This window comes from Manacus vitellinus, unplaced genomic scaffold, assembly GCF_001715985.3.
Source record: "Manacus vitellinus isolate BGI_N305 unplaced genomic scaffold, ASM171598v3 scaffold_24_pilon, whole genome shotgun sequence".
In the NCBI taxonomy this organism is placed as follows: domain Eukaryota; kingdom Metazoa; phylum Chordata; class Aves; order Passeriformes; family Pipridae; genus Manacus; species Manacus vitellinus.
This window is the reverse complement of record NW_021939798.1, coordinates 4,279,323-4,330,602: the sequence shown is the minus strand read 5'-3', so window position 1 is coordinate 4,330,602 and position 51,280 is coordinate 4,279,323. Positions and strand designations below refer to the sequence as shown.

Genomic DNA, 51,280 nt, shown 5'->3' with positions numbered 1-51,280 from the left:
GCTAAAGTCTGAGTCCAGAGCTAAAGTCTGAGTCCAGAGCTAAAGTCTGAGTCCAGTTCTGTACAAACTGGCAAAATGATGCAGGGAAAGCATGCCCTGAGAACAGAGGACCCTGGTCTCAGCCCAGACCCTCAGCCCTGCCAAGACAAGCATCAGAGGCTGCTGCCTGCTGCCAGTGTTTTGGGGGGCTTTAAGGAGTCAGCTGGGGCATGAATGGTTTCCTAACAGAAATGATTCAGAGTCTGGAGCGGTTTCAGGAGGAGCTTGCTGAGCTGGCTGGTGCCAGGAGCTATGCGAATGTAGCAGCAAGGAATGCTTCCTCCCTCCTCATCCCCCCGCGCCTCCCGGCTGCTCCCGGGACGGGGCTGCGCTGAGCGAGTCGGAAAAAGGGGGTTGTCATCCAGAAACCCCAGGGGGGATCTGGCCTCCATCTCCACACAGCCTGCAAAGGGAAACTCCACGGAGTAGCTGGAGAAATGGTCACCTGCTGACAGGGTCGTGGCTCGAATAAACCCTCATCTCACCCGTGGCCAAAGGAAAACAGCTCTGCTCCGAGGAGGAAGGAAAACCAGGAACTATAAAAGGGATATTACGAGCCCTAATGCAAAAGCTTTCCTGCTGTTGCTACATTTAATAACTCATATTCCCAGGAGGAACGGGGCCAAACACTCCCTGTCATGACTAAAACCAGCAGCACCAGCCTGACCCCATGGAAGGTTCCCATCCACTGCAAGCTCCCTCTCCCCTCCCTGGCTGCCATCCTGGCACAGCTGCTGCCTTCACCCCACTGTGGATTAATTTTTGCTCAGGTCATTGTTCCTGTCTTGCCCATGGATCAGGTGCTGCCCCACAGACAGTTGCACTGACATGGTCCCTGCTCAGCATTGTAGTCACTGTCCACAACAAGGAAAGAGCTTTAACCTCTTTAACTCTGCACCCAGCACCATATGCAACTCCTTTTCGGATGAGTTGTTCTGTGTGTATTAAAGTCAACCACAAACATCACCTTTTTGCCTTCATTTCCTCCCCCCCATAAGACCGAAAGTGTAGAAAGTTGCTAGAGATGGATCCACTGGGAATGGCCTTTAGCCATCATATTTCTAAACAGAGCACATCAGTATTCTGATGATGAACACTGTCTTGGTGTGGAGAAAAGCAGTGGAAAGAGAGAGTTTAACTACACTGCTCAGAGATGCAGCTTCAGAATACCTCACATTTCAATATTTACTCACTGATCTGAGCCCTGGTGGACTCAGTTCTCCTACTTCCCCCTTCAGGCAAGTCATGAATAGAAAAAGAAAATGAGTGTGTTAGGTAAATAGTTCTTCCTGAAGCATTCATCAAATTCTGATCTCCTCAGCCATCTGCTTTATCAAACACCTCAAGTCTTCCTTGTGCTGGTTGGTCTTTGGGGCCACACGAGTTTTCCCAAGGAGTCAGACCTAAGGTTGTTCATTTTGACACAAAATATAGGCTTTTGTGCAAAAATTTTAGCAGTCACAAGATGGAGCTATTCCTGAAAATATTTCCTTTTCTATAGGCTTTTATATCATGAAGAAATATTGGGAAGCCAGCCAGCAGTGTGATGCATGTCTTTACAGAGGCTGAGCTTAAATCAGTCTGATCACTGTCTGCAAATCTCTGTTCAGAGTCATTCTCCAGACGTTGCTTCCAAGTGATGCACAAGCAAAAGAGCACACAGTATAAACATATTGCTGCTTCCATTAAAGTCAAAGCATTTTAAAAATAATTGCTACTAGCAGCATATGACTAGTGCCTCACAGGCCACCATTCTGATTCAAGGCCACTAATACCCACACAGCCTCTCAGCAACTCTGTGCTAACCTATTCCTGCAGGTTTTGGAGGAGCAATTTTGTGCTGCTGCTGAGCCATGCCCATCTCATTGACACTTGTACTTATCTAACCACAAAAGCAGGTTGGCCAATGACAAATTATGCTGTTTATACAATTAACAGTTCTGGATGAGCGTATCTCTTCCAAGAAACCACGAGCACTTACGAAGCTGTCTTTTTACAGTGAGGAAGAAAGCCAATGCAAAAGTGGAGCATGTGGCTGCCAGTTATAATTGAAATCATTTTAATAATTCATGCCTCATTACCTTGCCACATGGCAGTTCAAAGACCATCTCCTAATCCTTTAACCCTTCTCTCCTGCGTCCTTTGGTTTGGTTTCTTAGTTTAATCAGTGAAGAAACAAAATGGGGAACGCTCATCAGCACTTGCCCATGGGGACAAAACCCAAGGGGGGCTGGTGAGTCTAAGATCGTAATCCCCTTCCTCCTGGCTCCCTAGTTTTCCTGATTTGATCTGTCACTTCCAGCTGAAACAATAAAGAAATTAGTAAACTATCTATTATATATCCCAAACTGTTGGCTGAAGCTGGAATTGCTTTATGGCATGTCTATGTACAGCACCACTAAGGGCAAGGGGGGCTCTTGTTATTCAGTAGCTTTGTATGGCCAGGTAAGACTTGATGGGAGCTGCAGATTTCCCATTGTGTCCTTTATCCTCACTAAGGATTTTTCCAGCTTTGAGTTGTCCTCTAGGTAGTCAGTCCTACAGCTGTGCCCTTTCTCCTTAGGCAGAATTACGTTTTATAAATCATAGGACCAGAGTGTTACATTTTTTAATGTTTTTGTTCTTGTTGCCACCTTAGTCATTGCAGGAGAGAACATCTGATATCTATTTACTGTTCCTGTGCTATGCAGGGAGCTTGCAAACAATAAAGTAAGACCTAAAATTATTTACAGTTGCAAGTACAGTCCTGTTCACTTATGAAAAAGAAATAACCTTGTAAAAACACATTTATTTTAAGCACAGTGTATATTTACACACAGGAAGGGTCCTTCCTTCACAAGTTTAACTTATGTGGATGAAGGAAACCAAAGCACACACATGCAGACATGCACCAACATGTGCACAAGAGTAGTGTGAGCATGAGATTTCAACACCAGAAATGCCAACAGCAGCAAAGACTGTCACTCATTACTCAATATGTTCCAGCAAGCAGATACACAGAGCTATAGGTGAACCAACTGGTAGCCTAGTGAGGGTTCTAACAGGAGGAACACCCCAATATCTATGCTCCAAATCCCATCTGCCTCTCCACACAGAGAAGGCTTCAGAAGAGCTGATGGCACAGAAGGGGACAGTGCCCTCAGACTCCAGCAGAAGGAAACTCATGTGCCCACTGATTTTGAGTTGGTGTAACCACTCTTGGCACTACATGGGCAGCAAGAGTTTTCTGTGCTGGCACCTTTTATCTGGGAGGAATCTTCATCCATATGGAATTTTGGGAGTTGGGAGGCCAATTCCAGCGCGGGGCCCTGTAAGTGAACAGCTGCCACAGGGCAGTCCTGCACAGGGTCACCTTGGGGCATGTTTCAAATATGTACAGAAGTCAAGGCTCAGGTGATGGGAACACACCCAGCTCTAGTGACATTAGAAGGGAAGATTTATCTGATTTTTTTTTAAGCCCGGCACAAAGGCTTCTCTGTTGAGCAAAGAGAGCTGTTCCCACTTCCCTGCACCAGGTAGAGGGAGATTGGTTTGTCTGCTCTCTATGAAGTGCTTATCAGAGGAGCTGCTGTGCATGTGGATGGTCTGGGTTTGAGTGGGTGGGGAGCCCCCCCGTGCCTTTTCCCAGGCTGGATGAATGCCTAGCAAGGAAAGGGATCTTTACAGGGAATTTATTAGGCAGCCTGAGCAGCACTCCAGAAGCTGCATGCTACCTTTGAAGCCCTAAAGTAAGATCTATTGACATCTCTCTCTACCTGCAGGGTGAGGACAAAGGTGATCAAACACAGGTTTCTTTCACGGATAAGCCCTGAGCCAAAGCACTCTCTCTTCATTTAACAGGGGAAAGAGAACAATCAGTGTGACTCATGGCAGAGCTGTGTTGGTGATGTGCTGCCCACAGGCAGGATGCTCAGCTGATGAGGCCATTTCAGCCTTTATATCCCATCCAATATGTCATGCTGCTCTTAAATGTTGCAGAACCAAGATGTCCAGGTGGGTATTTGCCCTCAGAATACTAACAAGAATTCTTAATTCCCCTTTTCTATCACTACTCACGTTAACAAGCAGTGCCCAGTGACAAAAATGTTAAGGTTTTCAAGCACCATCAAATTGGATTTTCCAGTTTGTAAGAGAGGAAAAGTAAAGGTCACAGTGATCATTACAGCTGTCTTCTTATTCAAAGCAGAGTGCTTTAGAGAAGAGTTTGGCCTCACTTCTAATCAGCATTCACAACTGAAGAGCTTGGGGCTCTTCTGGTCTGGGCAAAGGGCCAGAGAGTGATGCTGAACAGAAAAAGTAAGCAAAGTCCATTCTGATTTCACTGAGCAAACCAGGTGAAATACAAAAATAAGTCAATTAAAGCACAAAGCTCTAATTCAGTTTTAAAACATTCTTTCCCTGTAACAACATTAGCAATTAGTTACAGCACAACAGGCGAGACACTGATCTTGATGGTGTTTTGGGAGAATACAAATGATGCCTTGGAACTGCTGCCAACACATAGCATAACTCTGACAAAGGATCAAAACAGAGCTGGATCACAGAAGGAATTGGAGCAGAAGTCCATCTCCTGATTTACAGGAAGGTGCCATAGCTGTGTTCTGGACTGCTCTGAAAGATTACCTGCTCCCAAATTCACACTCTAAGAGCTGACCTCCTCACAATTCCCAGTCACACTGCACCCTTCAGCTTTCATCCAGCCTTTCATAGCTGAATCTCCTCCAGCTCTTCCCTTCCAAAACCATGTTAAAGTCTTTTAAGGGATCCCAAGCATTATCCAGCTGAACACGAAGGAGGAAAGCTGACCATGTCTCTCCTCCCTCTCTGGCTATCCCATCCAGCCACACTGCCAACTTCCAACACATCCCGACCGTATATTTAGTCTGCAGTGATTTGCTCTGCGTTGTCTCGTGCGGGTTCCAAGCGCAGGAATTACATATCCAGCGAGGCATCCGGCACTCTGTGAAACCCCGGAGCGCTGGAGAGTCAACTCCCGACGCCGCTGCCAGAGGCTGGGGGAGCGCGAGGTCCAGGGCAGCACCGCGACTCGGAGGAGCCAAACGGCAGCTCCCAGAGACAATCCCAAATCCCTGTCTGTCTGGACTGACAGCGTGTGGAGTAGGGTGAGAGTTGCCATTAGGCTTGTTCAGGGAAGGGATCAATGCTGCGAGCACTGAGTGAGGGTCCTTGGCAGTCCTACGTGCTGCTTCCAGAAGTCAACGCCCCAGACAGGGCACAGTCATGGGCACTTTGTGGCAGAGAGGTTGAGGCATAGTGGAGTCACCACAGCATCCTTGAAGTGGCAAAAAAAAAAAAAAACAACAAAAAACCCTAAGTGGCAAAAAAAATCCATTTCCAACTCAGGCTCCTTCACTGCCTTTAGTTTATGAGAAAAGATTAGGTTGGGGCACGTAGTTGGACAGAAAATGGTTGAAGGCAAATGGCTGTCAGACACCTTCTCCCAAGGAACCCAAAGCTCCTAAAGGAGCCAGAGCTTGTCTGTAACTGAACATCTGACATATTTCCAAAAGACCTCCTGGGCCAAGCTCTGTCACCAACCTGAGCCTGGAGCTAAACCTGTCAGACCAAAGCCCAGCAGTCCTGAGCAACCAGGACCGTGCAGATATGCACTGAGGCACTCAAGACCAGTCCAGGAGATGTGAGAGGATGGCAGACAGGGTGGTGATGGAGCAGCAGTGGTGGCACTCACCTCCTGGGTACTCCATGGCAGCAGATCAGATTTAACTAACACAGAGTTGAGCATAAGTCACTTCCCAAGAAGTGGTGATTCAGGAGCTGTTTAGACTAATCCTAGCTGTTTAGACTCCTCCTTCCAAGCTGGAGTTACAAATGGGGTGGAGCTCAGAGGCAGAAACATCACTGTCCCCAATTCCTAAGATTTAAACCCCTGAACCAGCACACTGTGGTTAAGCCTGGCTTGGGGAGAGAAAGATCAGGAACAGGATGTGCTTATCCTGAAGATAGCTCTTCTCTCAGCACTAATTCATACACTATCAGAAATCTTAATCCCTGCCTGGGGTAGAAACAGCTTCTTTTTCTGTTTTCATCAAGCATTTAGTAGTGGTGCAGTCAGCAACAGGAATTCAGGCATTTCTGCACCACTGGTGCAGAATATGTGCTGTGGGAATGACTAGGACCCAACAGAGACATGGGAACTGCTTGGATCCCTGAAAATACATGAGGGAAGGGGCCTTCACAAGGGTTTTGGTGATGTCAGTGAACTCTAACAGTTGCTGTCGGTCAAATGAAATGGTTTTGTGTTTTTCCAGGCAGGTCTGCTCAGTGTGCCCACTCAGCTCCAGACCCTCTCTGGCACAGGACCACGACACCGAGCAGGAGCAAGGATAACCCTGCCATTGCAGAGAAAACATGGTTATTTTGTCTCTGGAGCACGTTCCCCTACGAGCCTGTTCACCCTCTAACACAGACAAATTCCTGAGGAAACATCACCCTCTTGTGTCCAAGTTGAAGCGAGCAAGAAACGCTACAGAAGTGAAAAATAAAGGCAACCACATCACCACAGCTGCACGGTGGTCATTGGGCTCATTATTCAATTTATACAAGTGGTCTCCAGGCTGTGGGACAAGGGGTTTAGAGGGGAGGGGTGGAGGACCTACCCTCCAGAAGCTGAGGGATGTGCACTACTGTTATTTATTGGATTTAAGCAGGAAGACTCAGTCTCACTGGAAAATATTTAAGAGTCTACAAGTTGCGAACAATGAAAAAGCACTGATTCCATGGAAGCACAAGTCAGATAACATGGAAATTAATTAACCTTGCTGGCCTAGCACTGAGGGATTTTTCACAGGTGACACTTGCTCCTGGCACAAGAACACCCAGCCTGAAGAACAAGTGCAGGAAGGGATCAATGCAGAGAAATTAAATACTCACAGGTCTGCTGTGACCAATGCTCTGCCATGAACAGTTAAACTATTACCAAAATCTATCAGCTTGGTGTGTCACCTGCCTAGGACAATTCTGGGCACTAACTATGATAGGAGCTCTTCAGGTAAGAATTTCCACATCTTCCAACGTGTTTGGCTGCCCCCTTTGGTTTAGTCTGCTCGCTTGCAGCCAAGGTAAAAGCATTTCCCTCTATCCCACCTAGGATACCTCGCTCATTCCAGAAATGCACAAGGTGCCATCTCCCCTTTCACTTCCCACTGGCCCATTTCTGTCCATCTCCTGCAACCACTTACAAAGCCACAAACACACAAGTAATTTAGCTTGGGGGGGGGGGAGTGATAAATAGCAATAAAATAGCCAACTGCAGACAGGAAATCTACAATGTGTTTGTCATGTATATTTAATCAAAATGTTAATATGCATTAAATGGTATTTGAGAATTTCAGATGTATTTAATACAGCAGGATTTGCATATCTACCACTGAGTTTTTAATCCTTGATAAATGTGTAGAATAATCAATTATTCAATGAACATACAAGAGTTGGCTGATTAAATCTCAATTATAAAGGCAATTCTTACCCGCTCTATTTATTATGACTGTTCTCCCAGCATTGCCTAATTAAACCATATTTGATTATGGGGTGAAAAACATTTATTGCAGATATTGTGGCTCTGTAATTGATGCATATCTGTGGCCTGGCTGTTAAGCCCTAATAAATACATTTTAAACAGCTAATTATTTAATTAACAACACTCTCTTCCAAGCTCAGTGTAAAGCATGCTGCAGCCCTTCCATGAAAGCCCTAATAGAAATTGAACCACTGGAAGCTGCTGCAATGTTTTCATCCCTCTCTCCACGTGCCAGTGGTGCTGGGATGCTCCCAGCTCTGCTGCCAATAATTTGAAAAGAGACTCCACTGCATGGATTGGGATCCACCATTCCAAACTTGTATCTGCAGTGACATCTGACCTGGTGGTTTGTTACAGTCCAGGGAGGAGAATAGGCTGTAGCAGGGTATGCTGTGGTTTCCTCTGTAGGACACATCCAGCTCCTTTTATTTATCACTTTACCTTGTGCTGGCAGCATCCTGCTGCTCCAGGTGGCTTTAGAAGCAGCCTTAGTGGTGCCCTCCTCCCTCAAAAACAACTGAAGGTCAGCAAGACAAGGCCTGCCTAAAGCAGAGTTATTCTTACACATTTAGTCACATTTTTTGAACTCTAGTTTCTCGCCCGTTTCTTGAAAGTTTGACAAAACATTCCAGGTCAAGATATTTCCAGGCACTCCTTGGCCCATGGCACTACAGGCAGCTGTATGCTGGTCCCCACCTCCAGCTGACAGAACAAGAGAGGCAAAAGCTCAAGGAACCTCTGTAACTCTTCCACAGCAGGAACCCTTTTACAGAAGCACCTGAAGTTTGGTTTCAGCTCTCAGTGCAGCAACTTGAAATGTTGCTCAAAAATTAAGAGCACCACAGTGTGCTCGAGATTTGTTTCTTTTACCCCAGCTATGAGAATTGAAATCCTCTTTCTTACTGAGAATCCTGGTACCAGAAAAGCTGCCACAAACAGAAAATGGAAAGGGAAGGATCTGGACAAACTCTTTCTGCATATACACAGCATCACCTCCCAAATATACACATAGGGTAAACAGATAAGGGGGTTCAATGACACTGCTGAAGCTCAGCTGCTCTGTGACTTTCCTGCAGGGTTTGAAGATGTGCAGTTTAAGTTACCAAGCTGCTGTCTTTGTGGCTGTGGTTTAAAATGAGCATTGCCCTAAGTTTTCATTTTCTTCAGATCGAAACATCCAACCTGCTCTAACTGCCCAACATTAAAGCACTTGCCCTGCTCATATTTTTTTAATCTGTTTGCTAAACTGAAGTAAGATTTGATAATGCAAACCCAGGGGGATGTAATTGCAGCAGGCTCCAGTATGAGAAGATGAGGTTAGAAAGTTTTTTTTCTAAGAACTAAGGAAACAACCCCAAAGCTCCTCAGAGAGCCCACAAAGCAGACCTGCTGCCTTTCCCAGACAAGATTCCTCATAGCAAGGGATCTTGGAAAAGAGCATAATTTAATTATCCATCTGTTTCCTATCAGGGAATTATCTGCTTCAGGTTTTTCTTCCCCTAGAAGCCAGAAATGGTTCTACCCAACTCAGTCCAGAGGAAGCTGTGCATGAGTCACTCAAAGACACTGTTCCAGCCCCGCTGGTGCCTCTTGGTCTCCTTTGTGCCACAAAGGGGAGCACAAGAGGTAACAACACTTGGAGCCCCTTGTAAATATGGATGCTGTGACTGTTTCTCTCCATGTCCAACATCCTGGTTTGTCTGCTAGCGAGTGATCCTCTTCAGGAACTCTGTATGGTCTTTTAAAAGGGCCAAAAGTAATTTTGACCCAAAAAACCACTTCACAGAGTTTTAAGTACCAATTTCCATGAAGCAGTATCTGGCATATCTTCTCCCTCCAGCTATAACGAACCTCAGAGTAACAACTCTGCTCCTCCTCTCTCCTCAACTGGCCAGGCTGATAAACTGGACCCATAAGTTCCCCCCACAGTGCCCTAAGTACAGTCATCTTCTCAATTTTGGGGCCATCTGTTGACTGTCCCTAAATCCAGGTTTTATGGCAGCCAATTGCACACTGACCTTGCAGAGGATGGGAAACACTCATGGTCTCTTCAAGCAGCCAGTCAGGTGCTTTGAAGCCTTTGAAAAATCAGGCACTGCAACAAATCAAACCAAACAAGTGCTGAATACTCATGGTTTAAAACTCAGCTCAAACTAGCTCACAATATTGCCCGTGTTAAAGTGTCTCAAAGATTTACTCAGAGGTGAATACTCCCATATTTTTATCCTTGGTGAGCTTATGTGGAAGCTATTCCACACTGGGGTTAAATGCAGACCTTTTGGGGTAAGGCAAATATTGAAAAGAAATATAGCTACCTGCATCCTCTCCCCATGGCTGATGGGGAGACAGCAGGGGTTTCACTGGAGTGGCTTCATCTGTTTTCAGCTATGAGCTTATTTTTCCTGGGAGGAAGAGTCAAAGCTAAAGATCTATCATTAGGACTTATCTTCAAAAGAATTTTAATGAAGCAGAAATCCTAAATGTAGAAAACTAAAGAGGCTTCTGTTTTATCCTCAATGTCGAAGTCCTGTAGGCAACATGAAAGTCACTGAAATATCTCTAAGCCTGAATAATACAAAATGTACAGATGAGAATCTTCCTCTGATGAATATTTGATAGGAATAGTCTCAGCATGGAATGTGGAGAGCACCTTCCATCTCACACATGTCTGTGTGTATATGCAGAAAGCTCTAGAGTTTGAGACATTACCTAAGAGCCTAAAATCAAGAGATTTTGACGTGCAAAAGCTTCTGTTGACAACTCTCAGCTTCTGTTTTCCTTTCCCAGCCAGGGAGCACAGACTCCTCCTCACTGTGATGTTACTGGTGAGTGGTTCAGTCTGTCCCTTGTCCCTGTTCCCCTATCAAGCCTCTCCACACGATGCACTTGCATGTTCTATCTTAAGAAAACATCACCCCTAAAGCAGTTTATTAAGCACAAATTGCACAGCAACAAAATCTCTCTCACAGTAGCTCTTTTGCATTGTTGTATCAGCTCAACACAAGATTTACTGGTAGCCCCTCTCCTTGGGCAGCAGCACCTCCAGACCCCTGACCTGGGGCCAAACCCCACTGCTGACAACACTCAAGAGAAACAGAGCAGGTTTATCTGACGCCCCTGGTGACAGGCTGCATTTTGAGCACGGCTCAGTATCAGCTCAGACAAGTTACAAGAAAATCAAACTCTAGCACAGACTATGAATGATGCCTCCCAGCAGGAATCTTCAGGAACAGATCAGGCAACCACTTCACTCCTGGGCTAGGCCTGCACACAGAAAATTGGTTTTTGTGCTAGAGTTGTGCAACTCTTTTCTAGCCCTACACCTCTGTCAGCTCTGGCCTTCCTTGCTGGCCCTAGCCCATTACTCTGCTTTAGCATCCTTCATGATGCCTCTTTAGGAACGCTCTTCCACGCTTTAGGAACATTCTGTGTCTTTTTCCATTCTCTTAAAAGGACATATTTTTAGCAAGACAAAGGGTTCCCTCCCTCATTAATTGGGATGCCCGGAGGTGTGGCAAGTAGTGTCTGAATCCAAGCATAGGAACAGGTATTAATAAAAACCTTTACACTATTACACACCACTATGTGATCACAGGTTTTCCTGTTAATTATTGATGCCAACACCTACTGTAATAATCACCATTTAAAGTCTTTTAAACATGCTTTCACAGATATAAAAATAGCAAAAAGTAAAACCATTTCAGACCACAGAGTACAGACTACAGATTTCCTTCTAATAGACTCTAGTATTTCCTTTTCCTGCAGCTGCAAAGAATCTCAGAGTAACAACCTCCCTCTTCCTTTCTCCTCAACTGGCCAGGCTTTTTGACTGTGTTAAAAGTAACTTTAACCACAATCTGTTGTAGTGAATTGAAACATCTCAGAGCTTATACTTATTGTTCTTGTGGTTCTTGAAGACATATCCTGTTTTGATGCAAAGGAAACAAGTAACAACACGAAAACAGGGAGGAAAAAAACCCCAAAGAATAAAAATGCAGCTTCCATTTGTTACAAACTAAACTTGTTCCTGAGGAAATACGTTGCCAGCACAAATAGTAAGGGAAAACATCACAATGCAGAGTCAAGTTTATCAGGCTCTGCATGTCCCTGCCTTTTAGGCTAAAGTGTTGTAGTATAGATGAAAAGAGTACAGTTATCCTGGGAGCTTGATTTAGACCCTGTTAGACAGAGGGCAGTCCCAGAGACAGAAGTTCTGTGTCTGGGAGTGGGTGGCAGCTGATCCTCAAGGTGCAAGTCACTGTGTCTAAGACAGCAACTAAGCCACAGCAGAGCTACAAGGGCTGTAATAGCACTTCCCTCAGTCACTGGCTTGGCTGAGAACACTTCTAGAGTGAGCACAAAGCCCTTTCAGAGCCAGGTTGGATGCTGGATGTGCTGGAGACAACAAAAATATACAGCACCTTCTTCCAAAAAACACCACACCTTCCCCAGAGCAGGGTAACACCTTCACTCCCTGCCCTCTCCAGGCATCCCAAGGGATGCAGCTATGAACTTCTCCCACTCTTTCCAGTGTGCCCTTACATTGACAATTACCACAATTAACTCAGCTTCAAAAATTTACTGTATACCTACCCACAGATCTCATGTTTCACACATTTAACACACAGAGCCAGGTTGTTTTCCTGAGACCAAGCCCATACTGAGCTACAGCAATGGTGCTTCATGCCCCTCCTCACCAGGTTCTGCTTCACAACCACCTCCCTCAAGCACACAAAAAACCAGCTGTTTTCTCTCAGTATTTCTAACCTAGACCTAGGACCTGCAATTGGTAGAAGAACATACAAAAACCAACCAAGAAAAAACAGTACAGACCTAGATAACATGCTTGTACAACTTCTACAATACAGCTTTATCCCAAACAAGAAAAATACATTACTTACCCCAAAATCCTGGGTACTGGCTCAGCCAAACCAACCTCCTCTTCTTCTGCTCCTCTCTTTTATATCATGACTCCCTGAGTGCCTGAGGAAGTCTCAGCTGCACCTCATTACCTGACCATCTAATCTGCAGGGAACCTTAAATGGGGAATTAGTTTCCTGCCTCCTGCTGATGTGAAATGGCCTCTATACCCAGCTGTGTAATGTAAGAAAATTAGAGTCACTTAAAGAGGAATATACATACAGCTGAGCACACTTAAAATTTACTAGGGAAAACTTACTGCTAACAGCAAGGAACCTTTCAACCAGCAAAGGACATTTCAGGACTGATAATGTATTGTCCAAGCAGATTCAAGTAGTCCATGCATTGTTTCACATTTGGTTCAGGCTGAGAACTATTCCAAGAACGTTTGTCATATGAGCATTTTAGCATGAAATTTGGGATGGTCCACCAACTGGGCCACTACCAGGTGGTGGAATTCAGTAGCAGATGTCATGTCACAGCTCAGGGTGCCTGGTGCAGACTGTGGGCAAGAGGAGTCCAGGGCTGGCAGGCAGAAACCACAGCAGATCAATGCACAAATGTAGCTGCACAAAGGAAATAGTGAAGCTTTTAATGAACTGAGTAGTGGGAGACATTTTCCATTTCAAATTACTGGTCTCTTGAGTCTTGGGTTCCCACCTGAAGTGCCCAGTACTGTAGTGAATATCCTCATTTTTCCTATAAACCTTCAAGTGTAATTGTTGAACATCACTGAACCTAGCAGACAGATAGCTATGTTTGTAGGAATGTGATTTTTCCCATCCAGGAGTTTTCAATAATTAAAATAATGATTAAATAAAATACTAAAAACCAAAAAGCAACACCAACACCCCCACCACTCCACCATATAAATACTTGTCTATTCTCTGTCTTTTACTCAGCTTCTTTGTTAATACTCCAGACTGGTGGTTCCCTGTCTGCACTTTGTCCCTGCCAGGCTGGGAGTTCCTGATTCCACGTGGTGCAAGGTGCACTCACAGAGCAGTTGAGGCACAGGGCTTTAGCCCAGCAGGCTCAGGCACTGATCACAACACAGCTGGGGCACACCAGAGCTCAGTGCATCCCAGGAGCCAGTGGGTTTGTTCAGGATCTACACAGATGCCAACCCTTGTGAAAGGCAGTGCTGCTGCATCAGGAGTTGGGTGTTGTTAGCTGATGTTTCTCCATGGCCTCCACACTGTGATACCTGAGATACCCAAACAAGCCCTAACACGACAATCACAAAGTGATCTAAGTGTGGGCAGAGTATCTGAGCCCAGAAGGAAGTTGGGGCTGCAAGAGCCTGACTACTGCCCATGTTTGAATTAGCAACACAGAGGAGAGATGCACAAGTAGAGATGCCCAAATAAAGTCACACAGTGAGCGAGCTGAAAGGCTCAGTGGGTATGTCAGTGGTCATAAATATCACATGGCAAATCTCCACTCTAATGTCAGAGAGGTTCTACTTGAGATAAATAAACCACATCACAAGATAAAATCCCAGATCGTATCATTTGTGACTGACAAAGCAACGTCACTGCTTGATCATGTCTTTTGGTGACAGAGATGTTGCAGTCACCAGCCACTTGTGTGCCCCTGGCACATGCCAAAAATTCTGCTGAAAAAACCAAGCAGGTCTGGTGTAAAGTCAGGAGGTACTTTCTCTTATGTCTTTTTGCTAGAAAGTAGATGAGGTCAAAGATTAAAAATCAAACCCTTTAAACGTGAAGTGATGACAGTGGTGCCAGCTCATCACTGAACAGGTTTGATTGTCTTGTTACCCTCCTATATTTCATCCCACGTAACAACAGAATAGAAATATGAGGGATGTGTTTATGTTGGTGGTCTTGTGTGATACACAGGAATGAAAACTGCTTTACTGCTTGACTCAGTGGCCTTGGTCCAGGAGCATCAGCTACCCAGGGCCTCAGCTTCTCCTCTTTAAACTGGAAAAAGCAGAAGATGGAGTTAATTAGTGAAGACATGATGGTTGGAGCAGATCAAGCCCTTTTCATATACCAGCCATTGCCAGTGGGACTGCAGCTCTGCCCTGACTGCAGGAGCTCTGGGAGCTGAGCGTGGCCATGGAAAGCCTGTGAGGCACATCCATGTGTTCACAGGATGAACAGACATCGTGTCTGACCACTGTGCCTGACATGCTGGCACCAAACCACTCTGCTGGGCTGGGGACAGCAAGGACCTGTCCCCACCCAGTCAACAAATGGCCACAGGTGGCTGTGACACAGAGCACAGTGTGGGAGAGGGACAGTGAGGGACACAGGGACACCAAGGGACACAGGGACACCGAGGGACACAGGGACAGTGAGGAACACAGGGACAGTGTGGGACCACAGGGACAGTGAGGGACACAGGGACACCAAGGGACACAGGGACAGTGAGGGACCACAGGGACAGTGTGGGACACAGGGACACCGAGGGACACAGGGACAGTGAGGGACCACAGGGACAGCAAGGGACACAGGGACAGTGAGGGACACAGGGACACCAAGGGACACAGGGACAGTGAGGAACACAGGGACAGTGAGGGACACAGGGACAGTGAGGGACACAGGGACACCAAGGGACACAGGGACAGTGAGGGACACAGGTATTGTGAGGAACAGAGGGACACCAAGGGACACAGGGACAGTGAGGGACACAGGTATTGTGAGGAACAGAGGGACACCAAGGGACACAGGGACAGTGAGGGACACGAGGACAGTGAGGGACACAGGGACACAGGGACAGTGAGGGACCGCAGGCACTGGGCGGTGACAGCTCAGGGAAGGACAGGGCTGTGTTCGGTGGGCTGATGTTCTGCAGCAGAGGTGCCACAGCCCTGCTGAGCACTCAGGAGCCACAGGCTCCTGCCAGAACGTGATCATGAGTCCCTCTCTCAGGATGGGGATGGGCCAGACCGCAGAGCAGCCCCTCTGCAGCTCTTACACAAAACCACAGGTAACACCCCGAGCCCCCCTGCAGCAGCCGGACCTCTCTGTCTTCACCACAAAACCACAATTGTTTTTCATCGTTTTTCTTGAAACACAAGAGCTGCCTAAGAGAAGCAAGAGGCAGAAAGCATCTCGTTAAAGAATGTATTTATTTTTGTTATGATTATTTCTGCCTCTCTTTTTCCTCCGCCTAAGTGGTGCCCTCAGGTCTGAGCATCAGGGCTTGCCATGGGATAAAGAGCACTGGAAGCAGAGCCCATCTCTGCCTCCAGCCAAGAAACACTCAGACAATTTGCAAACTCACCATGACCATCACGGTGGGATTTACTAACAAAAGAACCAGGAGGACAACAGTTGTCCCTTCAGTGATGGATCCCTCCTTGTTCACCTAATCCTGAACAAGTTTAAAAGTTGCAAAACCTCAGTTCGGGCTGTTCATTTGAGTTTCTCTGTGAGCTGTAAACCTGTTAGGAACTCTCCTCTATTTCCTGTTTTGGCTAGGACAGAAATATAATTGTCTATTTCTGCATACAAAATCTTTATTTACAAAACAACCTTTGCAAGGAGGGAGCACATGGCTCTCCGTGTGTGCTCTCTGTGGAAGGCCTGTTTTTAATTTTAGCCTGGACAGTCATTAGGAACTGTAGTTTCTTTACCTGCAGTGTGTACGCTTTTCTTTTTTGAAACCTTAAACTGTTTGGGGTTTTTTTTATGAAGTAAAGAGTTTTGAGTCCAAAAGCTGTTAAGAGTTTAGTCACCGACTGCCATCACTTTCAGGAGACTCTCTACAAAAGTTTCCAATATGAGCATTACAGTGCATGAGAGAGTAACAGAGGAATTCACAGGGATGTTACAGAGTTTTTAAAATCATCTTATTTCTCAGAAATCAGGGACATTTGTGCAAAATGCCATCTCTATATACCTTAAATGTCACTCACCCAGAAGCTCGCTGTCAAATTGTGTCTCTGGTTAGAGATAACACAATGCAGATGCAAACCACAAGCATGAACTGGTCTTAGTGGTTTCTCAAAAGACTTGTCTCAGAGTTGTAAGGCAATACACGTAGAGAAAGAGACCCCAGAACACAAAGCTCTCTTTTTTTTTTTTCCTGTCATATCAGAGCAGACTAAAAAATTCTGCCGTCTGAGGATGAAATTATTTTTAATATTGGTAAAGCTTTACTTGTACAGGAAGCCCCAGAATAAGCTTTTACAACTTGTATGAGAAAAGACTTGTAATTTAGCCCTCCACATCTTATCAGAATTGTGGATGCAAAACTGGCTCCTGAGCCCCAGAGCTCGGCCAGATTCCTTAAGAAACACACTTTATTCCTGGGAATGTTCAAAAGCCGTGTGGACGTGGCACTTGGGGACATGTTTTAGTGGTGATGGGTTAAGAGTTGGACTTGATGTTCTTGGGGGCCTTCTCTAACCTTAGTGATTCTGTGATTCTGTGCAGCTTTCCACTGTGTTAAGAGAAGATGGACCAAACGTCTCAGGGTGTCATGAACTGCTAAGAGGAATGAGCTTAAAGGCTTTCCCAGAGAGTTACTAATTATCAGTAGTCACTCACAGAAGGAATGAGGGAGTAGCTTCCACTTGGCATCTGCAACGTTTAGATATTATTCCCATTACAGTCAGAAGCATAAGGGTCTAGCAGACCATTTCTAATATCTCAGGTGGAAATCTCTGGGGAGATGGGCATGTTCTCTGGGGAGAGCTTCAGGCATATGCCAGTCAGTTGTTGCAGTCAAATACCACCCAAAAGCAAAATAATTGTTTTTGTGAAGTAGATACACAGGAATTAGCACCATCCAGAGAGTTCATTCAGCCCTACTAGCAATTATTTATACAGAGTGGAGTCACCTCCCATCCTCAAGCTGGACAGATAATCTACTTGTATGAGAAAGATGATGACAACACTTTAAAATTTTAATGTTAGGACAAAGTGATTTATTCCCTCTGGTCAATATTTAGACTGGTTGTTCTATTTTGATTTCTTAAATGAAAAAATTATGTGAGACTATTATATAGTCTCTCTCTGAGACTATTATATACACTATATAGCTCTGGCTATACAAGAATTAAGAGCAGTAATCTGTTCCCAGTGATTTACTTAGAAGTAAATTATAAAACCTGTTGAGACTTTAAATGGAATTTAGAAGATTTCTTGCATGTTGAACATAGCCAGTGTCCAGTTGTTAGTGAAGGCTTTGAAACAGTGTTAATAACCATGCAAAACAACATAAATACTGTTACATTTAAATGTCAAGCAGTAAAAGAATTCACTAACTAGTGCAGAAGCAAGCATATTAACCAAATATGTCAGATTAAAGAAATGGCACCAGTGAGGCATTTTCAGCACCTCGGAGCTCTAAACTGTGAGAAAACCAAATCTGTGAACTACCAGAAAAAAACCCTGCATGTTTTCAACTTGACTGTGAGCTGACTGCTAATATGATATTGCAAGTTGAGTGTTTTTAAAACATTCAAAAAGAAACTAAATGTTTTGGAAAACAAGTGCTTGCAAAAGCTTGCATGCTGGGAATGGAAATAGTTTCTTTACTAACACGGAGACCATGAGAAATCACCAGTCAGTGGCTTGTCTTCACCAGAACCAGCAGTGCTGGACATATTTTGGTTATGTCCTCCAGATTATATTAACAGAATGTCTCCTGCAGGAGTTATTGGGTGGAAGAATGGTCACAGGCAGCAATCAGCACCAGACAGGTGGGAGGAACTGATTCCAAACAATGCTCCCAGCAAAGGCTTCAGACATACATCAGGTGGCATTCACAACTGCCACAAACATTGGTTTGCAGGATAATCACTGGAAACATTCCTATAATATATCACAAGCCTCAAGAGGAGAACCTACTTCTACCCTTTATACCATCCTCCTGCAAAATGTTCTGTGGGTCAGCTTGGCTTATCAGCCTCCTTGGCATCTGAGTTCAGCTCATCCTTGTCAGACACACCTTAGTCAAGAGGTTAAAATGCTTTCCTCAGTTAAATTTCCCTGATTCTATGGGCTCCCTCAGCACTAATCTATTTACATGTGCTGGCTGATTTCTCCAGTTCTGCAAATAACCAAAAATTATTTCTGATGAGCCCTCCCCTTCCCAAGCACTCAGCCCAGGCCACTCCATCCAGACCCGGCCCCTGAGTCACTTCACACATGACTTGTACCTTGCCAGTTAGGTTTTCCCAGCTTCTGACTCACTGTCCTTGCCCAGCTGCCTTGTCTTGCTCCATCCCTGTTCCATAAACTCTGATACTGGAGCTGCAGCTCTGCTCCCCATCTGAAGCTGCTTTGCTCCCAGATGCAATTCCTGTCATTTATCCCATTAATGGGGTGGGGACCTCATTAATACCCCAATACCATTCCCATCACTGTGGGTCCTGTCCCAGCCTCAGAGCCTTACCCTGCACTTCCCACCTCTCCTTGGAAATGACTTTATTTCCCTCTTGATTGAGGGGACAGGAAACAGAAAAACAGCAAAGGCAACACAATAAGCCCAGAGCAATTCTATCTGCAGCTCTGGGCATGAAAAATTCAGTCTGGCTGCCTTCCAGGGAAGCCCTGAGACCACACTGCATCTTCAGCCCTCTCTGACCCTCTCCAGCAGCCAAATACCCAACCCTTGCCTTGGCACTCGAGCTAATTTCCCCAGCAGTTCATTCACCACTGCTTGGGTTAATTGTGGTGCTGATTGTCTACCCCTGCACACTTACAGTCCATCACACATCTCACTTTGTGTCCTTTTCCTCAGCGAGGTGTTACTTCTTTTTTTAAATTTATTTACACCAAGCCAAAGAAACCACCTCCACTACTGTTTCCTTTCACAGCTTGTTTTTTTTATTTCACAATTGTGATCCTGTTTGCACGGTGGTGTTGCTACAGAAAGCTGATCTTGAATGTCACTTTGCTCATTGTGAACCTCTGTGTGTTGCCTCTCAGAGGTTTTACCCTCTTCTACTAAACCTGCATCTTTTTCCAAAAATGAAATGAAAAGTGGTTGACTATAGGATTATGAGCACTTTGGTTCCTGGATTGGCACCTAATTTGTTAGTTCTTCCCCAGCTCTTCACCCACCCCTGAGCTGGGCTTGCCCAGGGACAAAGTCAAAGTTGGTCACAGCACCAAACCCACCAGAGTTCAAGAAGTGTTTGGACAACGTTCTCAGACACATGGAATAGTCATTGTCTGGAGTGTTCCTTGGTATTTTCTTTGTTGATTAGTTTTAAAAAGAAAAACCCCACATGTAGGTTGTGTGATTAAAGTGGAAAATACCTATTATGTTGTTTATTGTAGTGCTATTAGGAGCAATTTATACTGTACTGTGCAAGAAGCCTTTGAATCCTTATTTAAAAAAACAAACAAACAAACCAAACCAAACAGCAAAACACTGAAAGAAACAGTCCATTCAATAACCAGCATTTATTTGCAAGATACATGACATAGTTTTTAATATAGGTATAAAAATATCAAGCAACTGTACATCAGAAAAACAATTTTATTCAGGTATGGCCATGTGAAGATGGCACCTCTTTGTTCAAAAGTGAACCCGTTCCCACCCCAGCCACCCCAGTGAGCAGATTTCCCCCTCAGGTCTGGTGCACAGCATTTCATGAGTAATATCTGGAGGGAAATGGGCTCTCCTGAGGGGCAGGACTGGATTGGCAAGCTGGGATCTTGGCAGAGCTCAGCTCTGGATAGGAAGGATCCCTGTGCCTGGCTCCGCTCCAGCTACTCACTCATCACGGGCAAACTGATGCTAATCCCTCAAAAAAATAAACAAACACATCAATAGGGAAAAACTCCAGCCTCAGCATGTCCTCAGAAAGCACAAACCAACCCCATCAATCCTGCCCTGTAACAGAGCAATTCGACATCCCTCTGGGCGCTGTTGACTTTCCCCAGCAGCCCCAGCTCTGCAAAACCAAACACCCTCAGCTGAGCTCCCTAAGCTGTTACTAAACCAAATCTTGAGATTTGTTCTAACCAAATCTAGCCTCCACCTGATTGATGTGAGTTTTGATAAATCCCTTCTTTGATAAGAAGGATTTTCAGATCAGACCCACCCATGCCCACATTGGAACACAGGCATTGGCTTTATCCCAGATTATTTCACCTTGTGTTGGAAAGTGTGGAGTCACTGACCTGGAGAAATGTATTCTGCTGGGTGGCCCTAAGACATGTGGAGTTGGAGACATCACCAGTCCATCACAAACATTTCTGCTGTCCCAAGAAGCCACCATGCTCCAAGTCTGGTCACTTTGCTTGTCAACCATGTCAAGACCCACACCAGTCATGCTGGTACCTCTGACAAAGGCAGTAAGTTAAAATCTAGACTTCATTGCATTTTCATGGGACTGTTATGACCTTGGTAAGCCCACACATATCCAGCACTTCACCTGAGATGCACCCTGCCACATTTCTGAAGTCTCCTCAGCTCAGAACACATTTCCCTGCTGTAACTTTTGAGTAGTTTGAAGCTCCCTGAGCTCCTGGGCAGACCCACGAGGATTCATGAGAGAACTGTAATCCTTGCATAAGTGGATCCAGTACAACTTATTGAACAGACTCTTCTGAGCACTTACCAAAGCTCAGAACCAGACCTCTCCAGCCATCCCACCTTCCCTGAAAGGGTTATTTATCAAAGAAATGAGCCCATATGATGCATCACTGAACTGCAGACATGTGTACAGGGTGCCTGCATTTTGCTATATTTTCTATACATTACCAAAAAAAAAAAAAAAAAAAAAGAAGAGAAAAGTAAAAAGCAGAAAAAAGCTTTGGAAATTAGTTTTTTTCTTTCCACTGAAAAAGGTGGGTGACAGCACTTTCAGTTCAACTACTGCATCAGATTGTTGAAGCAGCTCTCAGAGAGACCTGTACAGTTGATGTTGATGGTCCCAGCTTAAGCTTCACTGCCCCTGGAGTAGGTGTTGGTTCTGACCAGTGTGTTCCGTCTAGAACTGTAAGACATATCTTCATAAACTACATTTGGGGGGTTTTTTTGGAAGTATTTCTTTATCTGCAAACCAAGGAAAACAGCCATTCAGAACAGAACCTGGAAAAGGACCCCACCAGAGGAGTCAATTTTCGTCTTAAGAGTCCATCTACATCTTTAGAAGTCTATCTCTTGGAAGAGGAGATGTACTTTTAAAATTCCTTTCACAACACAGTGGGGTTTTGGAGGACCAAGTGGAAATTTTCAACCTATTTATTTAACTTTCTATTGTCAGTTTGACGCAATTTCACCAGAAGTTCCTTCAGGAGTTGGATGTAACTGCAGCTCCTGCAGAAATAAGGCTCATTCTTAGTCTGCTACTGGTGACATGAGAGACCAGTTCCCACAGGGCCACTGAGCTTTGACAGAATGATGCTGCACTACTGGTTTTTAGCAGTGCTGAAGCCACATGTGGAGGGACAAGACAGGAGCCTGTGAATCATACACTGTTAATTTTCACTAATCTTTATGGAGCAGAATCTATCAGAGACAAATAATTTCTGGGCATTTTCTGCAGTATATGAATATAAATAATCCTAGTAAAGGAAAAAAAAATTAGGATTTTTTTTTTTCTAGAACGGGACAAAATTTTTCTCCTGGTGCTGCTTTCAGACATCAGGCTATTTATAACTTTTTGTTGCCCTTGTGTCCCCCTCCAAACATTCCCTCACATCTCTTACAAGGTTACTGTGTACAGCTCCAGTCCCAATTCACATAAAGTTTTTAAATAAAGGACATTGAGGTACTTTGTCCAGGGAGGTACATACAACACATGGCTGTGTTGTTGACCATGTGGCTCACTTGAGCTTTGTTATCAAAAGGCAAACAATTTACAAAGAGTTTAGTTACAGAAACATAAAACACTGTGTTTACTGCAAGAGTTTACCGCTGGGAGACATTAAACAAAGGCAAATAAGAAACAATAGGAAGCCACAGTTCCTAAGGTTTATCAAAAGTTTGCTTCACTCAGCCACTGTTTATAAATAATTTGCTCAACCTGGACACAGTTTTGCTTTGGCATGGTGAGAGCATACTTACATTGACACGGTACAAGGTGCAGCACACCAGTGCACAAAACAGTAGTGCCACCACGATGAGGAGGGAATAGATGACCCAGGAGCTACCACTGCATGCCTTCTGGGAGTATGCCTGCTCCCCTTCTGCATCGAAAATTATATTATTAGTATTATTAAGAGGTAGAATTTTCTTTTTATTCTGAAAAAAATTGTTTACAGGTCAAGAAAAAAATCAGATATCAACAGCCACACAGCCACATTTTTTATTCCATTAGTATTCTCAGTGGCATCCCCTGGGCTCTTCCAGAGGCTGGTGATGACTGCAGGTGGCATGTGAAGGGTCAGCAAGGAGCACTCTACAAAGGCAAAAGCTGCCACACCACTGAGCAGAAGTAGGACCACACACTCGTGATGGGAAGAGAAAATGCCTTATTCTGAGGGCTCAGAAGGAATTGTCCAACAGCCAGTTTGTGAGCGGCACAGACAGAAGCAGGAGGGTTCTGTGATTTGCCGCACTCCCCTGAGCAGAACAGTGCTAGTGGAAAGGGTTCCAGCTCTCTAAAACCTCAGTTGATCCATATCTGAGTAACATAATCACCCTGCTGCTTTGATGTGCTGCTGTCATCCTCCCCAGCTCACTTTGCTGAGCTGTCACCCCCGTTATGGGTGGCAGCACCATGAGACCACAGTCGTCTTTGCAGACTGCAGGTAGATCCTGGGCAGCTCTCAGGGCCTTTGGGAACCTTATTTTACAAAGACCTCAGCAAAGCCCAGTGCCCAGGGTTGAACTGCACCAGTAAGATCAAAATCAAGCACTGGATTTCTGGTTCTCTCTTCAGCTTAGCAAATGGTGACAGCACCATCCTGCAGAAAAATAAAACCCCTCTTTGGAGCACACACAGGGCTCAGTGTGTAATAATGGCCTGTGGGGCTTGAAGTACATGCCTGAGGACTTGTTCTGTGCTCCCCAGTGTGACCTATTTTTAAACAGAAAGACTTGCTGTTGGGAATTGTTTCTAAAAGACATTGATGTCACATTAAGATCAAAGAACTGTTGCTAAAAATACTTATTCATATCCTAAAATTGACAGATTATTCAGGCACACACTGAAATGTTTGTTATCTTATTTTGATGTTTTTTAATTCTTTTTAAGATGCAGGATTATAGCAAGTTTTCTCTTCTGAAATGCCCTCTGGTTGGTTGTACAAGGCACATAGAAACACAGTGGCTGTGTTTCTACCTCTGAGCATAACAGGACACTGATGAGGCTGAGCCCACTCTCCAAACTCTCCCAGGTACTGGATGAGCTCTACCCAGGGATTAGTGCTTTACCTGCCCTCACTAGATTTCTGCAAGCTTCTTGCCCACCTTTTGCATTACAACATGCCTATAGTTAGTTATGATTAAACAAGCAAGAGGAACATACCTTTAACCAGCACCATGGTGCCACTTGCTGAGAGGAGACGGGTGTTTTTCCCATGTTTCACCTCCTCAGCACAGACATAGTTATCACTGTCATTCTCCTGCAGGTCGTGTAGAGTTATCACCATTTGCTTCCCTTCCCTCGAATACTCCAAGCGCTCAGCAAAGGCAGGTGGAATCCTTGTAGCACTCTGATTTGACACATACAGAACACTTTCAGGCTGCACATGAGTCCTGAGCAAGTAGATCCCTTCGTCCCCACGTGAGCTGCTCATCACACAGGTGATGCTGACAGACTGGCCTTGCTGAGGGCTGGCATAGAGCGGTGACTGCTTCAAAGCCCCACCAGTTTTAGCTAAAGACAAGAGAGATTAATGGCTGTCACGTAATTATCAGGGTGCATTTTAACCAGGGAGCAGATGCAGAGGTCACAGACAGAAAGAACAGGCCGCAGAAATTTAGATAAAATGAATTTTTTAATGGGCTACCTTTACACGTGCCTTGAGAAGAAGGATATATTTTAGCACACCCTGGCATGTTTTCCTGCCTCAGGATCTGAAAGTAGGACTGACCAACAGGTTTACCTGGTTGTAAAGGGTCTGTACCTACCTAAAAAATACATATACTGATCCCTTCTAAGGGAATACAGCCTCTTCAGCATGTCCTTGGACATGGATCACTGACTGCTTTCTCCAGTGAGATGAAGACATAGGAGGATCTGGGGAATATTGGTCTGGATCAACTCATACAATGTGAGTCCCATCAATGTTGAAAATTATGTTCAAAAAGTAATTATTAATGGTTTGCTGTCCAGCTGGGAAGACATTCTACTGAATTCCTCTGAGGACAGGTCTTGTTCCTTTTAAAATTATCATTAATGTGGGTGAGGGAATGAAGACAGAATGTATCATGGTTGTCAAAGGAAAGTGGCAAGCATTTTAGAGAAGAGGATCAGAATCAAAAAGAGAGATAAAGTAACTTAAAAAATAATTTGAAGAAACAGTACACAATAAACAAGATGGAATTCATTTGAGGAAACAGAGCCAAGGAGTTAGAAAAGAGAAGCCTAAGGAAGAACATGACAATTCCTCATGGATATAAATTACAATTGCTGATCCAGCAATCAGTTAGATTTCATGTGCCTTGGGGACAGGAAAGGAAGAAAACTCTAAAGTTTGGTAAAGATATTTCTCATCAGATGGTCTCATCAGAAGGATGGGTACATAGAGGAATAAGCTGCCAAATAATAGTGGGGACTCAAACCCTCTTCTAATGCAAAAGAAAATAAAGACAGAAAAATTGTTCCCCCAACCACAAAAATCTGCCAAAGGGAGCACTTGTGCCCATTCATCAACTATTAAGAACAGAAAAAAGCCTGTACCCACTCATGCCCAACTTGCAGACCCTGCCTAGCACCAGCTCCCAATAAGTACCAATATGTCATTTAAGATGAAATAGTAAAAAAAAAAAAGAGATTTGCAAAAACTGCTATTAAAAAAAAAAAGTCTCATTGCTCTGCTAGTTATTCATAAAGATTTCACAGATTGTTTTGGAAAAAGAGCTCTAGATCATCACTGTTTCCAAACTGCTGCAGCTACCTATGACTAATAGGTGAAAACCTGTAGATAGAATTAAATCAGTCACAAATTGATGTTCTAGGGTGGATGGGGGATTTTTGGTACTGTACTATCTAATGCTCTTTCTTCAATATTTCAGGGCCCACACTTTCCTTCAAATCTGTTCATCACCTGAGCAGACACAAGTACAGTTCTGTCAGACTCTTCCTCCCATTGTGCTTGCTTCCAATCTTTGATTTAAAATACAGGTCTGTATTCAATAATTCATGACATAAAAGGTGGAATTGCAATACCTTTCACCACTACTATGGTTCTCCTCCCATCCAGTATTTTGTGATGGTCATTGACTGTAACATACTCAATGCATAGGTAGATATTGGAGTCAGATTCCTGCACATTGTGCAAAGTTGTCCTGTAATTCCTTCCTTCCCTTGAACACTCGGTGCGACCAGCCAAATCAGGAGAGATATTTGGAGGATTGTCCTTGGGAAAATATATCATATTGACTGTCTTTCTGCTACTTTTCAAGTGCATTCCCAGGTGCTCTCCTAAACCACTGATTGAGCAAGTTATGCTGATGGAGTCTCCTTCCCAAACACTGAGAACGTCTGTTGACTGCTCATTTTCTCCACCTAAAGATAAGAAATGCAATTGAGATGGTAATACCAGAGTTCTTATTGATCTTTTAATATCAAAGTAGTTTTCAGAACCAACAATTCTGTCAACAGAACCGCTCTGTAAGACTGGACCTTAGTCTTGCTATGCTGTGTGTGTCATCTCTTGGCTGCCCTGGACCCTGTAGTGCCTTTCATGCCCATTGAACTGTTCAGCTCAGCACCTTCCCAAAGCTTAAAAGGCCGTGGCAAAAAAGTGTCTCCTGTCACTCGTGCAAAAAATTTAGTTTGCTCGGTTTAGATTCTCAGAATGATCCTATTAGTTCTCAAAATACAAGCTTCACTGAACTCAGCCTGACAGTTGGAGCTGTTTGAGGGTCTAAATCTGGAATTCAAAGGTAAGAAAAAAATGACAGAGAATGGAGGAAAAAATACACCTTTTTTTTTTCTTTTTAAAGAAAGGAGCATTTAGCAACACCAGGAAACTGGATAATACAGCCTCTCGGGCTGCAGAGGGTGTAACTCCAATCTATAGTAAGAAACAAAGGTACCAAAATGTATAATGAGACATCTTTGAGTTCTCTAATTACCTCAGGATCAAAAGAAACTGAACAGTAAATATTTGTGTAATGAATAGCAAGAAACAGAGGGATCAAATGGGAAACACCAGAAAGAAATTACATCAGAAGCAAGGAAAGAAAAATTAAATAGAGAGTACTGCATGTCTAGGACAAACACAGTTTATAAAAGGTTGAATTGTTCAATGTTGAGAAGCAAATTAAGGATCCCTACATACTTAGGACAATTTACTTTAATAAAGAAACAAACATAGAATTCAAACACAGAAAGTGTGGATTGTTGAAATATAGATACAGTAGGTCACTCCACCTGAGCAGACATGGGCATGTTCCTCCTACAACACTCAGAGAAGGAATTAAGGCAACCCAAGAGTCACGAGCAATTATCTCCCAAAGCAGCAGAGAAATGGGGTGAGGGATAAGGCTGGAGAAGTGCAGAGCACTCAGCCTTTACCATCAGGAAAGGAAAGCCCATCAACCTAAAAATCAGTACTTCCAAACTGACCTAGTTTAAACTTTTCTGTGACCTAAGACCTCACAAAGTTAAGGACAATCAGAAGAAGCCCATCACTCATATTCTCCAGAGATCAAGGTAGAAGCTCAGGAGTTAAATTATATTTGCAGAAATCAGCATTGACTCCTAAATAACCACTAACTAAAGAACTTTCTCACCAGTTTCACTGCACCTTCCTTTCAGACACACTGATTTATAGATAATATGTTTTTCTCAAGTCACCATCCTTTCCATTGTCAATGGTGATGGGGAAAAATGAGTGACTGTTTGGAGACTTTTTCTTTCCTCAGCCTGTTCCCCTCAGAAATTCACACTGTTTACCCTAAGTGTGCCTCCAGCTTGTAGTCTTAATAACCACAGCAACATTCAGCAGTGGATATTTCTGGTAAGGCTTTATTCGACCTTCAATAAAAATGCCCCTAGTAAATATAAATATTCATTTCTGTCAGTAGTGGACTCCCCCATCATCCTTAAAAATACAGATACAGTTGATCTGAAATTACTGGAAAACACTTGTACAGAGAATGATTGCTTTGTAGAAAACTTAAGATCATAACAATTTTTCTTTTTTTTCCCTACAAGTTCCTTTTTTAATTTCAGAGATTTATTTTTTTTTTCCAAAGTTCCACCTGCTTTCACTAATAGTGAATCTGGCAGGAAGCTGTTTGAGAAAATAGACTAAAGTAGGAGGGGGATTGAACACAAAGAAGCAAGAAAGAGGAAGGAAAACACTGAACTGGAAGAGCATCTACATCATACCTACCAGTCTGGGCAGGGAAGCACGGGAGGAGCAGCAGACAGAGGGATGCAGTTGGGAGACAGGACATCCACAGCATTTTCAAAGGTCTCTTTAGTTGCTCTCTGCAATCTGACTGATGAGTTAAAGACCTGAGGAAAGGGCTGATGCCCCAAGCTGACCTGTTGCCTTTCAGCTACATCAGCTCTCTACTACAAGAAGCCAGCAGGATGCTGCTTTTGCTTTTCTATTCCAGTGAATGTGACAGAGAGGTGTATCTTGATGTTGACTTCACACTAAAACCGCCCCTGGTTTCCTGCTACTGAGCAACTCCCAGCCCTGAGGGTAGGAGTAGAAAGTTGTCTATGGTGAGCACCCACCTTCCCTTTGAAGACAACTGAGAATGGAGACACTCACTCAAATTTGCCCTTCACAGCACCCAAGCCAGGCAGTTGTCCCCCAGTTGTGGTCTCACTGGAAATGTGGCTGCCTGGTACAATCACTTCAGCCTGTCACTGTTCCCACAGGCTTAGATTGGTGGCTGCAAATGCAAAAGCCTTGGCTTTGTAAGGAGCAAGGAGATGAGAGATGCTGCGTTACTTCAGCTAAACCTTCAGTTATTATACCAGCCCTGCACACAAACCAGCAGCTTGGATCTGCATCTTGGCAATGACAACGGGAATAAATTCCCAAGCTACAGCACAGGACGTACCTCCCACGGGCCCCTGGCTTCACATTTAACAACCTCTCTGTGTGTCTGCAGTGCACAAGAGCTGAAAACCACCAGCAAAGGGGAACCAGCTACAGCTCACATGTAGCTCCTGCTCCCTCCCCAAGAGGATGAAAAGCTCTTCTTCTGGGCACTGCTCTCTGTGGGAATACAAAAGGGAAGGGAGTGTTCCCCAAGAATTTCCTGAATGCTTGAAAGCTCAGAAATTTCACCAATTATTGTAAAGGAAAGAGAGTTCAGGCAGGTTGTGAAATGAGCTTTCAATTAGCCCCACAAAGGCTCACTGCTGGCTAGAAAAGCAGATGCCAGGAGACATCTCTTACTCCCTGTCTTTGCTTTTGCCATATGTAAGAAATGAATGATGACAATAATACTGGATTGTGAGTTTGGGAATGATGGGATGGTGATGCTTTGTCAAGGAGATTAACAGACCAAATAACAATACCATCAATACAGGGCTACCAAGGAATAGCCAGATCTTAAGGAGCTGTTTTATTGTCACTAGTATAGTAACACAAATTGAAGATTAAAATCAGTCAAAAGAAGTTGCAGCTACAAAATTATGGCATTTGGTGAGTCAGGCATCTTAGTATTGTTAGTCCTTTTTTTATTTCATCAGATGATCTTCCAACCCAAACCATTCCATAATTCTGTGAATAAAAATATTTGCCTATCTATGTATGTTGCAAAACACAAAGCACTTGCTGAGGACAAACCCAGTAGACATCTCCAGGAAGCAGAGCACACAGCTGGAGATAATTCAGCTGGTTTAAGGCTGTGCTGCTGAGTCAGCCACACACCTTGTGATAGCTCCTCAGCCAAGCACCAGCAGAGAATGGGAGATCCAGGGTGCTGCTTGTGCTGCTCTTGAAGGCCTGGAGCTGGACAACTGTGGCAATCACAGTCCTTGGTGAACATGTGGATGTGGTGAAGGTGCATTTGTGAAAACCAGACCATTTGTGAATATGGGACCAGGAGGTCTCATGGAACATCAGGCTCTGTTGCTTCAGCTGGTTGCTGTACAACAGGACAGAGGAAGATGCTGCTGGCATAGGGATCTTCTCACTCGTAGATAGTTTTCAAGCCTGTGTGAGGCTCTCTTCATCTGAAGCCTGTCTGTTTATTCTGAGAGCTGCAGAATTGAAAGAAAAATATCTGTGAGGCCAAAAAGGGCACAGGCCAGTTTCAGTGAGAATTGTAATCCAAATGCCTGTATTGGAAAAGACCTCCAAGATCATCGAGTCCAACCTTTAACATTCTAGAGACAACTTAACAGCAAAAGATCTGATGGAATGCTATGACAGTCTTAGGGAAACAACAGGGAAAAAGTACCAGCATTGGCAAGGACTTCTTTAGAAGAACTAAAACTAACAGACTTGCAGTTGTTTTTTCCCAATTTAGGTTTATCTGCAATTACTGATCAGCTCACTGCTACCCATCTCAGACAGACCCACAGGCCTTGTGTTTCTCCACAAATCCCCACCAGGAATGGCAGGTGGGATGCTTTGCCACATGACAGCACAGTTGCATCCCAAGTCCTAGTCTGTATTGGAGTCCAAATATTTCTGGAGTAAGAGGTGGTTTAATATTATCTTGAAGAACTCTGGTCTCTGTGTTGGGAGGGAGGAGGGAAGAGCAGAGGGTAATACAGAGGAAGGCTGGTGTTTCCAGACTTTATTCACATGATTCCCTATTCACTCCACAGAACCTATCCCAGCTATTTCCACCCAGGGAACTGGATCCCCCAGAGGGAAGGCTGAGCCCTGCCATTGCTTCCTCCTCGCTTCAGGAGGGAGCAGTGAGGAAATTTATTCTGTGCTTATTTTTCATAACAAACCCATCCAGACAACATAATGGAGATGAGATCCAGGAAGAAAACCCTGTATGTTTTTCTCACTGCCAGGTGTGGAACCCACAGGAAACCAACAATTTGTCAGACAGTACCTTGAATAATCCGATGCCGCCGATAGCAATATGCAGTGACCGTTCCTGCACAAAGCACAAGGAGCAGCAGGAATGTGACAGAGATGATGATGTCGCTCCTTCTACCTGGAGAGTAGAAGAAAATAAAGAGAAGCCCAGTGAATCAAACGGGTATGCCAAGCCATGAGCCTCCTTCATAAGCACCACCCTGAGGAACTGAACCTGGTGCATGAGCAGTGTGCCCCAAAACAGCTGATAAAGAGAGAGGGAACCTTTGAATGAGAGAGCAAACAGCCTCTGGCTCAGGATACCTTAATAAAGGTACCTGTAACAATGCTGACTTCATCAGCATTCAAACTTAAGTCTTGACTCCCCACCACAACAGATATCATGAATGTTTTCCTCTTCCAAAAAACCCCAAACCAAGAGGTGTGAGAGCCATCCTTAATGATGGGTTCAAAGGCCATTAAGGACATCCATTTTCACTGGTTTTTAAAGACCTGTTTGTCCATCACTAAGGAAGACAACAGGGATCTCCATTGTGAAAGAAATTTGAATATAAAACTAACTTTAGGTGACTTAATATGGAGGCAAAGTCTCATTTATCCCTGACCACCAAGGGGAATTCTTGGGAACTGGCTGCATGCTCATCACGTACCACCTTCCCTCAGCACCCCTGTATCCATTGCTCCATGTAAAACTCTGTTCACATCAAGCTCTCTGGGCAAAACACTCTCAAAGCAAAGGGAAAACAAACTTGTGGAGAGATTAACCTGGAATTTCCTCACCAAGGATACCAGCTGGTGCTTTTCTAGTTTCTGCACCTGACATTTCAGTGTGGCACTTCAGTGTAAGATTGGACTCCCAGATATTTATTTCTGCTTCACAGCAAAGTTTATTCTCCTCAGGACTGATGCTACCTCTCCCATTTGCTGAGAAAGCTGAAAGATAAAAGAAGTTTTGATTATAAATACAGATCAAGATCTTCAATCAAGGGTTCAAAAGGTTGAAGAGGTTCATAGGTTAAACAAGTGGATCATGTAGCACAGAAAGGTGGGGATTGCCATGACTGCTACAAGTTGGGGATGTTTCATTCCCCAGCTGTTCAAATCAACTACTGACATTTAGATTTTCTCCTCACTAAAGCTGATGAACTGTTCTGTGAGCCAATAGTGGAAATACTCACGTTACAAAAAGGCAAAGAAGGTCTCCCATGTAATTAAGAATACCAAAACATTGGTAAAAAGCTTAGCATTACCTTGATGTAATTAAAATCCATTTTAATAACAATTAGGACACAATTTTGCAGTTCCCTTTTTGCATAGGAACCAAAGAGGGGGAACAAGCAAGACCAGCAGCTGTGTAGATCTCAGAGACCCCGGAGTGCATCTCCCACTGACCCTGCATCCCACTGGGCTGTTATAGAACTTAGTCCTCTTCCAAGAGAACCTTGAGAACTCCTTCCTGCCTGCACATCCCAGACTCAGCACCTCCACCCGTTACCCTCTCAAGGGACACAGGCACCCATGGCTACAGTGACTTCCAGTTTTCACCAGGGAGGTTTCAGTGTCACCCAAACTTTTCACGGGAGTAACAGCATGTGGATATTTTGGTGAGCATAAATACAGGAGAGAAATAGTCAATTTGTACTGATGGAAGCAGGTGGGATTCATACATTACAAACTGACACAGAATTTGACCATGAGAATTGATGTTAAAACAAAAAAAAAAGGCCAGAAAAAAAAAGCCTGTATAAATCAGAATAATATGTGTTTATCTGAATCTCTACTAGTGTAGTTTTAAGCAGTGTCTGACCCGAGAGAATTCAATTAGTTTTCTGAATTATTTTTTTTAAGAGAAGAAACTCATTCTGTCAAGTTAGTTTACTCATGAACATCACTGTCTGCACAAATGTATAACAGTTCACTTTCATCACCAGAAATATGTTTCCCATCTGTTGATATCCAGGCTCCCAGCAGAGCATACCTGTAGAATTCAGGATGGCACACGAGTGTCCAATTCCCCTGGTTTTTACCCAGACGATGCCATAAATTCCTTCAGGAGAAGTATTTCCTTGCTGAAAGCACACAAGGATGAGTGTTTTCCTGGTCACCAAGTCAATTTTTCCCTCGTTTTCTGTTTTAGCCATTTTTACAAATCTTTCAAATCTGCCTGATTCACATTCACTGATTGCACAGTCTTTACAGTAGTAGACTGTCACATTTGTTTTGCCAGAGGAAGAGTTATGTGTCCTCTCAGTAGGGTGACCACTGGCCATGGCAATATCTAAAGGAGAAAACAAAGAAAAAGTATTTTCTACCAGTTTACTCCACAGGTTTAGTGTTAGAGAATGGGATGAGTTTGGGTGGACAGGTCCAGTCAGGGCTTAGGAGACATTGTCTGCCAATGAGCAAATTTTACACAGTATGGGGGCCAGTCCACAAGATAATCTGGGGGCAGAAATAGGATATAATTTCCTTACTTATGTAACTGTTTTAAACAAGGAAGTTGGCACCTTGGGAAGTCAATTGAAAGGCTTTTCTCTTGCTGAGCTCAGATGTATCATCTCTTCTTGTTTCCTTTCCTTCCCAAGGCCTTGGCACAATCCTTTCAGGTATCCCCCCAGCAGACTGCCTGATCCCAAGGCCAGTGAAGTTCAAAGCTGCCAGACTGCACACACTGGGTGCAGTGTGCAGGTTTACTCATCCAGACTCTCTCAGGGAAAAGCCAGTCCATCAGGAGAGGACTCGCCTCATCTGACATCAGACAGACCCAAAGAGTCACCCCTCCCAAAACAGGGCATTGGGACAGGTCAAACAAACCCACCTTCACCTTAATTTCTTTTCTCACCCTAGAGCTTTTTTGGTTTTAGCTTTAACTGGGCACAGCTGAGCTTTCTAAGAACAGCTAAAAGTTTTTTAGCTACTGATGTGCAGGGAAAAGCACTGAGGTCATACAAGGAGACTCACTTGGACAGGGAGCTGCAACAGCCAGGAGCAGGAAACACAACCCCACGAGGTGGGGAGAGTCCATCTGGCTGCCCTGGGTGCTCAGTTCCAGTGGTGCTGGATGTTCTCTGAGATCCTCTGTGGTCCCAGGTCAGGCTCACCAGGCTCCTCCCTTAGTCATCTTCCTGTTGGGACATTAAATGCAGTGTTTAGCATCCATGATCTCTTATTATCTTTCTCCAGACAAAAAGAAATCAGCTGCCAGGCCAAGTGCTGTAAGGCTGCTCCTGGCCAAGACATCTGGAATGGAAGGAATGGAAGGCAAAGGAACACTCCTGCTGCTCAGCTCTCACTACAATGGCTTTTGCAAGTGCCAAACTCACACCCCTTTCCACCTCTGGCTCAATCACAGCAGCAGGAGACACGTGGTCCTTCTGCAGGGAAAGGGCAATCCCTCCTGAGCCTGTTGGTCAAGAGGCTCTGTTTCCAGGTCCTTCAGACTCCTCAAACAGTGGCCCTGCACACATCCCTCAGCAGTACATGCAACAAATAACAGCCTGACTCGCTGTCGCTTGGAAAACACACCAAAAAATTAGATAAGGAAGATATTTTGTGCTGAATGAGTGTTTCACTTGACGTAAGATGAAATATTTACTGTCAAATTGAACTCTGTTTTTAGTTTAGAAGTCTGACAGGAAATACCAGTTCAAATCAAATGAACAAACGAAAACTTGGTATTTCCTTCCAAAAAAATCTCCTGGCTTTAGTCAGAAATTCATTCTCAGTCATTTCAATGAAACTGTGAATGACTTTGTGAAATATGTTTTAGTAAAATACAAGTTTCCTTTTCCAAATAAGAAAAAAGAAAATTGAAAAAAATTAAAACTATCATCCTGGCTCTGGAAAACAGAACCTGCTTTGCTCTTGGGAGCTTTTCATTAGAAGCTTTCATTAAACAACTTTTTTTGCTGTCACCACCTGAGAAGTACCTTGAGGAAATTTCCAAATTAATTATACATTAATTCCTAATTATGCAGTAATTCTTCATCAGAACTTAATAAATGCTTGTCTCTCATGGTCTGTGCTAATCTAGAGCTGCTGAGAGTTCCACCCCAAAACCAGATGACACAGGAGAAACAAAACCCTCAAGGCAAGCCCATTCCAGCTGCCAGCAGGCACAGGAACCAGCTGCAAAAGTTCCCCCGGAATAAAACCCGGGACACCTCTGCAGTGCCTCAGGCTGCTGACACCCACACGTGGGATGTGCCGGACCGGTCCTGGCTCTGCTCCACACACACCTTCCGAGGCGAGATCCGTCCACTTCCACTTCACACCACACGAGGGACCAGTGATTCCACTTTACACACACAGCTCCTGCTCCCCTCTACAGTCCTGCAAGGATTTCCTCTTGCTCCACCAACCCATTAATGCAACAGCATCACTTCCAGCAGTGTCCTCTCTCAAAGTTAACTCTTAACTGACCTGAGCAGTTAAGAGACCTGAATATTCTCACACATTTTTTTGTGCTTATTCCTACTCCAACACAAGTTAAACAGCTCACTGCCCTTCCAGTGTGTGTTTTCAGGCTTTCTGACCTCTGCCTCTGGCACAGCTTCAGCAGGGCCCCCCCAAGGTGACCAGAGCAGAGCTGTGGTGGGGGGTCACCCCAATCCCAGCCACGGGGGCTGGCAGAGCAGGGCTGCTGCTGCAAGGTTTGGATGTGCTTCCCTCTCCAGCCAACCATTAAGCACAGTCATGGACCCCCAAAATCCAGTGCTGTTCTCCAGCTGTAAACAATGCAATACGTTTGCTAAAAGATTTATTTGGTACCCTAAAGATCCCACGGAGAATGCTTAAGTTTCACTCAGTTTGGAGAAAATAATACTACTGAAGGAAGTAAGGCTGCAACAGAATAAGCCCCAAAGAACTTCAGAAGATCCTACAGATTTTGTTTTCTACTCTAAGTCCTTTCACAGAAAAGGAACAGTATTTACAGAAGAAATAATTTTTCTATCACTTTCTGTACCAGTTTCACTCTTTGATCTCCTGAATACCACTCTCAACAAGCCTTTACAGGAAAAAAAAAACAACAAAATGAAATCATGGGAAGGGATAAAACAGCTCTTTCCTGAGTGAGCCTATGACTGTAGTTTGTTTTTACAGCTCCAACAAGGCAGTGCAGAGAAAGCAACCAGCAGGACATTGTGGCTGAGCTGACAAATCTCTGCAAAAATCCTGAATGTAAAGCACACTTTGGCTTCCCACCAACTGCTCTGAAAAGAAATTCCACAGTAACCATTAGAAAACACTACTAATTTTTTTTATGCTTGCAGCACATTAGGAAGAGTAGAATGAATGTACTGTTCCACTGATTTAACTTCTTTTATTTCAAAACCTCTGTCCTTATTTACTAATGTTCTGTGGTTTTGGTTCTGTTTTGTTTCATTCTGAACCCAGAGCCACCAGGCTGGGGGTTTTTGTTGCTTGATGAAGCTGTTGGGTTTCTGCACTCACACAATCAGTGCAGAGCTGCGTGGAAGTTGCCAGCCAGGGCTACAGAGGTGGAGTTATTTAGTGAGAAAGATCACAAGCACCAGTAACACACATTCTTCCTTATGGAGAAAATGTGCAGCACACTAAACACTTCCCTCCTGCCACAGCCATTTCAGTGCCCATTTCTAAATGTCTACTTAAAAACCAGGAAGCAAGAATTTGTAAGAGAACAGACTGACTGTAAGACAGGACCCTGTAAAGAAGAAGACAGTGTGAGTACCTCAAAAGCTGCTTTGCCTGAGGAAGCTTTCCTGCCTCTTCCATTCCTTTCTCCGAGTGCCTGAGCAGTTCTTTCCAACTCCCAGTCATTCAGCTCCTCTTCCAGAGCCCTGCACAGGAGATGCAGAAGCCACTTGGATCCCAGAGAAAAAGGCACACTAGGGGCTCCTCCTTCTTTATAATGCAACTAGATTTCATAATGGATTTTCGCTTTCGCTTCTGGACTGAGGTCAGCAGTGTCACTGAGCAACGCAACAAGGCAAGTCCAAGCTGCTGCATGGGATTCTGCAGTTGGAAAGCATGGAAAAAAAACCACACCTCGTAAAAAACTTGCCAGGAACCTGCTTGTGGTTAAACCTGAGCGGAAGCCCTGTCCCTCTGGGCGTTGCAACAGCAATGTAAAAGACTGGATTTGAGATCTGCTCCTGAGTCTGGCGCTCCTTTGGCACTGCAGGGGGGCCCAGAGTAGGAGAATCTGAGGTGCTGAGCTTGGTTTGCTCCCTGGCAGGGATCAGTGCTGAAGGATACCCTGCTAGAACACACCCCAGGGCAGCAGCAGCACTTCTGCTCTTTGACTGAAGTTGTGTCCATCACATAACTTGCCACGAGCCACTGGGACCAGAGGGAGGGTAGAGGTGAACCAAAGGAACTCCCAATGAGCTATTCTATGATAAACTCAGCTGACTCTGGCACCACAGGACAGGGGGAGGAAAAGTTCAGTGCCCATAAGCACTGGGGACAGATGAGCGTAAAATCTGCTGCCTTCTTATCTCTGTTTTGGGTGGGGTTTTTTAGGGTGGCAAGGAGGCAAGTCAAGCTATCCAAGTTGATTTTAACCATCAGCAAAGCAGTACAAGCTTACAGCCAAGAAAGTGACCTGGAGAGTGGCTGACCCTCTCCTTTCCCCTCTTCCCTATAAGCCCAGGTAGATCCACAGAGCCATAAGCTCTTTTCCTTGACTTGACTGTTGTCCTCAGCACCCATAACAAGCTTTTCTCCTCCCTCAGCATTGCCCTGCAGTTCACAGTCGCCCTGTGCAAGGTGTCCCACAGCCAGTCACAAGCAGCACTCCCAGGCTGCCACAAACTTTATCTGGATCTAAAAATAGCAATGTTTTCTCCGAGTACATAGTCCACTCTTTCACCAAAACACTTCTTCATTACACCTTGTCCCTAGTTTTATCATGTGACCCACAGACCAAAAGGTTTGCAAACTGTGCTCCAAGAAGAAACCAGTGCTCTTGGAAGGATTAAAGTGCTTGGTTTATCCTAAATGCTGCAGCACCTGGTACCTTGTCGTGGAACAGATGGAGGCTGAGCCTGGGCAGACACAATTTCAGGGGTTTATTTAGCAGATATCATACAGAAGTGCTCAGTTTCAATTTAATCACAGTGTTGCAAAACCACAGTGCCCCTCCAGTGAATTTGGGTGGTTTGGTTTGCTCTTACAGTCCCAGTTCAAGGCAGCAGCTTCTGTGTTAGAAAAATGCTCCAATGCGGGGACATTTGTCTGCCATCACACTTTCCTGTTCCAGGCTCAGGACATTAAACTTGAGACATTTCCTTAAAAAGAAACCCAAACCACACCACCACCACCACTAAACCCAAACAAGCCAACAAAAAAAACCCCACAGCAAAACCCCTTGTTTCTCTTAGCTTGTGCCCTTCCTGCCCTGGCCTGGAAGGGTCACCTCCAGCATGCAAACAAGGCTTCCACATCTCTGGGGGAGAAGTTAAAGATTGACATCAGTTCCAGGGATAAAGCACGAGGTAAATGCAGCCACTCTCACAGTAGGTCCCAGGTCTGCAATTTTTTTCCTTACATTCTCCCCCCCTGGCTCTTGGGCACAGTCTTTAACAGTGACTTCACAGCAAACTTATGATCAAAAAACCCCAACTGTGTGCCCATCAGAAATGGTCCTGAGTGCTAATTCACAGATTCTGACAGTGACCCCTGGCAGCAAAGGTCTCACTGGCTGCTGCTGGCTGGGCTGAGTTGCTCAGCCAGGACTGGCTTAACATATTTTAATATCCAATGCAAATTATCACAAGAAAAGAAGCTGTAGCTAAGGAGTGTAGCAGCAAAAATGTACCTTGGGGTTTTTTTGGATCTCCAGAGGATTGCTTGGTTTGAGGAATTGCTAACAGGACTAAACCCCTCACTCAAATTCAGCCCAGCTAAACAGCAGCTGTCCTAGTGCAAGCTGTCAGCACAAAAGATATCAATATTCTGAGAATCTGACCCAAAACTTTGATTTTTCTTTCGTCTTAATCATTTTTTACAGGAAGAGTTAGTTTCCAAGCACAGAATTTGGTAATACCCAACCACAGGAGCTGTTTCAGATTAGCCTCTTCCTCAGCACCCCCAGCATTGAGTTCCCCAGACACTGTATTCATGTGATTTTTCCATTTTCACTGTTCCCTGTGAGTGGTACCCAATTCCTCAAATGCCTGCTTTCTGCAAGCATAGAGCAGAAGTCCAGGGGAAATGTCTGCTGCCTAATCTAGAATTTCTAGGAACAGGCAAAGAACTTCAGTACTTCAAAACTCCTTTGAGAAGTTTATTTTACTTTGTACAGTTAGAGCTTGCACCGCATCCTTTGATGGTAAATTAAGTATGTGTTAAATAGAAAAAAATATGAGCTATTTATGCCTTCAGCAAGGATTTTCCCCTTCTCCTACTTACCCAAAAATATGCTTGAGGAATTTACTTATTCATCAACTAAATTGTGTTTATATTGCAATAGTCCTTGAAACTCTACTCCTGAACGAGGCTTCATTTAGACTTTCAAGAGTTAAAACCTCCAACATGGACTTTCTCCTATAGCCAAGGAATCTTATACTTTGATCCACCCTGACAGCACAAAACCCCTTTCATTGAATACAGAAATACCCAGAATAGTAACATTAACTTTAACCAGAAACTCAACGTGAGAAATGAACCAGAAGACATGAGATGAAAATCAAATGCTGTGATCACAGAAGAACCTAGAGTTTTTCTTAGCTATATGCATGACTACAAGAAGTGGTTTGGGCTTCTATTCCTTTCTGCTTCAAGCAACTGTTACCTTTTTTTTTAATATATGTCTTATTTCATGTTCCAGGAAATTGAAAGCAATAGGGTAGCTCAGGGATCTATCCCAAGTCTCAGAATTAACAGTCGATGTCCCATTATACCTTTGGTCTCAGTATGTTTTCTCACTGGTTTTGGCTTCAAAGCCTCACTTATCTACAACACCTCTGTTTTCACATTTGTGAGGTATTCCCCTGCTAATCTGGTACACCAAGAAAACAGACCATGAAGTAATTTATGGCTAAAAGATAAAAATTATAACTATAACGGCTTATGATTACAATTGGTCTTTCATGACAAAAAATGATCTTTATTGCCAAGTAATTCACCAGTCAGGCACAAATTAAAGCAGGATCCAAAGCCTTCCGTGAAAGGAAACTAAAACAAATTCTCAGAACTATTCTTGCTTAATATCAAAACTAGCTGTTACACTTTTTCCTTTAATAATAGTAAACAAGTATCATAAAAGAGAAACTGCAATTTAAATCCAGAATGTGATCCCCATTTTTTTTGATTACTCTTTGGAAAAAACACCGTGGTGACCTTAAACAAATCTTTGTTTCTCCACTGTTAAACAGGATATAAGGAAATCTTTTTTCCTGAAACGTGAGCTGTCTGAGACCGTAAGACAAAGCACATAAAGTTACCCAGGTTTTGGTTTCCAAATCTCTCTTGCCTGCAGTACCACCACTTTCATGTTCGTGATGGACTCCCTGGCTAATCTGTTATTTACATCAATAAAATAGTGCATGATGTAATTTATGGCTGTGATATAATGAGAATCATAAGGTTTTTATGACAACGAACGCAGTGACAACAGTTACCTTTATTGCCAAGCAGTTCACTGGTTAAACATCCACATAGCACCAGACAGCTGCTCACACAAGGAAAGGTAGAGCTTTTCTCAGGCACAGATCTTCAAGATTCACCAGATTCAGTTCCCTGAGGTTTCCATATCACCATAGGAGCAATCTGGTTGCTCAGTTCAGGGCTGCAGCTTCTGTATTAGAGAAATGCTCCAGTGCCAGGACATTTGGCTACCATTACACTCATGTTGGAGGCTCAGGGCATTAAAGAACTATTACATGGTTAAGAACCCATGTAATAATCACACACCCAAAGTTGAATTAACATCACTCCTTGGTACATTCTTACATCTACTTTCCCCCTGCCTACCCTGAGCTTTAGTCCAGGCTGCCACCTTCTCTCTGAGTGCTTTGGCTCAGGTTTTTCTAGCTTCTACCCCATCCCCCCTCCCTTCAGGTCAAAAACCAGCAGAGCATGTCCCAAAGGCAGTTGGAGGAAATTGTGCCTTCTGCAAGTGGATGCTGGAAAATTACAGATATTTTAGGGCAGCCAGCAGCATCCTATTGATAGGCCAAGCACATGACCTCCTCCTCCAGCTCCCTCTGGCCAGGGATCTCCACTGCATGGCAGATATGGTACCCAGGGTTTCTGACTGGCAGACAAATGTCTACCCCTTGTCTAAGGTTTCCTTTAAGGTAACATCTCGGTGTATGATCCTCACACACATACCTTGGTGGTGACATAAATTTACACATTTTAAGTGTTAATGGATTATTTCCCTTCTCCTCCCCCTAAGGAAGCCCTGGTTTGACATCTTAAAAACCCCAGTGGCATATTGAGATATACAGTGGGCTGTAAAACACCTCCTCAGCTGAAAAACTGATTTTGTATTAAAATACTTTGACTGGCAGCCCTCTGACTTCATTATAACAACAAAAATCATACACCGTGTCTTGCATTAGTTAATCATCTGTAGATTTAAAAAACTAGATCCTCTGAGCAGCCTGTCAATGAAGACATACAGCTTCCTTCAAAAACACCTTAAAGAAATCTGATATTTCCCTGACCATCTTGTCCTAAAACACAGGTATATTTAGAGGGGGCTTAATGCCCTTTGGGATAAGCTACACCTGCTTGCAGATTTGCCCCACAGCCAGCAAGTCCACAAGGAGTGCACTGGAGTCCCAAGCAGCCATCCTGCTCCTTCACAGTGCATTCAGATGGACTCACAGACAGACAGACAGCCTACCCATCAGCACATGAGCCAAGCTCATGGGCATCAGGCCCTGCACCTTGCCCTAGAGATGGAAATCACAATCCACAGTCCAAGGTCGGGGCCGAACCGACACCGTGACAGGCAGCAGATGACATGGGACTGATAACGGGGTACCAGGCACCTCAGGGGTTACAGCCCAGCCCACAGCAGCTCTGACTCCCTGGGGCAAGGAGATCTAGAAAATCCCACTGAATCTTCTCTTCTTCTCCCCTCACTCAGACTATTTTTCTTCTCAGTGTTTGCTTTTTGCTGCAACATGAGCACTCAGCTAACCTGGAAGTTTGCTTTCGAGTTCAGGGCTGCAGTGGCGATTTATGGACTGGGTTGTTGCCACATCATCCGAGTATGGGGACAGGAGCTCTTCCCTCCTGCCCAGCACCAGCAGTGGGTTTGCTGCAGAAGCTGTTTGGCCCTCCCAACTCACCTCTCACCAACCTGGAGGCTGCACCTCTGCCTGCCCAGTTCTATGATTCTTTCCACACCCAGCCTTGTTCCTGCTCACCATGTGACTTCCATGAATCTGCTCGCTCTGCCAAGAGGAAAATTTAGCTCTGCCAAGAGGAAAATTTAATCTCTTTGCTTCCTCTTGTAGCCTACGACAGCCAACAGTCTAATTTGAGCACATCTTGAAAAAGTCACTGCTGAGGAACATTTGCAACCAGCCCCACCCTCCTTCCCATATTTATTGTATTCTGAACTGCATAGACAAGGTTTAGTTAAGTGCACGTGTTGTTCTCTTTGCTTTACCACTGTCTCCTGACCAGACGTGATCCATGCAGCCACAATAAAGCTGAATCCCAGATAACTAACACAGGAATGATTTAAACCCAAGTGTGTTGCTGCCACACAAAAGCAGCCTACAGGTCATTTTTCATTGTCTTGGCAAGCCGGGCTCACACATTTGGAACCAAAACTGAAAACACTGCCAGCCTGAGTCACAAGCAGTCTGTGGGAGTAAGACACTCTCATTAAGCAATGAGCAAATTATTTCAGCTCTCCAAAACAGAGGCTTATACAATGCGAGACAGGTTGTGGCACAGGAGGAGGCAGCTCCTAATGACTGATGCCCCAACTTCAGGTGTGGTAGTTTGAGCCACAATCTCAACCTATGACATCAGGTTTATTTGTTCTTAGAACCCCGTCACCTGGAATCCATAGGAGACTGGATCTCACCAAAAGATTTCACAGATCTGAGAAAACAGGGGTGCAATCCTTCCAGCCCCAGCACCACAAGGATTAATTCACCTTCTGCCAACTAAATTTACTGTTTGTTTGCACATCCTTGCCCTGTCAGAGGCCAAGCTGCCTGCAGTAGAAGGATGAGATTTTCCTTTTGCAAAGGAAATGCTCAAGTAGAGCAACTGTAAGCTGTCAACCTTTCCCCATCTTTTATGCCTCTGAAGATGAACTGCAGCAACAGCTCTGCTTACTCCAGGCTTGGCAACAACAGCCCTGGCCACATGTTTTTGGTTTTGTTCCCTTCCACCAATACAGAGGGTGGAAAAATACAGCTGTGTTCCCTTGGGAACATTTATTGGACAGCTGTGGCTTGGCAGCCTGGAAAATTCATACACTCAAAATATAAACATACATCCATAAGCAAACATACAACATGTGAGAAGCCCACAAGCCTAAAAGCCAAGGCCACTAAAAGGCACATCCCAGCTCCTAGGTGGTCACACAATGTGATCTGGAACATCCTGTCCCTCCCATAATCCAGTTTACCCTCTGTTAAAGCACAGACACCTCTGGGCTCCAGAGGAGAGCCTGAGAAAGTTGCCTCCAAGATAGTTACTAAGTGCTACAGCCTGCTTCTAGGTCTGTGTGCCTGACAAATACTCCACTGCCTACTCAGTCACCTTCTTTCTAGAAGCCAAGCAACTTGTTCACATTTATGTCTCCACCTATAGAATGCAGATTCCATGGGTTTGGACATTTCTGTCTCAAAACTAAACTGATGGAACTGCAAAGCAAGACTACTTAGGCAAACACAAACAGCTGTGTTATTGCTCTAAAGGGAGGAGCACAACTGCATATTTGAAAGACAATGACCTACCTGACATACGCCTTGGTATCTCAGAGCAGCTCATGTGCCTTCTGAGGAGTTTAAATCCAGGTATTGCCCAGAGAATAACAAAATCCCAAAGGCAAAAAACATTTTAGGAAAAACCTTTGCCAGATACACTTCTAGGTCTGGTGGCTAATACACAAGACTTTCCCACAAACAAGACATGACTTCTGGATTCACCAGCTCTGACCAGGGATTAAGATTCACCCATTGCAGTACAGCCATTTTTCGGGGGGGAAGGGGGTTCAAGAGGGACTGTTGCCTGCCCTAAGAGATCCCTCCAGAGGTCCCTAGAGAAAACACCTGTTCCTCAACCTCCATTAGCAAAAGCCATGTGGGGACATGTCCTTCAGAGTTCTCACATGACTCAGACTTTGCATCTGACTCTACTGCTCTTAATTGGGCGATTTATAAGAACAGGGTTTGTTTGTAATGTGAATGTTATTCTCAGAGGAAATTACTTCAGCCCTGGCACAACAGACTGGGGATTTTGTGCTTCTTATCTAATCCCATCTCACACCAGAGCCCAGTGACCCAGGGAACCCTTCCACTTCTCTAAGATTTAATTACTTCTTCCGGCAAAAAATTAAGAACCAGTTGATCTTTCATTTTGCACGTATATGTTCCAAAGGATAAATATACACCAGGTTTCATGTTATAGACATCTGACCTCTTGACACCATTGGGCCTGTTTTCTGCTTCCCTACCTTACAGAGTTCATCAGACCAGGAATCTGGAGATTTTGAACCCTTTTTCCTTCTCCAAAAGGGATGTTCGATCACAAGCCTGTAACTTTATTATTTTTTACTACACACTGAGGAGATAGAAGCTGTTAATCTCACTGCAGGCCAAGCCCCTTGATGGCTGTGGCAGATGGGGAATACCACCAACACTGTAAGGATCTTGTGCAACCTCTCCAGCACAGTGCCCCTGCAGACACTGTCTGCAGCAAGGCTCTTTGGCCCACTACTTCAGTCAAGGCAATAAAACCAAGAAGAAATTCCCTTTGCAGCTCTGTGTTTCCCCCTCTGCTGTGCTCACCCCTGGCTCTCCCACCTGGACTAAACTGGTGGTGAGGTCTCCATTCCAGCTGTGGAGCAACTTCAGCTCGTGGTGCAAAAGGATCTGGGAATGGCTGTGCAGATGGCAACATCATCTACGAAACATCAGTGGATTTTGTGGTTTGCAACAAAGGCTTCCTCATCTGAGCACAGCTTCTCTTTCCTGACCAACACAAATAAAAGTTTCACCTATTTATTGAAACAAATTCTAGGTCTCCACTACTGAAGTCTGACTCTTGCCTAGGGCACAGTTCTGTTAATTTTCCCAACTCCATTTGACATAACTGGTGCTTTCTGAGGACCCAAAACAGTTCCTCCAACACTGACTTTCAAGTCTTCTGAACTTTGCCTCTGTAGAGATGTTTTTCTTCCATAAGGCACAGTCAGATGGTGGCAGGCTACAGGCCAGTCCCTCAGGATACTCACTTACCAATGCACCACATGTTTTCATCATTGCTGTCATGCTTGCTAACACTTTGCAGCTGAAGTCCTGTCAGTTGTGCAACACAGAAGAGATCTGTTTCAGAGAGAAACATGATTTCAGGTGGTACAAACCTGGCAACTCACAGCTTCATTATTCCCCAAGGATGCTTATCCAGCAGGGACTGTGCAACTGAAATTGGAGGACAAAGTGAAGCCTTTCAGATTTTCATTCCTGCTCTAGAAGTAGACATATACCTACAACACTCTTTAGGGTTTTTTTCCTCTATTAACATGGCAATAAATTCATTATCCAGATGCACAGGCATGAAGGCACAAGCAGGAGAGGAGTTTTTCCTTCAGGGAACTGAAGTGAGGAAGTGTGAGCAATCAGTTCAGTGTCTGACCGTCACAGCAGTGAGCTCACAATCAACTGCTAACTCTTCAAGACAGAGAATCAGGATTATGGTACATATGCCAAAAGCATAGCTCAGTTCTACCTGCACTTTTCACAGACTCACAGAATCATTTAGGTTGGAAAAGACCTCCAAGATCACTGAGTCCATCCTTTGACCGATCCCCCCCTTGTCAACCAGCCCAGAGCACTGAGTGCCATGTCCAGTAATTTTTTGGATACCTCCAGGGATGGGAACTCCACCACCTCCCTGGGCAGCCCCTTCCAACACCTGACAGCCATTTCAGTGATGAAAGTCTTCCTGATGTCCAAACTGAACATCCCCTGGCACGGCTTGAGGTCATCTCCTCTTGTCCTACGAAAGTGAAACAGAACATTAGAAGTATTAGGAAGGAAACACAGATCAAAATAACTAAACCCACAAAACATCCACATCCCATTAGCTCATGCTAATCTCCACCCCAGCTCTGTTTTTTTAGGTTTCAAATCCCTTTGTGCTCCAGCTGAGCCAAAAGACCTCTGAACAACATAAGTCAGTGAGGTTCAGGCTCCACCACCTGAAAGACCTGGCACCACCACACATTCTTCCTTCCACTGGATCCGTTGTCCCAGGGTCATTTAAGACCATACTGATTCAAACTGGCCTTCTCAGATCTTTGTGTTTTAAAAACTGCTTCAAAGCCCAGGCAAGTCACCCCATGCCCAGGGAGGTGACAGGAGGACAAAGCTGCAGGTCCCACTGCTGGAGGTGAAGGATGTGCAGTTTGCAGTCAGGCATCAGTAACACTCCCCAAAAGGTCACATCACAAATTGCCACTACCAAAGGGGAATGTCCTCCTGCAGCTTTTGCAGAGAGTGTAGAGATTTACTCAGCATTATTTCCTTTGCCTCATAAGTTACACAGTGCCTTTTATCAACTTTCTATCTTAGTGAATGTTTGCAAAGCTGAGTCTGACTCAAAGGAGTCAGGTCAGTGATCAGTCACACGCAGCCACAGCCACCACCATGGAAGAACAGTTGAAGTAATGGGTCTATTCCAGACCTCTCTTTCCTATGAGTAGTTTTCTAAATAGTTTTCTGAGTACCTTGCAGACTCCTGGAACACAATAGCATTAAACTCTGACCTGTTATCCCAGGATGAAAATGTCCAAATATCTGCCATAAAACCTTGAACTCAGCTTATGACTAGACCTGTCACAACAACATAAAATGCTGGAGAAAAATAAAAGTCTAAACTACAAGTCTAGTTTATTAGGAACAAAATCATTACACGATGAGAGGAGCTGCTAATTTACATTAAGGTGTTTAGTAGACAGGCAAGGGAAAAAAAGGGGGCTGGAACAACTACTCCTAGACCTACACAGTTCATAGAATCACTGTGTTCCTACTTGCAGCTTGTTTTTTTAGTATCACTCTCTAGCATCTGCTTTCCTGCAAGACTGGAGAAGCCTAGAGGGCAAAGCAGTCAGGATCCATTAGTGGGGTTATTTTTTATTATTAAAATCTGGTGTCTTTCCTCATAGAAAACAATTAAATGCATCAGACTCAGCTCGGTGCAGGCCACTGCCAGGCAAGTGGCCAAGCCCTGTGGTCACAGCTGGCAAGGACGGGGCACAGGCTGCACCAGGGTGGCAGAGGGAGCCAGGGCAGAGCTGCTGGGCACCCCCTGCCCTGCAAAGCCATGCCTGGGTACCCTGCCATCTTACACATGTCGCTTACTCAGTCACACACCCTTTGGCAGAGGGTCAGGAATGTATCCCCAGGGGCTGGCAAAAGAATAAATCCCTATATTGCAAAATTTGTGTCAACTAGAACCATCTGCAGTCTTACAAGGTCTTCAGAGCTCAAACATCGCAGCCTGTGGGTCTGTGTTTCTCATCTTGACCAGAAACATCCTTTTTCCGAGACCAAATTAACCCCACAATGTGTCCTGATCACTAATGTGGAGCAGACACTGCAGATGCCTGTGGCTGCCTGCAGCATTTGGGTACCCACATCCCCAGCCAGACCACAGCAATAAGATACTCACCAAAGGTGAGGCCCAAGTCAAATTTGCCCTGGTGATTGATAACATCAGGTGAAGGCATGAAAAGGAAAGGCAGGGCGGGTAACACCGTCTAGCAGAGAAAAACTGGGATCACATTCAGCTGTGTTTGTTTCCTTGCATGATTTTTTTTTATTTTCAGCTAGAACAAAATTAAATAGTTCAGTGTCTGTTTCCTGCAGAGTAAGATAATATAATTTATAAAAGCCAACAATAACTTTCCCCAAGAGCCTAGGATGTGTGCACAATGCGTGACACTCACAGAAAAGCCTTTAAATTGATTGTTTTGGAGAAAGGAAAGGCAAAGCTTGTTTTTTCCCAGGCAGTAGGTGCCGTTCACAATATTCTGTCATGACGGGAAGTGTTCTTTTACTCTAAATAGGAGCAGCAACACTTCAAAAGCTGGGAAGCCAGTTAGCTGAAGGACTGCTGTAAGGGGAGAATAACCCCTCTCCCCTCAGAGCCACCAGAGCTGCTGACAAAGCCCCTCCAGATGGGAGCATTTCTAGTCTTTGCAGAGACAGCCCAGAGCCTAAGAATCATAAACATGCTCATATACCAGGTCCAAACACCTAATTCAAGCAGAGCAGGAGGAAAGCTGTGGCTTTGGACTTCAGCCATCACTAGAAACCTGCTTTCAAACCCTCCCAGCCCATTCTTTCCCCACCCCAGGGCATCAGGGCTGCTGCAGCCCAACCACATCCAGCTTCTTCCTGAAGTCAGGCAGCAACTCCCAAGCCACAAGCCATTTATTCCAGCAGCACTGGTATTGCTGTCAGAGAAATTCAGATCATCTTCCTGGAAAACTCGAGGGGTTGTGCCAGGCTGGTTCTCCAACATCCAGATAATGGATTGACACTTCCAGTGTTAAATATTTCAGACACACACTGTACTGGGAAACACACACAGAAGCCACATCCACTTGCCAGATCCAAAACAGCTACTCAAAAGCTTATTCCCTGGTAGAGATGTCCTTCCCTCTTCCTCAGCTTTCCATGACTTTTTTCCACCTCCCACTCCCAGACAAGGGCAGAACATCACTCTCACTCTACTTGTGCTTTCATTTACACCAATCCAAGCACTGACTTCTTCCTGCAGTTCCTACTGTAAGAAGGATTTGAAGCAGGGCTGGGTGAGCTGTAAGACCATTTATAGATGATGCAAAGATTGAATTTAAAAAAATAATTATGTATGCAGATATTAATTAATTATTTGAGCTGAGAGAAGTCCCAACCACCTTAACTCCAACACAACTGATCTCTCAGGGCAAGGATTGTGTTCCCTTTGCCTTACACAGCAGCTTTCCCGGGCAAGCACAGGAGAGAAAAAACAGATCAGCCCTCAGTTACTGACTTGAATTTGACCCAGTGATTGGGACAGTGATAAGGGAAAATGTTAGGTTGCTATTGATGAGGGAAATGTTAAGTTGTAATGGGCACAGTTTAATAAGTGCAATTTCCCGGTTCGTGTGCTGGTGCTAAGCACTTCCTGGTTATCATGAATATGTAAAACACGTACAATGAATATTTATAAGCTAACTGTATAAAAGGCAAGCTGTGAGGGAAGAGTAGAGCGCGTGTTTTAGGCGGAGTTGTCCTCTGCGCGTTCGGCACCAAAATAAACAGATACCGGCTTAATGGCACGTGTGGCTATTGGGTTTTACTATCGCCTTTTTTCTCGGCATCAACAGAAACAGCCCTTTGCTGGCCTGACACTTCTGCCTCTCCTTGCAGAACAGGGCTGGGATTTTGCATCCTCTCCTGCAGTTCCGTGCCAGTCCCAGCGTCAGCCACTTGATGGCCGTCCTACTCTGCCGGATGACTTCTGGCTGCACACTCGCTCTGTGAAAAAGGCCATGTGCCTTTAAACAGGAGGAAAAACGCACACCCCTCTTTAAACGCTCCGATGGGGTCTTTAACAGCCAATGAAGGGAAACTGTAGTGGGAGTTACCGGCTGTAACTGCCAATAACTGAAGAAATCATCTGCCAGAGTGTGTTCAGGACCTCAAGATAAAGGGAACTGAGATAAAGGTTGCCTAAGCCCCTGGAGACAGAAGAGACTACCAGGACCTGTGAACCCACAGTCCTGTTTAGAGGGTTGGGACCACCCAGCCCAAATCCCAGGGGACTTCCCAAATCCCGGGGGCAGCCCAGCCACCTCACTGCCAAGCTTTCTGGGTGGGGACTTCAGAAGTGGAGGAAGGAAAGGGACAGGAGGTAGAGGGGGCTTGCAGCCCAACATTGATCCAGTGTCCTGCTCTGCCCAGTTTCCTGATCTCCGTTAAAGGTGGAGCCACTTGTGCCCGGGTGTTCACACCAGCTAAAAACCATCCAAATTGTCTGATCTAGGACACATTCTTCCCTAGTGTGCTCTGAGACCCCAGATCCATGTGCAAAGCCCATCTTCTGGCTCACCCTGGGTGCTGCATTCCCCTGGGTCTCCATGAACCACAGAGTATCAACCCACCTTCCTTCTCCATGTTCAGGGCAGCACAAATTCCCCAGGTCACACCTCAGCCCGCAGCAGGGAAACTTGAACTCAAGTACTCTTCTTATGGGCTCTGCACAGTCTCACAGACCTGCGGTGGGACAATCTGGGGTCTGGCAATGTCTCTGGGTGAGCTCCTGGTCCTGTGGCAGCTGCAGCACAGGGCTTGCTGCTGTGCCACCTCAAGGGGTGCTGAGCCTGGGAGGACACAGGGGTCACAGAGTCGGGCACTGTGTGGGGACACAGGGATAACTTCGGCTGCCCAGGCTGGAGAAGAGAAGGTTTTGGGGGGACCTTCCAGCCCCTTCCAGTGCCTAAAAGAGGTTTCAAGGGAGCTGGAAACGGATTTTGGACGAGGGCCTGGAGTGACAGGACAAGGGGGAATAGCTTCACACCGGCAAAGGGCAGAGTGACATCGGGAATGGCCCTGAAATGGGGCGAGAACGCTCGGGCAGCAGCCTGTCCTTTAGCCAAGGTGGCTTCTCCCAGGGAAAGCCCCAGCCAGGGCTCAGCTTGTCCCACAAGCCTGGGGCCAGGGGTGCTGAGGGGGGAGCGTCCCGCTGCCTGCGGGACAGCCCAGGAAGGACACGGTCGGCTCGGCACACTCAGCACCGCGCAGCTGAAGGACACCAGGGCTTTGGGCACGTTGTTGCAGCTTTATTCATCCCCAGTCCTTTAGCCAAGGCAAGCTGCACCTCTGCCGGGCTCACGGCCAGCAGCAGCGCAGTGCTCGCAGGAGGCCTCTTGGTCTTTGCTGCACGAAAGGACTCCTCAGAATGGAGGCTGTCCGAGCTGCCAGGGAGCTGACAGAGATGTCCCAGTCTCTCTCCAAGGGCTGAAGCGCTGTGAGGGAAAGAAACAGAACCCAGATAAAACCCCCCATCTGCAGAGAACCTCTGGATTCCCAACAGACCGCGCTCCCCACTCACCGCTCAGGATGTCAGCCTGACTCTCCGTGGTCTGCTCCCTCAGGCGCCGTGTGATGAGTCCTGGGCACAGAGCTCCATTAGCCCCTGCTCCCCAGCCTGCTCCCAGCAGCAGGGCCCCCAGTCCTACCCTCCTCCCCCTCAGTAGGGCTGAGCCCAGGAGCCCCCAGAAGCTCAGGGCAGTGGGACTGAGCAAGGCGGCCACCAAGCCCCGCTGCGTGGGCAGGGCTGGCAGAGGGAGGTAAGGCCCTGCCCAGGGTGGCCGGGGCTGGGGTAGCCCCAGGACTGCCCCTCGTTGCTGGGGCAGCAGTGGCACAGGGGCCAGGCTGCCCCAGAGGCACCGCAGGGGCTGGCACTCACCAATGAACCTGACGGCCGCCAGGCGCAC

At 45.0% G+C, this 51,280-nt stretch overlaps 2 protein-coding genes across 3 annotated transcripts; both read right to left on the bottom strand.

Moving 5' to 3' along the window:
- Positions 1 to 21,294: 21,294 nt before the first annotated feature.
- CD7 (CD7 molecule) lies at positions 21,295 to 28,190 on the bottom strand. The gene is made up of 5 exons (XM_018073149.3): positions 27,970 to 28,190; positions 25,794 to 26,132; positions 23,928 to 24,278; positions 22,523 to 22,644; positions 21,295 to 21,508 (listed from the first exon to the last, which is right to left on the bottom strand). The coding sequence occupies exons 1-5, from the start codon at positions 28,040 to 28,042 to the stop codon at positions 21,392 to 21,394; spliced, it is 1,002 nt and encodes a 333-aa protein (XP_017928638.1). The 5' UTR covers positions 28,043 to 28,190; the 3' UTR covers positions 21,295 to 21,391.
- A 953-nt stretch (positions 28,191 to 29,143) lies between these two features.
- On the bottom strand, positions 29,144 to 40,483 carry LOC108639785. 2 transcript variants are annotated; one of them, XM_018073143.2, is made up of 6 exons: positions 40,212 to 40,483; positions 33,565 to 33,728; positions 32,582 to 32,881; positions 31,369 to 31,536; positions 30,617 to 30,721; positions 29,144 to 29,804 (listed from the first exon to the last, which is right to left on the bottom strand). In XM_018073143.2, exons 2-6 carry the CDS (start codon positions 33,626 to 33,628, stop codon positions 29,752 to 29,754), a joined length of 690 nt encoding a protein of 229 aa, XP_017928632.1. In that variant the 5' UTR covers positions 33,629 to 33,728; positions 40,212 to 40,483; the 3' UTR covers positions 29,144 to 29,751. The 2 variants fall into 2 exon arrangements, with proteins under 2 accessions (XP_017928632.1, XP_017928633.1); XM_018073144.2 differs by having other exon boundaries at positions 30,617 to 30,717.
- Between the last annotated feature and the right edge of the window lie 10,797 nt (positions 40,484 to 51,280).

Excerpts from the sequence above, each read along its gene's own strand:
- CD7 (XM_018073149.3), bottom strand. The coding sequence starts at position 28,042 with ATGCTGTGGATGTCCTGTCTCCCAACTGCATCCCTCTGTCTGCTGCTC. Across the intron at positions 26,133-27,969 it reads GTGCTTCCCTGCCCAGACTG|GTGGAGAAAATGAGCAGTCA; the intron begins GTAGGTATGATG and ends TCTTATCTTTAG. Across the intron at positions 22,645-23,927 it reads CACCATGGTGCTGGTTAAAG|AAGGGGAGCAGGCATACTCC; the intron begins GTATGTTCCTCT and ends TTTTCGATGCAG.
- LOC108639785 (XM_018073143.2), bottom strand. The coding sequence starts at position 33,628 with ATGGACTCTCCCCACCTCGTGGGGTTGTGTTTCCTGCTCCTGGCTGTT. Across the intron at positions 31,537-32,581 it reads TGCCATCCTGAATTCTACAG|CTTTCTCAGCAAATGGGAGA; the intron begins GTATGCTCTGCT and ends TTTATCTTTCAG. Across the intron at positions 29,805-30,616 it reads GCGGCATCGGATTATTCAAG|CTCTCAGAATAAACAGACAG; the intron begins GTACTGTCTGAC and ends TCAATTCTGCAG.